This window comes from Carettochelys insculpta, chromosome 7 (assembly GCF_033958435.1).
Source record: "Carettochelys insculpta isolate YL-2023 chromosome 7, ASM3395843v1, whole genome shotgun sequence".
In the NCBI taxonomy this organism is placed as follows: Eukaryota; Metazoa; Chordata; order Testudines; family Carettochelyidae; genus Carettochelys; species Carettochelys insculpta.
In genome coordinates this window covers 20,467,785-20,528,732 of record NC_134143.1, presented here as the reverse complement: position 1 = coordinate 20,528,732, position 60,948 = coordinate 20,467,785, and the positions used below count along the sequence as shown (strand labels likewise).

The 60,948-nt window shown below is 41.7% G+C and overlaps 1 protein-coding gene across 1 annotated transcript; it reads right to left on the bottom strand.

The window, feature by feature from the left end:
* Positions 1-10,207: 10,207 nt before the first annotated feature.
* Positions 10,208-33,876, bottom strand: GHITM (growth hormone inducible transmembrane protein). Its single transcript, XM_075000095.1, has 9 exons — positions 33,722-33,876; positions 31,151-31,314; positions 26,201-26,300; positions 23,280-23,391; positions 21,547-21,688; positions 18,464-18,572; positions 15,297-15,485; positions 13,419-13,596; positions 10,208-12,002 (listed from the first exon to the last, which is right to left on the bottom strand). Exons 2-9 carry the CDS (start codon positions 31,280-31,282, stop codon positions 11,915-11,917), a joined length of 1,050 nt encoding a protein of 349 aa, XP_074856196.1. The 5' UTR covers positions 31,283-31,314; positions 33,722-33,876; the 3' UTR covers positions 10,208-11,914.
* Positions 33,877-60,948: the final 27,072 nt, after the last annotated feature.

Here is a 60,948-nt window from a genome sequence, read left to right as displayed (position 1 = left end):
CACTATGGACCCCTGGGCCTGTGTGAGTAGGTCTGGTGCCACCGGAAGGGGGAGCGGTGGGTGGTCCGACATGCACAGAAGCAAGGGGAACCATTGCTGTCGATCCCACATTGGGACTACTAGAATTATGCGGGCTCTCTCCCTTCAGGCTTTCTGCAAGACCTTGTGTATGAGCACTGTGGGGGGAAATGCGTAAAGTAGGGGGCCCTTCCATGAAATCGCGAATGCGTCCCCCAGGGACCCCCGCCCCAATCCTGCCCTGGAGCAGTACTGGGGGCACTTCTTGTTGTGCTGAGTGGCAAACAGATCTATCTGAGGAAACCCCCAAATGTGAAAGATCGGTCGTAGCAGATCGGAGTGGATCTGCCATTCGTGCGTGAGTGCAAAGCACCTGCTCAGCTGGTCTGCTTTCACGTTGTGAACGCCCGGCAAATACAAGGCTTTCAACATTATGTTGTTGGTGATGCACGAGTTCCACAGCCGGACTGCGTCCGCACATAAGGCACGGGATCGAGCTCCTCCTTGTCGATTTATATAAAACACGGTGGAGGTATTGTCTGTATTGATCCCGACTACTTTGCCTTGTATGTGGTCTCGAAAGTGTTTGCAGGCGTTGAACACTGCTCTGAGCTCCAGTATATTTATGTGCAGTGACTGTTCCGTAGGGGACCATAGTCCTTGTGTCACCTTGTCGCCGATGCGTGCTCCCCATCCTCTGTGGGAAGCGTCGGTAGTAAGAAAAATAGAGATTTGTGGTTGGTGGAAGGGTACCCCTGTTAGCATGTTCTTGGGGTTTACCCACCACTGCAGGGATCTGCGCACCTCTGTCGTGGGCGACACCACCCTGTGGACTGTGTGGGATGCCAGCTTGTAGACGCTCGCCAGCCAATGTTGCAGGCTGCGCACATGCAATCTGGTGTTCTGCACCACAAACATTGCCGCTGCCATGTGGCCTAGCAGCTGCACGCATGTTAAGACCGGCACCGTGGGGCTGTATGTAATGACTTGCACCAGTGAACTGATGGCACGAAAGCGGGCGTCGGGTAGATAGACCCTTGCTGTAATAGAGTTTATACGTGCCCCTATAAACTCTATGTCTTGTGTGGGGTTGCTCTTTGACTTCGCGAGGTTGATGACCAGGCCCAGCGAAGAAAACGTGTCTGTTGTTACGCGTATCATGCGTAGTACCTCTGCCTTCGAGGCCCCTTTCAATAGGCAGTCGTCCAGGTATGGGAATATAAATACCCCCTCTGTGCAGGTAGGCTGACACCACTGCCAGGGTTTTGGTAAAGACTCTGGGGGCCGAGGAGAGGCCGAACGGAAGAACCTTGTACTGGAAATGCTCCTTGCTGACCATAAAACGGAGGAAGCGTCTGTGTGCTGGGTGGATCGTTATATGAAAATACGCATCTTGTAAGTCGAGGGCTGCAAACCAATCTCCATCGTCCAGTGCTGTGAGCATAGAGGCGACTGTGATCATCCGAAAACGCTGTTTGCGCAAGTACCGGTTGAGGCCCCGAAGATCTAAGATGGGCCTCCAGCCTCCTGTTTTCTTCTCTGTAAGGAAGTAGCGTGAATAAAAACCTTTCCCCTGGAATCGCTCCGGCACTCTTTTCACCGCCCCTATGAACATAAGATGGTCCACCTCCTGTTTGAGTCTCACCTCGTGGGAAGCGTCCCTGAGGTGGGGCCTGGGTGGAGGTTTCGGCAGTGGGAGCGACTGGAAGGGGATCACGTAACCCGTGGCTATGATCTCCAGTACCCATTTGTCTGCGGTGATCTTTTGCCATTGGGGGTGAAACGGTCGGAGGTGATGATGGAACATTAGCTGGGGATGGCATTGCGCGATGGTAGTGATAGTGCAGCCCTCGACCTGCCCGTCAAACTTGTTGCCTTTGGGCCTGCCCCGAGGATGCACGGCTTTGTTGAGAACGTCGCCTGGGAGTTCTATACTGCTGCTGCTGTTGATGTCGCCCTTAGTCGTAGCCCCGTTGGTACTGAGCACGCTGTGGTTGGTACGGGTATCGTCTTTGCTGAGGGTAATACTTTTTCTTCCTATATGGAGGGGTATAAATGCCCAGGGTTCTAAGTGTAGCTCTGGAATCCTTACTGGAGTAAAGGACCGAATCGGTTGAATCTGCAAACAACTTCTGCGTGTCAAAGGGGAGATCAACAATCTTCGCCTGCAGATCCCTCGGGATACCTGATGTCTGAAGCCAGGATTCTCTGCGCATGACCACTGCTGTAGCTGTTGAGTGTGCCGCCGTGTCCGCCATGTCCAGGGCGATCTGGACTCCTGTCCTCGAAGCCGCGTAGCCCTCTTGCAGAATCGCCTTCAACAACGGCTTCTTATCTTCCGGAAGCGAATCCATGAGAGAAGTAAGCCTGGAGTAATTGTCAAAATTATGGTTCGCTAGATGTGCTGCATAATTTGCCATTCTCAACAGCAGGGTGGAGGAGGAATATACCTTTCTGCCAAACAGCTCTAGCTTCTTGGCATCTTCGTCTGAACCCCCCGATTTGTACTGAGAAGTCTTTGATCTCTGCTGAGACGATTCTACCACCAATGAATTTGGTTGTGGGTGACTAAAGAGGAACTCCATGCCCTTCGCCGGGACGAAGTATTTCTTATCCGCTCTCTTGTTTATAGGTGGAGCGGAAGCCGGGGCCTGCCATATGGTGGTGGCTGACTCCATGATGGCTTCGTCGAGCGGGATAGCAATTTTGGATGAAGCCGGGGGTCTCAGATTTTTCAGGAGTTTGTGATGCTTCTCCTGTACCTCTGCTGTTTGGATGCCTTGCATGAAAGCCACCCTTTTAAACAGCTCTTGAAACTGTTTGAGGTCGTCCGGGGGAGCAACGTCCCCGGGGGCCGTAGCCTCGTCGGGGGAGGACAAGGAGGAACCACTAGGGTAAGCCTCCCTTGAAATCTCAGGTTCCTGCGGTCGATGGTACACCCGCTCACTAGAGGCTTGCGAAGGAAAGTCTCGGGGTTCCAAAATTAACTCCCCTTGAGACAGCTGTGTTTCCGTCCCCGGCCAGGAGTGTCCATGGGGGTATTGGACGGCCGGGGGGGACCTGCCCCTAGGTGTATGCCTGGGGTGTCTGTGTCCAGCATGGTAAGAGCGACCATGGCAGCACGGGCACGGGTCCGGGGATGGAGACCTGGACCACTCTCGGGGTGCGTACCCCCGATGTCTGGGAGAGCGAGATCTCCGCCATGATTCAGACAGTGGTGAAACTGGTTTGTGATAGTACTCCAAGGGATCCAATCCCAGAAGGGACGAAGGTGGCCCAAGCCATGGTGACACTGGTTGGAGGAATGGAGGAGGCGGCTCTGGATAGGCTGGAAGAGACCCAGATCTTCTGGGTGGTGTGTGCAGCATAAGGGGAGGGCTTGTTGACAGTAGCATTGCAGCCCTGTCCGGAGAGGGGCTGCGGTGCTGGGTTTTTGCTCTCGCCTTTCCCCTCCCCTGCGGGGCTGGCACCGCCCCCTCCCGTGATGGGGATCTCGGCCCTGCTGTCGGCACCGCGCTCGGTACGCTCAGCTGCGGTGCCGCGCGGATAACATCCTCCGGTGCCTGCAGGCTGTGTGCCTGTTGGCCCTGCACTGCTGGCGCCGCAGGGGTCGGTGCCGCCTGTGGCGGTGCCGCGGGTTCCGGCGCTTGCCTGGCCGCCGCTCTGAGTGCTGCTCGTGCCGGCTGTTTAGTAATCGGAGGCTCAGCCTCTGCCACGTGTGCTGCCGCACTGCCGCTTCTTTGGGTATGCGGCTGAGGGGTGTGTGCTATGCCTGTCCCGCTCGCTGTGACCGCCGGCAGTGATCGGGCTGGAGAGAGCTTCCTCCGTTTCTGCACCGAGGGGTTGAGGGAAGCCGCCTTCCTTTTATGGTGCCCATGGGGTCCCTCCGGTTGAGGCCTCTCCGGCACGTTGGACTGGACAGCCTTATCAAACAACAGCATTTTCAGCAGCATTTCTCTGTCTTTCCTGGCCCTGGCTGTGAGCTTAGCACAATGGGAACACTTTTGGGTAACGTGTGATTCCCCCAGGCACCTAATGCACTGACTATGCCCATCGGAGGCCAGCATAGCTTCGCGGAAGGACTCACACTTTTTGAATCCTGAAGACGACAAGATGGTGAGTCTTTTGAGCTGTTAATAGGGTACTTAGCACTAGATTCATGCCTGTTCCCCTTTCGCGGACCCCAGCCCGCTGTGGCAGGAGGCCTACTGGCCTTCACGTCCCCGCGTCTTCTCCGCTCCTCTCTGTCTTTTTACTATATATTTATATATTTTTTTTGTCCTTTCTTTTTTTTTTTTTTGCAAGAAAAAAACCCAACAATTTACATGAAAAAACTCTAACTAAGCTGACTCTGGCCGTAGCCTGAGCAGATTCCGTCTGCAGCCGATGGCGGTTGAGAAGGAACTGGCGGGGACCGGATCGCGCACGTGGCTGGGGATGCGCAAGGGAGAGGTGCGCGCCGGCGCATGCGCGATCCAGGAGAAACTGCTGGAAAGTTTCCGATCTGCGGTGCCGGGCGAGCCCGACACCTATTGTGGAGCACCCACGGGGACACTCGATGAAGAACGTGCATGCCACCAGGGAAAAGAGCCACTGCCCTGATTTATATGAAATTTCACTTACACAAGGGTGCATGGGAACGGAACCCTAGTCTAAATTGAGGCACTACTGTATTATAGAAGCCCTGATCTGAGAATCTCTAGCTATTACTGTAATATAAATAACGTCTAGTTTTAAATAAAGAAAATTGAAATTGCTTACTTAAAAAAGCAAAACAGTACAATCATTGGCCCTTTCGAAGAATGGTTAGTTAAAATTAATAGAATTTTTTTTTTTTAAGAACAAAATCCTATTAGAGAGAGTGTAAAGCAGCTGGCAAATGTGAGAGATACCTTTGACATACAATCAAAACTAAGAGAGATCTGGCTGGAGAAAGTGCAAACAGAACAAAAGCGAGGAACTACCGATAAACATATAGGCAATAAACTCTGTAACATATTTGAAACTCCAGAAAAGGCAAATCTACAGAGAAATTAAAAAAAATGCTTTGAGGAAAATCAGAGAAAGGTGGAGGGAAACTTTCAGCAATCAAGTTCTCTAGAGGAGTAAGTCCAAATAATTCTGGTTGTGAGAAAGTGCTGTTCTTGCATTTTCCTATGCTGGTGCCCTGACTCCAAAATTCTACTTGTTACAATATCCCCAACACTCTCATTACATTTTTTCTTCATAACAAAACTTTATCATCTGCAACTGCATCAACATACCACCCCACTTCTTTGAAAACAAAGAGCCAAATTAATCCCGGATGTAACTCTACCAAGTGCACAGAACTACATTAGGACTGCATTAATAATGCACTTATGCAAAATCTCCACTAGTTAAGGTTTTATTTCCAATTTTAATAAGATCACTTAGTCCAGCTGTTTCCTCTTCCTGTCACAAACAGCCTCAGCTGTCCCAGGTGAAGCACATCTTAAATGTCACCAACTTTCACAATTTTATCACATGTCTTGCAGCACCTGGTGTGCTTCTTAAAGCCCCAGCTCCTGGGGTCATGTGAATATAAAACAATCACAGATGACTTTCAAAAACAAGGTTTCTAGTCATCACAGTAATAAAAAAGAACTTGAAAACATGACCTGAGCATCACCTACCGGTTAGAAGAACAGATGATAAAGAAGAATATGTTCTGGATTCTTATTTAACAATCACGACTTGGGAGGGAGCAGGGAGGATCTCACTCATTTCTGAACACTTGATATTGGCAATATAAGTCTCACAGTCTAGTCAGGTGAGAACTCTGCAAAACTTTCATTTTTTCCACTCAGTCCTTTGTAGGTCTGGAACAGACTCTGGAAAATTATGGAGATCCCCAGCTTAGCCTAGAAACAAGTCTCTGCTGCCCAAACTCTGTCCCAGCTGGCCAAAATATATAACTTTCAAAGCACTCAGCTGGCTTAGAAGCCTACCTCTCAATAGAACTCATCTTCCTAACTCGATACTTTTGTAAAACATGTCCCTTAGCTCTATGCGCACGTTCTCAAATACATCTGCATCAAAAACTTTGCTTTACTTATAGCAATGATTAAATTTTAGTTTTAGACTTATGAGATTTTGTTTTCCTAGAACTGGGAGAATTTTGGTGGTAAACCTCATTTATTTTAGTTCATTATTGCTTTTCTCCCCGCTGCAGGCCTGCTCAGTATTGATGTTTCCTACATCCCCTCTTCTTCCAACCTTGTTACAGGTTGGATTTATGATGGAGTCACAAGCTATTTTATACCCCTGAACTGCTGGTGCCAGTAGATTTTATGTGGAAGGGACACAGATGCTTGCGTCTTACCATAAGATTTCTTTTAGCATTATTGAAACAGTCTTGTCTCCAACAGTCACTTACTCATTAATAATCTTGTCTTCATACACAACTACTTCTGACGCATTTTCTCCACTTTCCATGCTCCTGCTGCAGACTATGGCAGAGAAAAGTTCTGCCCCTTTAATTAATATGTACAACACCTTTTCCTATTTACACCACTTTTGGTATCTACTGTTCAAAACTGCAAACTGAAACCCCACACAGCACTCCCCCTCCTTGAGCATCACTTGTTTGAATTAGGAAAACCAGAAATCCCTTTAGCCTCACACTATTACTTTTACAAAGTTACTACTGCAAACACAGCACCTCCCATTAAATCAATGGGACTAAAATATTAGCGCCCCTCTGGAATCTTTGCTGAGTTGGGTTCTGTGTTTGCACAGAAGACTGAGATCAGTCCTGTCAACAATCAGTGTTTAACAATTAAGCCTCGTGACATCTTAGAGAATAATTAATTTACTAGGTCATAAGCTTCTGTGGGTAAACCCACATTTCAGATGGAAATGGGGTGGGTAGGGAAGGAAAGAAAACAGGCTCCATAGTTTAAACAGCAGAGAGCTGGAGGAAGAGGGAAGAAAAAAGGAAAGTTACCTGTCACTAGCAGGACCAATTAATGAAGAAAATTAAGCTGAATGAGTCTCATTGATATCAATATTTAAGGTGGGGAAATTGCCCTTGTATTGCATGATCCAATTAAGATCTCTATTCAGGCTGAAGTTAAAGGCACTAAATTCTACTTCAGATATCTTCCTCTGTAATCTTTTGGTAAAATCCTTGTAGAATGGCTATTTTGAAATCCATTATGGTAGGGGTCAGCAACCAAAATAGCAAGAAAAGCCTTTTTTTTTTTTTTTTTTTTTTTTCAAATTTGGCATACAATGTTTGGTTTGTCTAATATACATGGCAGAGGGGTGTAAATTGACAGAGGCAGATGAGGTCCGACATCCTTGCTCAGTAAAAACTGTAAATTTATGTACAGAGGCTTGTGCAGATGTGCATCCCCAGTAGAAACATGTTACCAGTTGCGAAGGCCCTGCTAATCAGTTAGGTAGCATTTGAATCCCTCCTGGATGGCCATCAAAGTACACAGCTTATAAAGGAACACAGTGTGAGCAGTAGCTATAGGAATATAGTTGGATGAGGTAGATAGAGGGGGTTCAAGCATCAGGGCTTTTTTTTTTTTTTTTACAGTTGAGCTACTACATAACTTGGTATGAAATGAAAATATATTTTTGTAGCTCTATGGACTGTTTAGGTAACTGAGCTTGAGTAACAAATATGTTAGCTTAGCAGAACTGACTTGTTTCATGAGTGGTAAAAGTTAAATTATTCCATTACTCAGCATTTTACACACTATGACCTAGCTTTTCTTCACTTGTATCTGCTTTGATAGTGTTGCTGTTTTGAGTTGCATGGGATGTGAAACATCCCTGAACTGCAGAAATAGCTAGAATAATTTCCTACTAAAAAAATTATGTAGCATCAAATGCTTCCTGGAAATAATTGGACAAACAAATCTGAATTTCCAGAGATCCCACTGAGACCTAAAGTTTCCATGGCTTAATATACCACGTTGCTAAGGTCAAAAGCAAAGGAACCATTGTTAACAAGTTTACGAATTTGCTTGGGTTATGTTCATAATTGCATGTGATGAGCAGGACATGTAGCTTCATAGCATACTAACAAAAACAGTAATACTTGTTTAAGACATCTACAGGTCATGAAAAAAATGACATGATTTCAGCATTACAACTTTCACTAGCATTTGAGTGCTGGAATCCAGTATTTTGTAGCAGAGACCACCAGAGAATAAGTACATGTGACAGCATACCATCTGCATTTTCTCACTTTAAATTTAAGATACTCATGATTAATCTTAGTGAAATAGTTATCAGAACTTGTCAGATACAGTTAATTTTTAGAAAGTAACTCAGTTTACTTGATCAATGCAACTGGTGTTCTGAGATGAACACAAAGCATTTTTATTCCCATACCCAACTTTCCTCAAGTGCTGCCTTCACACTCCCCTCCAGACAAATCTGACAGTGGTTGACTATACCTATGCCAATATTTTTTGCTCGTTAAAGTACAGCATATGTTTTCTTAATTTATGCAGAGAAGACTTTTCGGAATGCTCATCCAGGAATGCAGGGTGAGGCTTTACTAGAATAGTACAAAAGCAAGCACCCAAATTTTCTTTTGGCAAAGACAGTAAATGGTTCTCATTCTGGTCCATGTGCTGATTAAAGATGATGCATCCTCCTTCCTTTAGAACTTGGCATTAGTTAAGGAAGCAAGTCAATTGGAATTTTCTACACAGATTTGTCTCTTGCAAACCTATTAGTTAATAGATCCTGAAACAGTGGGCTCCCTCAAGCTTGCGTGACACACCCAGGAAACATTTTGCTTACCAATGCTATGCACAGGTTGCCAGATTCCACTAGTCAGTCTGCATAATTTTTTTCTACTGGTACTACTGAAGTGACAGGCATGTAAAGCAAGGGCACATGACATGAGGCACATGCTGATTGCACACAAGACTGAGAGCTGTGCACTCCCTTTGCACCCAAAATGCAGCTCCAGTTCAAATCAACACACCCCACAAATTCTACAAATGCAATTAGACTACTTATCCCTGGAAATCATCTTGGTTAGGACAATGTTGCAGCCTATTCATAAATATCACTCACTAACTTAGGTTGCCTACCGCTGGTCTAAAGTATACTAGATTGCACTAATTAGGCAATCAGTTGTGTTAGCTCCTCACAGAGACACCACTGCAGGTCTACCATAACCAAATATGCTCCAAATGGCTGCTATTAAACATCTCTTCCAGTGGTAGTGGGGAGAAGTGGGAGCAGCAAGTATCTCCCTCCCCTATCCAATGATGGATGCTGACATGTTTTCTATGTACAGGGTCTCCAGCTTCTAACTCTGCCAAAGAGATTGCCTGCCCTTGTGTTTAACTTTATACAAGGAGGTAATGATTTTGCCTGAATATACAATTGGCTGCCATTAGATCCAACTGTTCTTTCCATAAGAATCAGCCTTACCCCAGCTAGATGTTTACAAGCTCTGCATAAAACTTTGAGTTTCAGCCAGCCACAGATCTATTCTTTTGGTCTTTGTTTTCTTATTTCTTTTGATGCCAGTACTCTAGAGTTCACTAGATAGCTCAGATTACTCCCACCTAATGTTTGTTTAGTCTGTTTGAATTCCCTCTTTGGGTTAACACATATCCTTAAGTGAAAGGCTTCTGAACAGAATAAAGGATGTCACAGAGCAACATAAAAGCCACCAGACACATGTATGCAGCTGTGTTAAATAATGAAATAAAATTTAGGTATTTTTTTGTTAATCTCAAATTATTTAAATGGGTTACTGAACCTTCACCTGTGACACTGTGGTCTAGACTCCATTAGTTTCCTCAAGGAGGACCGAATCCAAAGCCCACTAAAGTCAACAGAAAAGCTGTTAGCTCTGTCCCACAAAGATACCACTACATATGGCTGCTCTTCAGATTAAGCACATACAGCAATCAAAGCAAGATCTATTAAGACCACTACCTTCAGTAAGAAATTGTGCAATAGGAGCTACTAAGTAAAAAGGGAATTTGACTAAGTTTTTTTCTGACAAGTCTGCTCTCCTCAAACACACTGCCATTTAGAGTGCCATAAGTGGGTATTATTCCTTACTACAGGTTAGACTGCTGGTGCTGTCTAGAGAAAGGTTGCCTGGAACTTCTCAAATGTAAAGTAACCAAAAGATATACCTTACGGGTTCACGGAGTACATAAAAACAATACACTAAGAGTTAAAAGATATAGCATTTATTTTAGAGTCTAGCCCGTCTACCATATTGTTTGAAAATAAAATGTATTTAAGTGATGGAAAGATGCCACTGCAAACAATTCCGTGGACACACCTTACATGGAGTAAGTACTCTTCATTTAATTCTCTTGTAAGATGAGAAAATGGAGGGGAGGAAAGAAGATGAAATCAATTCCCTTATTCAGCTATAAACAATGAACTACAGGATAAAACATTAATTGAAAGGAGAAATGAGACCGATGAACTGCTGGTCTTGGACTTTATTGTTTCAGGAATGAGTATACAAGCACAGCACACTGTCAGGTAAAAAAGGATAAAATAAGAGTTTCATTTGCTGATTTCATCTTTGCCAAAACTGGTAAGTAGATGGAGTACGGCAGCAGTCACATAAGCCTCTTAAATTTAAGAATTTTAAGGCAAAAATAGCATGTGCCCAGTATTTTTTTTTTTACCAGTTTATCCATTATCCCAGTTTACAATACTTCATTTGCCAAACCAAGCATAGTACTAGAACAAAATGAAACAGTCGTAGAAATTCACCATTAATGTTAATGGAGCATTTTTGTTAAAGAAAATGCCTGTTGTATGGCAATATTTTGAAGCATGGAGAACACAGGTCAAAAAAGCAGAATAGAGTTCGCCTTCCCTTTGTTTCAAGCTCTATCATTCAGCAAAGTTCAGAGTGGGATTAATTACTGTGACCTCAGGCAGTCACTACCAAAATTAAACTTATTTTTTTAAAATACTAAAATCAATTAAGCTGTAGTTTTGTTTTATCTGCCAACATGTTATCCCCCACCACCTTTTTTTGGCACATGCCCTCTGGAACCAAAGTGTCAATAGCTTGATGCTCCCAAAATATAACTTAAAAGTACACACACACAGACAGAATGAACATTAAGGGTGCTGGAAACATTACAGCCACAATGAATGCTGACTTTTCAAGTGTATTCAGGAGAAGTGCTGAAGTCTTAATTTACACAAAGGACAAATATAGAAAGTGAGAGTACAAGCTTTGTTACTACTGTCCACGATTCTGGAATGGGTGCATTGTCTTTCCAAGGCCCTTTTTTTTTTTTCCTGTGCTCACCTTAATCCCTTCTAAAATTTCAGTTGAAATGTTATAAGGGCACCAACTGCGATAGACTATGTTTAGTTCTAGTAGATAGGGATATAGTTCCTTTCACATAGGTTACCCCAATGCCATCAAATAGCGGCAACATCTTTCATACACTACCAATACTTCCTGTTTAAGCACATATTCAAATGCCAGTCTTAGGGTACAAGATAGTTCAGCTCTGTTTACTTGATTCCTCATTTTGGTGGTCATTTTTACTCAGCATTTATGGTAGATGCAAAAAATAAGTCAAAAGGTTTTTGAACTTTTTTTTTTTTTTAAACTTAAGTTTACAAAATACAATATACTGAAATATTTTTCCAATTGCGATTATCACAAATTATATACAAGCATCTGCACTGCTACTCAAGTATGACCCATTCACATGAGAACTGGGAAATACATCCTTGAGATTTATGTTGTACTGAAACACCTTAATAATAATAATGAAGTGCTTCAAACATCAGACTTCTACATGAATGCTGCTTGTACACCAGATTAATTTTTATTAGGCATACACACTAAGCAAACAGTGTGGTGAACTACGACAGGGTTGCAAAGAAACATCTTAATTCATTTCTTTCTGCTACCCCCACTACCAGCAAGCATGGTGGCCACCCGGATAAAGATGTTTAGTGTATCCATGTAGATACCCAGACACCTGAAAAACAAAAAGCCAGTTAGTGTTACAATCTTGCTTATAACCCTACTTATTACTAAAATTAGTTACTCAATGTCAGTTGATGACACGAGGAAAACATTTAAAAACCATGCTGAGGGCCTGAGAGCTTCCTTCACCTTTGTTTTTAAGATACTACATTGTGTATGCAAATCTGATTTTTCTGAAATGAATTATGGGATCAGTATAAGTAGAAACTTAGGATTCCAATTACGATATACACCTCTTATTTGTTTAAATCACATTCTGGAAACTGGAATACAATCAAATTTGTAAAACCATAGCTATGCACTGTAGTTTTTCATGGGACAATTACACCTGTAGTTTAAAAAAGAAACCATTTTGTTGGAACTAGCTGCCTTAAAACAATTGGGTTTCCGTTAAGTTCATGGGGATCAGGATTTGGAATGAAGTTTTGAACAAGTTTGGGTAGATCCTCACTTTTTTCCTCCCAAAATCTCTTTTCTGTTAGACTCATTTATTTACATACAAGTAAATACCGAACTTAGATCAAAAGAACAGAAATGCACCTGTCAAATTCAAAAATATAACCAAGTGCAAACTCAGAAGAAGAGTAACCAATTATCAGATTTGGCTTTTACTGAGGACTACCCCATCATCCTATATGACTAGGCAGACCACTAAGACTGTTACAGAAAGTTTCTCACCCTTTTCCCCCCCTCCCTTACGTCTGTTCTATCTAGCTGATTCATCAGTTCTTATTTAATTTGTTTCCCCTCCCTCTTTTAAATTCTCTTTGTCTCAGTTATCAGCTATTAGGATTCTCCAGAAGTGCATCTGCCCTACAAAAATTTATCACCTAGTAATTTATATTGTTAGGTTTTAAGGTGCTACAGGACTGCTTTTTTATATTCGCCACATTGTTCATAAAAAGCTTTCCTCATTTACAATGACAAAGGCTAGCTACTATATAACCTAAGAGATATTTCATAGCTTACAATACTACTAAAAATGCTCTGACTCAATTAACAATGTGAGATGGAAGTCTTTCAGCATGCACAAAAAGTTTCTACCAGCCACCCACAGAAACAGTTAAGAAAAAAATGTTGAAAGACTTAGAGGAGGCAGTTGTGGGGCGGGAGGGGAGAAGAGATGTTTTGGCATCATATATAGTACTTGGTCGTGCACTTGCAGTTTTAAAATAGGTATCTTTCAATAAATTTTTATCCTAATTTTCATATTGTATTTGGAAAAAAATGTGGCTATAATCTCTAGTGCATTTCTGTGTAAAATGAACTTTAATATCCCAAAGTGAATGTTTCTTTAAAATCAAGTTTATCTACTGTCCTACACATTTTACACATTACTGCATACCTTGACATCAGTTAAAACAGTCTACTAAAATTAGATCACTGCTGACACCAGGATAATACTTACGAGTTGATGGGGTCATATTTTGCTATTCCATACACTGATACTGGGTGTGTCTCTGCACGTTTGATAACTTTTTGTGTGTCATATAGAAGGAACATGCCAAACAGGATCAATCCACCATAAACTGCTACAGAATACATCCCTGCTCCAAATGCAGATGTAGGAGGCAGGAACATAGATCCTGCAATAAGTGTATACAAAATGTGTTAAAAGAAAGCCCCTGCTTGGAGTGTATGCACTATTACAGTCTTATTTGAGGAAGGCCATGTTCATTCACTATAAATCACGTAAGGAACATCCTGGAAGAGTGCTCATGTCTTTCATAGCGCTATTATATATATATATATATATATATATATGCATGCTGGTTATTTTCAAGGATTCTAGCATACTATAGTATGAGATGCAATGTTTATTTGCAATTAGAGAGCAATGTATGTTCTAGATTCTTTTAAACACTATTCAATGACTTGATTAGACAGTGCCATAACCCCTAAGTTTAAATGGGGAATACATGCAACCCTCACTTCAACATTGTGACTTTTGAGTGCTTAACTGTTCAGATTTAAGTTAAAATTTAAATAGTTACAAGGCTCAAAAGTTTCCTTAAAGTATCTTTTTCCTGGAGGGTAAAATAAATCCACCTATTTGTCATTTTCATATGAAACACTATGTCCAATCATTTCACAGAGCAAGTCTAGCAGGTATGTTACAAAAAATCAAAATATACAGAAAAACATTCAGTAGCTAATCTGAAATCACATTTAACTTGGTCATTCTAATTTTCACTACCAGAAGACACTAGTGCAGGTTTTTTCCCCTGGTGCTCTAGGACATAGAAACTAACCAGATGGATTTGTATCCTAAACTATTAAAAAAACAAAACAAAAACGAAAGCCATGCCATGATATCCATGCCTTAATATTCTGAGAGAATTTACAGAATGGTTTTAAAGAATGTTTTTGCTGGTTTAAAACAAGGAGATGTGGACACCTTACTGCCTAAGATAAGGTTGAAGGGTAACTTCAGTACATGCTCCCACATTCAGCACAAATACTTAAGTGGGACCATAAATCTAGCAGAGAAAAACATAACAATCCAATGGTTGGAAGCTCAAGATATAGACAAATTCAGATGGGAAATGAGGAGTAAATTCAACAGTGGGCTTGTCTATGCTTGTCCCCAACTTGGAAGGTGGCATGTTAATTAGGGCAACTGGGATATTACTAATGAAGTACTGCAGTGAATGTGCAGCACTTCATTAGGCTAATTCTCCCCCGTGGCAACTTTGAAGCATCAAACTTTGAAGGGCCAGCATGCGTGTAGCTGTGGGCACTTTCAAGTGCCTGCGCTACTTCGAAGTGCTCGTCAAGTAGTGCGGGCAATTTAAAGTGCCCGCAGCTACAGCATGCTGGCACTTTGAAGTTTGACACTTCATTAGCCTAATTCTCCCCTGCAGCAACTTTGAAGTGCTGCACATTCACCACAGCACTTCATTAGTAGTCTCCCGGTTGCCCTAACATGCCCCTTTCGAAGTTGGGGGTAAGTGTAGACCCAGCCAATGAGAGTTAGCTATTGGAACAATTTACCAAAGAAAGGGTCCACCACCAACAATTTTCAACCAAGATAGGATTTTTTTTTTTTTTTGGGAAAGATGTGCTCTAGGAATTATTTTGAGAAAGTGCTATGGCCTCTGCTATTAAACAGGTCAGAGTAGATCAGATTCTAAAGCCCAAGCTCCTATACTACTATCTAGCCAGGTACTTCAGAGTATAACTCTCTCAGTCAGGGCCAGTCTCACTCAGTTAGTGATACTGTATAATTAGGTCAGCTCAGTTTCAGACACTTAGAAGTCAAACATCAAAACAGTATTTTGTTTACCAATTGAGGAAGCAAGAACAAGACCCAGGCCGACTCCTAGCGGTCCACCCATGTTCAGAAATTTTTCACTTGGTGCACACATGGCCACTGTTGAGAGACCTCCTACAATTCCTGCTGTGTACCAGGCAGCTCTGATCAGCAGGGGACCACCCAATAAGGTCAATGGAGCCACGACTGCACCCATGACACCTAAGTGAACAAAAAGAAAAGCAAATTTAGAAATTTATGGCCAATGCTGCACATATTGAATAGCTGAAGACCTATCCCAGAGGGTTTCTTAGCCTCATCACTGAGTCAATTGACCAAAGGCTTTACTGATTTACAATCTGTTCAGTCTTACTGACACTGAATACAGTGTCCAAAACTTGGAGGAAATGCGCTACCATTTATTTAATTATCAAAGACAATTCAGAAAAAATTAGTAGTCTTTATGCTGGCTGATGACTATGACAAGGACCTATTCTAACTCAACAAATGTATTTTGAGTTGAAAAATGTTTCAGACCACATAGGCAGCTTATAGGTTACACCTTCATATGAAGTATAGGGGGTAGCTGTGTTAGTCTCGATCTGTAAAAGCAACGAGGGGTCCTGTGGCAACTTATAGCCTAACAGAAATGTATGAGCATAAGCTTTTATGGGCAAAGACCCACTTCATCAGATACAGGTTCTGTTAGTCTATAAGGTGCTAGAGGACCCCTCGTTGCTCTTTCATATGAAGCAGGACTTGTAGCTGTATTCTGAAAAAAAAGGAAGAATTACTTACATTAGAAACAGCTACTCAATCAAGTCACATGCTTCAGGGCATAAAAACAAATACATCAGAAAGGAATCCCTCCTACTAAATACAGCAGTGTGTACAGTAAGTATTTGGCCTACGTCTACCAAACAGCTTTACATTTGGCTGTATAAATCAAGTCTTAAGAGGGTAAGCAATACAGTAGGTCCCATACAAGCCAGTAAACACAGTAGCTATGCATATGCAATATCACAATATTAGTATTTCTGAACTCCACAGAAACAATTACCAACTCCATGTTACTGTTTCTAATGTAAACTGCTTTGAAAATAAGCAGTAGTGCCATTTGAACTAACACTTTCAGTGATACACTGCCATTCAATATCAGAGATATGGAACCCCTACCACATGATCTAGACCTTAGGGCTCCCCTCCCCAAAAGCCAGCCTGTGATGGTGTGGGAGATGGCGAAGCCCAAGCCCTGCAAACTGGATCAGACAAGCCAGAGTCAGATCTGGCCCACAGGTTCTGCTGGGGGAGGGTGACCTGGGAGAATAGAAGGTGCTGCCTGCAGAGAGACCTCCACGCCACATCAGACCTGTAGACAATCTGCTGCACATTGACTTATACAATTTGATTTAAAGGGGGTGTTCCTGAGGCAGTCAGTAGAAGTATGATACTTCTATAAAGCCATGCTACTGCAAAGAAATCATTCGGTTGATAGAAGAGACAGTTAGAAGTAATTTTATGTGTAAAGTGTGTTTATTGTACTCTAAGCTGAATGTGCATGCTCACTGCATAAAAAAAGCTGTTCTTTAAAGTGACACCTATTTGACTAATCACACTTCCATCTAGTGTTATTAAAGAGTAAACTTTCACGCTCAGTCGTCTATCATTTAAACTCTCAAATAGCCAGCATTTTAATTGTAAGTACATTTTAGTTACCTTCTCCACAATGTACAGTATTGTGAAAATACATACAAATGAAGACAGCAAATGCAGTATACATTTACAGTGTAAAATACTATTGTTGAACACAATACTGTGCAGAGATTTTTGTTTCTCAATATCTAATCTTGTTTTTCTTTAGTGTTAGGCATTGCTAGGTATACCTCTCTAGTACCCAGAATATTTGAGTATCTGGCAACCTCCCAGTCCCACCAGATATGAAAGTTTACTGTAACTCATAAGACTGCTATATAAGATTCAAGGAGAATGTATTTCTATTTTTTTAGTTTGTTAGAGTGTACTTTTTATACTGTCAGTTCCACTGTTTTGTAGAAGGAATAAAGGCCTCCCTGGATCCTCAAGAAGATGCTTTACCTGTATTAACAACCTTGACAATGAAATCAAAGGCAGTAAGAAATACAGAAACAGTGTAGTCAAGATAAAGGTGCAAGTCTGAGCACATCTGGTCTTCTGAATGGTGTTGTCAATGGGCCCCAAGAGAAATAATCAATAGGCAGCAGAACATTCCTTCTGAGGTCATTCTTTTAAAGTTTGCAAAAATATGTTTAAAAGCACTTGTATAAAAAATTCTTTATGAAGTGTCTCAACTTTAAAAGAAAAAGAGTCCCTTCACTGAACATAGGAACCACTTTGCTTACTCAATGGCTAATGCTGCATCTAAAGTAATTTTTAGTATCATTGAAACATGTCTGTTTTCTTTTTCCTCTGAATAATGTGATTAAGTTTTGAAATGCAAAAAAAAAAAAAAAGCCAAACACACACAATCAGATGCTCTTTTGAAGGCAGCCTTGTGACCAGTCATGAACACATCCAATGTAAAACACTACCTGCATCGTACCACTAACCAGTCAGTAATTTCTATGTTCCTACTGAGCTACAGAACTGAAGCTCAGTAAATTCAAAAGGTCAAGCACGGGATGGATGGAGGAAATCACATTAAGTTTTGACACTGACCTTTGGAGGAGCTCTGGTTAGGGATGTTAAAAGGTTAAATGGCACAGGCTAGAGCAGCCATGGGTGGTCTGGGGTGGGTGGGGGGAAGGGGGCACTTCAGCTGTGCCAGAGTAGCCTTGTCCACAGCAGTTCTGGCTTTTACAAATGTGAGCATGTCTGAGAAATAGTTAAATTGTTCTCTCAAATACTTCTGATTTCAGTCATGTTTAAGCAGTTGAGTGCTGCACAGTGCACTTGGGACAAAAGTCATCTCTAGAACTGATCCACTAGTCCCAGCCAACATAAGAAAAGCATTTAAAGAGTACTCGATAAACAGTCACAAGGAAGATGTTATAAATAAGAATGAAAGGATCTAAAAACAAAGTTGTGGCCCCATTCAAAAGCAATAGTAATTTTGTTAAGTTAAAAGTTTCGGGAGACTTTTAGGCTTATCTTTAGTATAAGCCAAGACATAGTTGATATTAAGTAGCTGAGATACTGTCACATGGAAAATGAAATGCACCAACCTGCATGAAGCATCCAGGCAAGATGTTTAGCACCAGGATTACCTTCATAGGATATTGATCTAACCAGCATCCCAGCACCAATCATAGCTGCAAAAGTTGCACCTATTGCCTGTAATAGAGTATTATCATATAAGAATTCAAGAGCACATATGTAAAACCTGCTCTACTATACCTCCAAAATCCTGTTTATATTAATTTCTTTACTATATTAAAAGTCAGTAGTACTCATATGCACAATCATCTCTAGTCAAGAGCAGAAGGCTGCACACAGCTGAATACAAACACAATTAATGCAGAATTATACAACTAAGTTTCACAAAGTAGCCCAAATCCAGCAATCTTTACTTTAACAAGACCAGTGAAAACAACTTTTTTTAACCCAGGAAGTCATAGGAAGTGGACAAGCTGAGTGCCATAACAATTGGTGTAGTGTTTAAAAACTGCCTAGTACAAGTTAAGCCAGGTAAACAAAAATACCACACAAACCACAAAACAAGACATACATGGATGCAGCTGACTGGATAATTCTAAAAGCATTCCTTGATAGATTACTGTATCACCACTTGGGATGTTTTGTTTATTTTAACTATTTAAGCATTGCTGCTTGTTCCTTGTATATGCCTTCCCCTCAAACATCATCCAAATTCCATCTGTCTCTGCTCCTGTTTGTTTCCAGCAGTAGGTCTTGCTCAGCCTAGCTCATTCCTGCATGATCAGGAGTCTGAGGCCTAACAGCTATAATTTAAAACTAAATTTTCAGATAGTCATATATTTACAAGTGTGCTTCTTTATAGGGAGGAACAAGCAGGAAATAGGCATGCACAGGATTCCTAAGAGGTGGCTGGGCATTCACAGAACATATGCAGATACAAATAGGTAAATTTACAAGTCTGTTCTCATATTCATAGTTATTAATGTTGCTAGTCAATTTATGAGAAGGCAAGCTAGGCATTATTTTGGCTACAGCAAGTTCTATGACCTGCCTGTGAATAGTTAGTTATTGGCCACTGGTAGGTTTATGCACTCTTGGATGACAATGTGATCGCATATGTTTAGGTGATAAGACAGTTTCATACCAGAAGCCACAGCTGCAGGATTCTCCCCCCCCCCACAACTATAATTAATTGTTCAGCCTTACCAACTGAAGCAGCTTTTACATAATCAGACTGTTTTACCACATTAACTAGCACACCCGTAAAGTTTAGATATATTCACATGTCAAGAGCTTAAACAAAAAACAACTTCATGTTTACATTTAAATAGGTATATTTAATCAGAATTCTTATGTTCTTCATAAGGCCACTTTTACTGGGACTAGATAATTAGCAATGGCACCCTCTACTGTACATAATATGCTTCTAGCGATATTTCTGAATGGAAGTGTTTAAACCACATTCAGCACTTCATGGAGTAAAATTAGTTTCTCATTTCTTTTGTCAATTTCTGTATCGTAAAATTAGCTACAGCTAAGCTCAGCATGTTGAAGACAGAACTGAGCGCTTTTTTTAAGTTCTCTTTATAGTAATTTACTACTACTAAATGTTAGCATGAAGTGGTTCCAAGTTACTTTAAAATAGCTATTCTTTATTTTCAGCTTTTACTACTTTATGCTGTCAAACCACATAACCATGAGACACTTACCTTGTTCATACCAATTTAAATCTGAGGCTATTTCAGTTAGTTGGGGGTAACTAACTTCTGCAGCCAGGAAAATGTTGTTATTTTTCCCAGTACTAAATATCTACAGGATATGTTGCATTAGGAGCTAATAAGGTGAATACTGTTTGCAAGAACTCCTTACAACTTTGTTTCAGCAAGGAGACATCTGCTTATGCTGGAGGAAAAAACAGCTAAAATTTGATTCTACAATGGCTACTATCCAAACCCTTCTCCATAAATCCAGATACCTAAAAGGGGAGCCAGTTGTATGAATACCTAAATTTCGTATCAGTTAGTTTAAACAGGATTTACCTCTACAAGAGTGCTTCAGCATATTCCTGCCAAGTTTGTGAGAGAGTATACCACACTAAAGTCTGATTTCAGTTTTACTGGGGGTCTATGGTACAGCTGGCTAGAAAATAATTTCCGTTTGTGAAAATTAGAGTATTCCCAACATTTTTATCCTCGATCAGGGCCAAAAGTGAAGAGACACTCATTTTCTCAGTACTGAAATCCCAACACAGTTTCGGAAACATTTGGACATGGTATGCGCTCCACAGATACTTGCCAGCGTATCAAGAATCTGACCATTTCCACCAGTGCAAATCCAGGGCTAACCACCACCAATTTGTTCATCGTGTCAGTTTCACAACTACCAGGATCCCTGGTGGATTAGAGAAAAATAGGGTGCCTGGAAATGACAGTTTCCAAATTTCAACACTCCTGGCACAGTTCGGATTTCTAACTGCACCTTCAGCCTGTCAGTGTTCTGCTGGAAGGTCACTGAAGCCAAACCACTTCCTCGAAGTATTTCAATTTTGATTAATCCTTAACAAAAAATGGTTTCCTTAGCATTTTTGCAGACACTTATTTAGCTAAATTTCTGAGACACTTAAGAACAGGAGATTCATCTGACCCAGTTGAGCTCTCAGTGCTGTCAGGTAGCAAATACCGGTCATTAATAATCTGGTCTTTTGTACTAGAACAGGAGTAGTCAATTTTATTTTTGTCAAGATTCAGACTTCTTGGAAAAGGTGTAACCAAAGTCCAGACTCCAAAGAAAAATTGAAGCACAAGAATGGTAAGTAAACAAAAAGATTTTGGGTGTCTATTCAAAGGGGTATAATGGGTCTGGATTTGACCTGCAGTCTGCCTATAGATGACCCTTGCACTAGAGCATGTAGGAGGAAGTTTCCTGTTCTACCCATCTCCCAAAATACCATTGACCAGAAGTTGGTAGGCACCATATTCAAAGAATCACATAACTCTGTACCATTGGTGACCACCCCAGGTGACTGGGGAAGCTTCAAGACAACTAGACACACCCATAAAATTTCACCTCTTCAGTTCCAAATTTTACTTCAAAGCATGGTTGTCTTAATGCTAGTTTTCCAGCGATTAAAGAAAGACCATAAAAACCTTACCAGCCACGAACCCCTCATCATGAGGCTCATGAGTGCAGGAGATCTGCTGACTGCTACAGCAGACAATGCTGTCAAACCAACACTTCCTGCAAAGTACATGTAGGTAGAGCGGATTCGGTCTTTCACATACTGAGGCCAAATACTGAAAGAAATGAAAATAATTGTTATATTTGTTTCCCCCCCGCACCATGCTTTATTGATCTCATTATTTACTCTTCATTCTGATGTGAAAGTATAAATATTTACAAAAAAAGAGATCCATCTTGCAGTGGCATGCACCACTTAGTTTAAACACTTATCATGCAATTTTATGCTTTAGATTTTAATTTGTTAGCTTCCCTTACACCACCATACCAAAAATTATGTTGTTTCCACGGAACTATGGTAGTTAAGTATGGGATGACATTCTCCAACAAATAAAGCTAGTTTATAAAAGACCAGTTTCACATTTCTGTGGGCATTCCTTTCATCCATATTTCCATAGAGTAAGAGGCTCACAGTACCAACAACATTTAAAAGGCAACAGGGTATTTTAAAATCTGAAAGGAAAAACCTAAAATGTAGTAAAAACTGTAAGACATTTCAACAGTCAAATTGCTAAGTCATGACAACAATGAGTACTTCATTATCATGATGACATACAGGCTTTGCTGAGAGATAAGCAATAACCTAGAAACTTAACCTTATATGAACAGCTTCTTTACTACTATGCTTCAAGTAGAGATTCTATAAAGACTGACTTTCCACCCATTACGGATATTTAGTAATCATTATGCACGTTTTCTGTCCCATTCCATCTTACAAAGTTACTATTTCCTCCACAAGCCTGCAGACAACCTGAAAACATCTCAGCAGTGCAAACTTTCCCCATTCAACTTTCACACATTAAGGTATCTGAATGTTAATAGAGAAAGCTGCCAATTAGATTATAAATACCGGCACAATATGATGCCAAAATGAAATGTCACTTGCAACATGAATACCTGTCGCTTGCAGTACCACTTCTTCCCTGTCTTCTTCCATTTTGAACCTAAGACGTTTATCACAAAATTGCAATATTGTCTTATAATAAAGCCCATATATTGATAGTTTTTTTTAACATTTTACTAATTGCTGAAAGACTTCATCAGCCAGGCTGGTCCACCTCCACTGCTGACATGGAAGAGAATTTTTTATGCTTATGATAGATGTTTTCTAACTTAGTGTTTGCAAGAGACAGGTAGAGGAAGAACAGTTATGACCTGACTACAACATTCAAATTTTCTTGAATTCACCAAGAGCTGTAAAACGCTATTTTTGCTTTCTGAACAGGGTCTCAAAAGGAAACCCTAGACAGTATGGATTTATCTAGCCCTTCCATTGAAATTAGACCTTCTACCTACATTAAAACTTTTGACACTTCCCAGACAAGAATACAGATACATACCATTTGAGAAGGAGCAGGGGAGCAAAAATATGGGAAGTTAGTAGTATTTGCAAGATCATAAGTGGGATATTTATAGCACTCAGCCAAACAGAATTTACAACAAAGCTTTAACATTTGTTTTCAGATTTATATATAAATAATAAATCACTGCTTTTTTTTGTGCCGATACTGAGTACCGGCACCTCTGCATCTCCAGCCATGTAGAAGTATGTGCAATCAGAAGACGACTAGATGGGCAAGTACGGCATGCAAGAGTATCAAATAACGTAGCCTTGATTTGAAATAAGCAGCTTGATAATTTACTCACACAGCTTTTTCAATAGCTCCAATCTCATTGGACATTCCCATTCCATAATAACACAGAGCCCCAAGACCAACAGCAGCCCCTCCAGCGACAATCCATCTTCCCATCTGGTCAACTGCACAACAGAAAAAAAAGCTGTACTCCTGTAAGTGTTTTTCCCTCAGAGTGAGTTTAATTATGTACATAACTAACACAAGGAAATAATCAAAGATTTATAAAAACTGAATGGTGAAAGGAATAGAGACTTTACCTCTTAGTCTATCGATCATTTACCATGCTACTTGTTTCTCTTCCATATAAAACCAAGTATAGAAAGGAATAGATTCCCTCTGAACATTGAATTCTCCTGTACAGCTACATGACAGCTTCAAACTACATCTAGCTAGCAGTGTGTTTTAAGAAATAAATGTTTCATATTGTAGGTTTCTCTAATTATAATAGGAAGCAGCCATTTCTAAGGCTATGCAGCGAGTGGAATAACACAAAAGAATGAAAAAAAGAAAAGTGTTAGCGATGTGTGCCTATCATCTAGTTTACTTTAATTTAAAAAAAGGGGAAAGAAGAAAGTCAGGCCTTTCAGCTCTCTTATGCCTCAACCTTCACCAATGTTTACTTCTAAACCTGCTCTCTCATTAAGATTACTGAATTTTTAATCCATCAGAAAGACCTGAAATTGAAAGTTACTGACATGGATGCAAAGGATAACTAATAAAGGTAAGCAGCAGCAATTGTTGGTCTCTCCTGTTGCATGATTTGTTTTTATTGAAAACTTTGACAGAAAGTTTTTCATGAAAAAGAAGATTTGATATAAACAGCACCAGGGTTCACAGTGTACTGACTAGATGTGCCGATCAACAGTAACCCCCTAGATGTCTACCTGGCAACTCCCTAGTTAGAAAAGCAGAATTTTGAACATTATGAATATCTGCAGTCAGCACATTTGACATTCAAGTTGTGTACATTATAACACGAGATTAAAATCAGTGATATATGCTTCTTGCTAACTACAAAAACTGAAAAATTGATTTCAGACCCTCTTGGGACCAGGCCAGTCTCAAACCAGGCAATTTGCCAGATCAGGTCAGAGCAACAGTGGCCCCTCTGCTGCTGCTGGCTGTGGAGATACATTGTGGTGGCTGCAGAGTGGCCGACACTGACTATGTAGGAACCGGAGGGGTACTTGACAGCAGGAGGGAGGCAGGGAGATGACAAGACAGAGTAGCTAGGAGCACAGCCAGTCCCCACAGTGTCTTAGCAGCTACCCTGACTCTTACCCTGCGCACCCTAACTCAGTGCCCACTTGGCTAATACTGGCCCCTCTGCTGCCACTGGCTGCAGGGCTCCACTCCTGGCCCAAGTTGTGGGACTCCACAGCCATCCTGTGTCTTCCCCTAAGCATCCCCCTGTCCCAGCTCCTCTTCTCTCCTTAAGCTTGAGCACAGCAAATGAGCTATTTGCAGCACTCTGGAAGATTTGGGAGGGAGGGGAGAAATTGCTGAGTACAGAGTCTGGATTTTCCCCCATGAGTGCTCCAGCCCAGAAGCACCTACAGGGATACCGCACCACAGATGCTGCTGGACGATGGAAATCTGGACTACAGTAGAGTCTGTGTTCCTGTGCAACTCCCTACAAGGGAAATTGTGTGTTACTCAAGGGAGTCAGGAAACAGACCAGTGCAGCAATGCTGGACACTTTACTGTCTCCTGTGAGCAGCATGGAGCAGAAGCCTGACTCCCAGCTGCTGACAGGAAACCGATTGGTATTTCTGTGCTGGTGAGTCTCCCAGCCCCTCAGCAGTGGCAGCCAAGAGTCAGGCCACCAACCCTGACAAGAAAATGTGAAGCCATTCTTGTCAGGGCAACAGCTTAACCCACGCCACTCCTGATGGGAGCAGGGAAACCTCTCCCATCAGTGACCGTGAAAGTCAGGCGGCTGCTACTAAGAGGAGCAGTTCCCCATCTCCTGTCAGGCTCTCACTGCCACGAACAGGGAAACTGACCAGCACAACAGCAGCTAGTCAGTTTCCCTGCTCCTGTGAGTGGTGGGGAGCTGGTGCCTGGCTGCCTACTACTCACAGTAGTCATGAAACTACCAGCACTGCTGCACTGGTCAGTTTCCTGGCTCCCCTAAATGATGGGTAGCCTGGAGCCAGGCACCAGCTCCCTGCCACCCAGAGCCATGTTAACCCGAGATCTGCACAACTTGAGTGTGCGTATCTGGGGGTTCTATTGTATAGGAGGTCCAAACTGCACTACAAACTGGTACAAATTATGGTGATTTCAACTAAACTGTTTGTTTATACTAGGGCTCAGTTTGGCCCAATTCTCTTCAGTTACCTGAGGTGATTGTTTAAAATCCTGCCTAAGAAGCAAAGTATATTTGGAAATTATACATGCACAAAGTAGCCGACCAGCTAAAGAGCAGACCCTGGAACTAGAACATAGTTCATCTTCATACTTTCTGCTCTTTCTCCAAGCCCACACTAAAACTAGATCATGAGATGTTAGCTCTGTCAGATTCATTCTTTGAACTTAAAGCAAAAAGTTTGTGACTTTCAAGTACCCATCTATAAAATAAAGGTAATAGCTTCAGTGAGGTTGCAAGGAGATAGAAATATGAATCCAATACACAGAAATAGCTCTCTGCTTCTTAAAAATGTATTCCACTTCTTAAGTTACCTGGTGCATGAACGATTAAAGCAGGGTCTCTTCATAAATTGCTATGTATTTTACAATGGTTATCACCATTCACAACTCAAACAAAAATTGCTCCATGTTGCAGAGAAATAAAGAAACCCATTTTAAGACATTTCATTTAAAAAGCATTACTGTCTGAAAGTATCAGTTGAGTAAATCATAATGATCCAGGATTTTAAAGTGATTCCTTTTAATCCTTCTCAATACTTGAGCAGAATAGGTACTTACTTTTAAATGCAGTTTCCATTGCTGGCTCAAAGGCAGCTTCTTTAATTTCTTGGCCAGTTCTTCCACGACGCACACCCATTCTTGCTTTGGATGCATACCCCTGTTACGATCAGAGAGAAAGAAAAGAATTAAATAGGTACGAGAACAAGATTTAAATAATACAAGCAGTTGCTGTACCATAATGGCAAAATGCATTTCAGTGAATAACATAAAACATCTAACAAGTAAACTGCAGTATTTTGTAGCATAAGTATAAAAAGGAGTTCATATTACCAATCCCTTCAAATTTGGGTTTCAATAGTCTCTTGAACCAATTTTGCAATATTTCAACACTGACTATAGAAAGTTATAAAAGTACTGGCAGAATAGACAGCATGGCTGAGTCTACACTATGATTTTTCGAAAGAAGCTCTTCCAGAAGAGATTGTCTGAAAAAAAAAAAAAAACAAACACACAAAAAAGCTGATCAAGACATCAATCCGCTCTTTCAATGGAGTGTCCACGCAGCCCCGTTCAAACGAACGGGGCAGACCAAAACAAAATCTGTCACCTTGGAGGTCTGATCTTTTGAAAAGAAAGAAAAGGGCCCATGGAGTATTTACACACGCTCCCCTCCCCCCGCAAAAGAGGCTGTTGAAGGAAGGCACTCCTTCTGTCTGAAGTCGAAAGAATGCAGTTCTTCCAGAAACCCTCTTCCACTCCTGGATCAGGAAGAGTGCATTTTGTACTTAGAGGCTCTGAGTGCTCATTCAAAAAAAGGGCCAGACTTTCCAAAAGAACTTGCTAGCATAGAGACAGCCCATGATTTTATTTTGCGTGGAAAAAGCGGAAGTGCCCTCCCATCTGCCCAGAAGACAGTCAATGCACGCTTTTTTGGGGAGGTTTTGCATAATAAAGCTAAATATTTGCTGACAATTTGGTTGTGAACAGGCCAAACTGGAAAGCATGGATACTGAAGTCACACTAAGCATTTTTGGAAAAAGCAGTTATAGCAAAACTCCAACTTTCATCATATTGCACCATTTGAGTAATGACAAGTATCAGAGAGAGAGAGCTGTGTAAGCCTGTGTCTTTGAGAACAATAAGAAGTCCTGTGGCACCTTATAGACTAACAGATATTTTGGAGCATAAGCTTTCATGGGCAAAGACCCCCTTCATCAGACATTAGTCTGTTAGTCTATAAGGTGCCACAGGACTTCTTGTTGCCCTTGAATAACGAAGCTCTGCTCTGAAGGATAAGAGTAGAATTCAGATCCATAAATTCAGATTTTTATGGCAGATAAAAATCTAAGAGACAAGATTTAAGATTAATACCAAAAAATCTGAAATAAAAGTAAATCAAAATTGTTTATGATTTCTATGATTTTTTCTCACTGTGCAAAAGAGACCCCTGGAAATCTGAAGCCACTGCACTCTCACTGTTTTGTTTATTAATCTGCACCTACACACACTCTCAATTACTGGCTGCAAGTACCTTGGAAATATTCTGAAGGAGTATTTCAAGACACTTGGAAAATATAAGACAAGAAGAGAGAGTCATGCTGACCTTAGAAACTTAACTATAGCTGACAGCAAAACAGCTATATATCTTTTTAAAGCAATTTAAAATGTAGTACAGAAGAAGATGTACTGTTGTGCACCATCTACAAAAAAAACCAAATTGCACAAATAAGAGTCTAATTAGAATTCAGGTTGAAATGTGCTAGGATAAATATCATGGAGACAAAAAACACTAGGCACAGAGCAAACAGACAAATTTTCCTCAACCCATTTTTTTTAAAACTAGGTTTGCAAACTTTTTTTTTGGGGCGGGTGGGGAGAAGAAGGGAGGAGGACAGGAGGAGTTATACTCCTGTTGTAACTTGCCTGGTGACAATGCTACTACAGATGTACGAATTTTAAAATTGAGTTGACTTTAAATTTTATTCAGACAATAGCAGTAAATATGCCCAATTTCTGCCTAAACTACTGTTTCCAAGTGCAGTAGAAACCATGAGATGGGTGATATAACCTTTTGCTGTAGCAACTTCTGTTGTTCTAATGAACAATATCACCTCACTATTGTGTCTCTAATATCTAGTATTTACTTGGGGTTCATCCTGCTTTGAGCAGTGGGATAGACAAGATCTCCTGTGACTTCCAATTCTAATCTGCTATTAGCTTAAGCTCAACCCTGTAAGTTTCCAGGGGCAGAATGAATGAAACTGATAAATTGGTTCAAGTTTCTCCAAGGGATCAATGACTGGGAGATTGGGGGGGGTGGGGGGTGGAAAAAACACAAAACCTTTCACAGACAACATTAACAGAGCATTTCCCAAATTAATTTGGCCACGGTGAACACTTTTGGGTGTGTGTGTTCTTTTGTACATAAATAGAAAAGAAAATATTGTTCAAAAAAAAAAAAAAAAGAACTGTCCTTCCTCAAAGCTTTAAAAAAAGGCAGAACAAATAGGCATACAATATATTTTTAAAATGTGTTTTTATAAATTTGTTATTTTTACAGAAAACTCCTGCCAAATAAAAAGTAATTTTTTTTTTTAAAAACAGGAAGAGTTTTGACTACAAGTGTTAATATTAGGAATGATGCTAGAGAGGTGTATCCTCATATCAGGCGCAGCAGTGTATGAATTCTCGGAACACAACTTGTGCCAAAACAAACCAAATCGACTGTTTTGCAGGAGTCACATAACTATACTATTATGAATGAGGTATAAATAGTAATATACCTAAAATCTAAATACTACTCAAATACCTTAGTATTTTTGATACACAATTTTATATTTAATATTTTAGAAGGAAAAGTATTGCTAGCATCAGAGTTTTTTCACGGAACACCTATTCACATAATATATTCTGTGGAACAGTTGGGGAAAACACTGTATTAACATACGAGATCAGAGAGTGGTTAGCCATGGCTTGAGTATGTCATTGGTGAACTATCTGCTATGATCATTCATATTCAAGTCAGACCAAGGGTTCATTTAGTCCAGTATTTTGTCTTTCAGAGGTCAGTGCAGGTGCCCCAAAGAGAATGAGCAAAACAGATAATCATCAAGCAACCCATCCCTTGTGACCAATTCCCAGATTCTGGCAAACAGGGAAGGAATCATCTTTGCCCATTCTGACCTATCCTCCATGAACTTATCTAGGGCTATAGATATACTACAACAGAAAGTCAACTGAAGCCATGCAATTCCAGCAACCTGAATAACATTTAGAGTTGACGAACTTTAAGTTGAATTACCCCAGGTTCTACACCGCAGGGGGTTAAAGCATGAACCTCTCCTGCCGACTCCCCTTACTCTTCTCACACAAGATAAAAAGAACAGTCTCAATGGGAGAGTGATCTACAGTCAATTTGGCAGATCTTAACTTGAACCGCTAAATCGACCACATGTGGATCATCTCAGTGTTGATCTGTGCTGCAGCCTAGCTTTTTTTTTTTTTTTTTTAAATTTAAAAAAAAAACAAAAACAAACACAAAAACAAAAAAAAACCCCACACACTCTGTTATAGTCCTGGCCTTCACAACAGCCTACAGCAAAGGCTTCCCTGGGTTGACTGTGCACCTTGTGAAAATTTTTGTTTTAAAGTTGCTGCCTATTAATTTAATTTGCTGACCCCTTGTTCTTTTATGAAGCAAATAGCACTTATCTTTTTTTACACCAGTCATAATTTTACATTATGTTGCCCCACTAGTTGCTTGTTTTTCAAGTGGAAAAGTCCCAGTCCTCACACTCCAGCCTCATATAGAACCTGTTTCATATTCCTCACCATGTTTGTTGCCCTTTTCTGAACCTATTCCAATTTCAATATATCTTTTTGAGATGGGATGACCACATCTGCAGGGAGTAGTCAACATGTGGGCATACCATGAATTTATATAGAGGCAATAAGATCTTTTTTTCTCTCTCTCTCTCTTTTTTTTTTTTTTTTTTTTAAAAGTAATTCCCGCTTTTGTTAACTTTGATTGCCATTGCATATTGAATAGATGTTTTCAGAGAACTATCCACTATGACTCCAGGATCTCTTTCTTGAGTAGCAACAGCTAATCTAGTCTCCATAATTCTACAGGTACAGCTAGGATTATGTTTTCCAGTGTGCATTATTTTGCATTTATCAACATAAAATTTCATTTGGCATTTTGTTGCCCGGTCACCCAGTTGTTAAAGATTCTTCTGTAGCACACAGAACATGTTCATCACCAGAACGAGAGAGAATACATTTACTAATGAAAGAGGACCAAGCCATATCAGAGAATCACAGTTTGATATTACACATAGCTTAAATGAGCATGTATAAACTCATGAAAGGCTTAGTGTACCCAAAAAAGTCTAAATGCATAACAAGAGCAAAACTCAAATACTGTTGCAATACAATATTCTGCATAAAAAAAAAAAAGTTCTGTGCTTTCCTAAAGATGAGAAGGGAACAACTGAGAACCTGAAGATAACGTTGAGTTTCTGACTGTCATCTGCAGCAGCAAGAAGGAACTGAATGACTGAGGAAACTGTGCTCTTTTATCAGTCTTTGAATTGCATAAGGAGAGAAGCTATGGACAACACAAGGACTGACTACATCTTCAGTGACTATTTCTGTTCAAGAACTTTGAGCATAGATGCTGAAGATGCACAAAACATTTAAATGGGAATCTGTAAAGACAATGTAAGAAATACCACTCCATTCTAGCCTCCTAAGCTGAGACTTCCAACAAGCAAATCCCACTTAGAGTACAATACTTTTTGCTAACTTTACAATAGGTTGATGCCTCAATAAGTAGAAGCAATGTTGCCCCATTAAGATGGGCCTTCCATTTCAATTACCCCACTTAGTTTTGTCTGCCCCAAAATGCATCTTTTAACAAAGCAGGGAAATTGCCACAATAGTCCAATTTGAGACCTTTTGAACAAGCTATTCTTATTAAATTGAACAAAAAACCTGCTCTCTTACCTGGTTAGGTTGCAAGAACCACTGATTTGCTTTTATGCTGGAATTCCTCAAAGCTGGGGAAACCCGTGTCAGTGCAGGACGGAGACTCCGGCATGGCAGCGTCCGCAGACACACTAATCTTGCTGCCAACATGGTTGCTGCTATTGATCCCCTAAGGTGTATTCCTGTAATTGCATGAGAAGAGATTCTTACGCATTTGGTCACTTTAATTATTTAATTCATTTATTTGCCAGTTACATAATAACAAATTGTATTATTTAGTATAAAAAGAGATCTGAGCCACCTTATGAGTTTAACAGCATATTTCTTCGGTTAGAAAGTCAAGGATTTAATTCCCCATGTCAGAATTTTGATTAGTATCCCAGGATCAACAAAACAGGGAAGATTCCTTTTCCTCTAAGCTATCTGAGCAATCTCTGATGTGCTTGTAACTAACAGCAGCCAAAATGATGGTTTGAGACCACAGGGCAATTAACTTCTGGTGTTAAGACATAAATTTATCTCCTACCAAATACTCAACCCATCCTAAATTCTGAAAATAGAATGAAATACCTGCTAATACTAAAAAAATATTACCCAAGTGCCTTAAATTGATGTACAGTAAAACCCCAACCACCATTTAAAATATTTTAAAAACACTTATTTTAACCTTGTACAATTAACTAGCTTCATTTTAGTACTCTACCAAGGTCACTAATTAACATACCTCTATATTACAGGCTTAGTTTTATTTGCTGTAGACAACCTACTGCACATACTACTAGTATAGGTTGGAACTCTAATCTGAAGCTTTCTCATACAGAAAGATCTGTAATAATCCAGTATTATTTTAGTGAGCCAGATGACTTGTTAGCATGGCTGTGGCCAAGTTTCCCATGGTTCCATAAACTTTTACAGCCACCAGTCCTGGCACTCAGTGTTCTGTGCTACTGTTTAACAGTAATTTACCCCTAAATGTCTTCTTAGAGCTCAGTAAGCTGTGGAAGTGTTGATAATGTGCTAGGCAATATTGACCTACCCCTGGTCTAGCAGATTCTCTTGCTTAGCATCATTCAGATCATGAGAGTATCAGATGAAAGGTTCAACCTGTACTAGCAGAACTGCCAACTTATTTTTACTCTAGGACTATGACTTTTGTACATGAAATAGTTCAGTTTTGTTTACGTTACTTTATATTTTTCATAGCTACCACTTTGCTTTGATTTGTATATAGTGTGAAAAGGATGCATAGTACAATTTTAATCCTTATTTCAGTATCCTAAACAAATTTTCTTTGCATTTATGCACATTAGAAGTACAGCTATTTGTTAGAATTCAGCTGATTTTTATTTTAGAGCAAGAACTTTGGTACAAACAAAGAAATGTTGTTTATACAAAGCCTCCAACACTACCATGAGTAAATATCAGAAGGAGAAAGTAAAGCAGATGTTCAAAGAAAAATAAACAAACAAACAAACACTTGTTCACTTTTAAAGAGGGCTTTTCCAGAAGTCAGGAGAGAATCTTTGAGTTAAAATTTTCAGAATTTACAAGATTTGGGACAGAACAAAATGCCTTTATTTTCAAAGGAGACTTGTACTTAAAGGTCTAACATATTAAAACCTTGAGCAGAAATTAAGCAGGCTGTCAACAGAAAGCAATAAATTCCAGTAACATCTCAGATAATATTTTATGAAAGAACAAGAGCCAAGAAAACAGTTTGGTCATCACTGTGTGTGACTCCCCAGAGGGCACAACTGCTAAACCATACCTCTTTACACAGAAGCCTTGACTGTGTATCTTATATTGTAACAGGCTCAATCAAATTTATAGACTGAGTCAAAACTCCTTGATTCTAGGTCCAAACTGCAGCCAACATGTAACAAGCAATTCACAACCTTTTAGTCTTTCAATCTATTCATTTCCCATACAGGCATAAAAAAACCCCAACAAAGCCTATCAACACGTTCTTTGTAACTTACATGATACTATGTATTAAATAACTAACGAAAACGAAAACTTAACGCATGTAAGGGTTAGACGTTTACTGTGAGATGACAAACAGAATGCCACTGACAGCCCACTGAGAAAACAGCACAATATTGGGATACATTTTGGTCGAACGAGTCTCTTTAAGAAGGAAAATACAAACTACAACTAAAAATAGGAGCCTTCAATCTTGCTCATTCACACTGACAATTATCCAAAATAACATAATCAAGAAAGCGGCTGGCCTATTTTAGGGGCAACGCTGAAATGACGAGGACTGCAATCCCCTAACCCTATTCGGAGCACGCAATGAATGCGTGTTTGGGGCAGGGCAGTAAAACTAAGGTCCAAGGAAAATGCGTGTGAATTACTGTTCCATAGCTGGGCACTGGGTCTCACGCCACTCTCATTCCTACCCAACCGGCTCCGGCCTGCTCTCGCCAGAGTTCTCTGCCTCCCTAGGGCCATGCCCGGGCAGTCCCCCGTACCCAGCAACAAGAGACATGGTCAGCGCCCCCCCCCCGCGGTTCGCAGGCAGCTCCGGCCCCAACCGCGCGCTCCCCGGGAGAAGGTGCTAGGAGAGCGGGCCCCGAGACCTCTCACCTGCCCAGACTGCGCACCCCTAACGGACGCGCGAGCACAAATTATGCGGTACGAGCGGAAAGTCACGTGCGACGACATCCGGCGCAAAGCGGAGTGGCTTGTTCTGCTCACGTGGTCTAAAAAGGAGCGAGTGTCGTTGGCTGAGCCTCTCTCCGCAGCCATATTCGATTTGGGCAGCTAAGTTATCTCCCGGCCATACTCAAGAAGGGCAGAGAAGCCATCTTTAATTTGGCCATGGACGCTTCTGGAACACATCTTGCCTGCGCAAGAGGGAACGGCGGAAGGGATGTGACGTGTTAACAGCCGTCTGACAAGGAGACGAGAACATAGAAGCCGCCAGCAGCCATCTTACAATAGGGCTCGCTCAGTTGTTAGCACCCATCTGGGCTGTGCTTAAGGGAGCTGGCCGCGGCAGCCATTTTGAATGAGGGCAAGGAGCAGCCTGCGGCTTCATACTGGATAAGGCACCTGCCATTATCCCTCAGCCGTCGGGGGGTTGGAGATAGGAGAGGTTCGGGCGCCAGGCTGGTGCTTGACTTTTCCAAGGCCTGCTGAGCTCTGCGGAGCCCCGGCTGTCCCAGCGCGGACCTGCTGCCGAGCCAAATACCAGAGCCCCGGGCTGACGCAACGTCGGGGGCCCTAGGCGCGCTCATGGCGCGGGCCCTCGGCCTGGCTCATCCCCTGCGTTCCCTGCTTGCCTGGCCCTTCTGGCCCCGCGTTGAGTCCTGCCCGACCGGCAACAGGGCCTGTACGCCCACGGGCCTGGGGCCCAGAGGTTAACACTCCCGCGGCAGCAACTGACGCAGCGCCCACCCAGCCGCACACCGGCGGGCTCTTAACAGCGGAAGCCCCGGGGTGTCCAGAACATACAGAACATCCTAAATGCCGGGTGTCTCACTAGCTGTCCCTAGGGGAGGCCGCTGGTCTCACCCTTGCCAACCCTGCTGCAGCAGCCTTCCTCCACTTCTCCAGCACAGCTCTAGAAGGGACCGGCCTTGGGATGGGTGCAGGAGATTTTGTAATGTGGGGGCGGGCGCAGCACTATCAGCTGCTGGGTCTCAAGCTTATACAGCCATATGTTACTGTTTTATATATGTATATTTGCATCTATATACCAATTAATAATTTTTTTTACATTTTACAGACTTTTCATGCATATGTTGAAAGTTTTTATTTTTTTTTAAAATAAGAGCATAAACAAAGTTTCTGTCTGTTTGGATTACATTAGATGAGTTGGAAGGCTCTGCTAATTGCAGGGATGAAAAGTGGGGCCTGACAGAAAAAGTTTTCTCACCCCTGCCTTAGATAGACCATTGGTGGCCCTGCGCCCATGGCTGTTCTTATTTTAATTGATTGAGTTCAGTGTGGAATAAAAGCAGGGAGGAGTGGCTCTATGGTGTGAAACTAAATAATAAGAGTGACACCTGTGAGTTGGCTGATATTTAGAGAATAATGACAAGTTCACCTATGAGATGTCTATTAATTGTTATGCTGGGTTTAGATTGCTGTATTGTCATTAACTAAAGTGTAGTGCTGAGCTGTAGCCTTTTGTTTGGGGCCACATGGAGCTAAGTGGTCCGAGAAAGGGCACTGAAGGCTATTTGCTGCCCCTTTTGCATAGCTGGTGTGAACTGCAAGCCTAGGCTTTGGGTATATGTATTTGCTATGTTTGGCGGATGAATAGGAAGAAGAAACAAGTTTGTACAATACTAAATAAAAGCCAGTCAAGAAAACCTACCTTTAATCAGAAAAAAGATTCCCTTAGGGCTCGTCTGCTCTACACAGGTTGACATAAGACATCTTAGATGGACAGAAAAAAAAATCTTATGTCAGCCTAATTATTTCAGTGACTATAGTGCAGCCTTCCTCCTGCCAATGTAAGCATCCTGCTACAGTGACATAACTTAACCTCCACAAGAGGCTTAGGCCTTATGATATTTAAGAGTGACACAGTGCTGTGTATTGGTTGCATTGTATGTTGACTGTGAAATAGACAAGAAAGCTATTAGCTAGACTCCAGCTACTTCCCACTGCCACTGGAGAACTGGCTCGCAGGACTCCATTCCTGGGTGGGAGTCAGGACAGAATGAGTTCCTCTGCAGGCTGGGAGCTGGGATGATAAGCCCAAGCAGATTCCTATGTTTCCCATAGAGAACAGGGAGGCAAGAATCCCTGGGTTGCTTCCTACCGGTCCAAGTGTTGAATGGGGAGGTGAGATACTCTAGGAAGATTGTCTGCGTCCCCTTCGGACAGCCCTTTTACATTGGTGGAAGCGTGCCTGATGAGGACTGACTCAGCAAGGGTAGTTTGGACATGCAGCTAACATATTTTGACTTACAGTTCTAATGTAGACACACCTGTACATGCAATTTTGAACTTCTGTTATGACATTCCACCCAAGATTCCTTTCTTTCTCTGTCCAGCTATCCTTCCATTCCTCTATTTATGTTGCTCTCTGAATCAGTCCTGGCATGCTTTTTTCCACTCTTCTGCCTCTTTTGTGGGGGTTTTCAAAGAAATCCAATCAATTTAGGTGTTTACCTCTAATTGAAAATCAGTGAGAGTTAATTCCTTTTGGTTCCTTTAAAAATTTCAGCCTCGGTGTCCTTCCCCATAAGCAAAACACTAATAAGTTTCTCTCACTAATCTGCTCAGTTTGGCTGTCTCCATTTAGGAAAAACTTCAAAATGGCTGTGCTAATGGCCAAATTGGAGAATACTAATTAGGCACTGAAATGAATATTCAGTGCCTCATTAGCATACTGCTAGCCATGCCGCGTTTTGCTTGTGCGTGGCTTGTCTACACAGGGGTCCTTTTTGAAAGGACCCTGCAAACATAGAAATCAGCTGATAGGGATAAGGGGATTTTGATGTTTGCAGGGTCCTTTTGAAAAGGACCTCCATGTAGATGAGCTGTGCATGAGTGAAATGCGGCACTTTTGAAGTGGCGTGGCTGGCAGCATGCTAATGATGTGCTGAATATTCATTTCAGTGCATCATTAGTATTCTTCGATTTGGCCATTAGCGTGGCCATTTCAAAGGTTCTCATAAGTGTAGACACATCCTTTGTGTGTTGCATCCTTTTCCTACCTGTGTTTACTTTTACTTTTTAAATGGGAAGGTTTTCAAAACAGAAACGATCTCTTCTTATAGAGTGACTGGGACATTGTGTGTACTACTGTAATCAAAATGCGTTTGTGATCTTGTATGAAAGTTAGGGAAAAGGGTGTGGGGGAGTTTCATTGAATCCTTGCCTTCCATCAAACATGCACAGACTATGTTGCAGTGAAAATTTAGTGCAAGCATTGTGTAAGGTAAAAACTGTAAAATAGTTTCACTTTATTTCCAGCAGATGGCATTATCTGTGTGAAAATAAATATGAGGAAGGGCTTTAAAAAGTTAACTTTCTCTTCAAGGAGCAGAATAGTCCATCTTGTTCTCTGAGAATTTCCCTCCATTTTGTCAGATACTGTGTTTGCTGAGACAGGCTTTAGAATGGCAATGAGGAGAGGTTTATTAGCTACTAAATGTAGCCACTGAGCAATAGTAATAGGCATTTGGTCACTGTGTCACGGTCTTTTGCTTTAAATGTGTGTTAACAATGACAGAGGTACAGACATCAAGTAATGACCACAATAAATTTTTTGATAATTTCCATTAAAATATTCAGTATTTGTGCACAGAATTTTACAGCCACATAAAAAGATAGTGTATGAGCGTTGAGAGATTTAAGTGAAACATTGGAGAACAAGGAATTGGGGTAAACTGTGTAAAATGTGAAGGTTGATAGAATTATCAATGATTATGAATTGTATGCCCTCATCTTATTTACGTTTTAAATGAGAAAGTTAATACAGTAAACAGATAATTTGGGGAAGCAAAGTCTGGCAAGAAATCACGTGTGGCAGATTGATGGATAACTGATCAGAACATTGAATCTTGAGGAGGGATTTAAATGAGAAGAATGAGACTTCAGTGGTGCACACAGTCTGGAAGGATATTCCAGGCAGAGGAGGGCAAGTCTAATGAGATCTAGGGCCTGATCATTATTTACTGTGAAGTCTCTTTACACTGCTCTGGTGTAGCTGAAAAATCAGCCACTCAGAGCTTTGCAATTTTAAACCCAGAATGCCAGAGCACTGAAGAAAATGCTAGATTTCAGCCCACTGTAAATTTCATTTATTTAGTGTTTATTAGCGTTTATTGCTTATAAACATAAACACTTTATAATTCCTAAATAAAAAAGGATTCAATAGAGAAGTTTAAATTTACTGTCCAGGTAATTAGCATGATCCATGAAAACAACACATCCTTCCTACAAAGGCATCCTGAAGACAGGAAATTAGCTCTGGGATTTTCAACACAGTTAATCATCCAGTTCTGTCCCAAATTGTGTATTTCAAAAAATATCTTTGCTGTTTGACAGAAAGTACATGAATCCATAGGTCAAGGTATAGAAAAAAATTCCACAACAGAGGGGGTGTTCATGGAAATTGTTCTGCCAGCAGCTCCTCCTTTTTTAATAGAGTGGGTTCAAGCGTGTGCAGTTCACTCAGCCAAACACAGCTGTGATGGGGTGTGTGTGTGTGTGTATCTATATCTATATATGCATGTATAAAACCAGGTGCCCAGCCCTTTAGAACTTTGAGGTTAAAACCAGCACTGTGGATTTGTTAACCCAGGAGTTTGGACAAACAAATGCAGTTAAGGTGGCTGCTTGGTATCAGTGCCCCTTTCAAAAGACCGATCCGGCCCCTCTACCCATATCTGTCACCAGTGAATCAGCAATTAAAATCCCCTTCCTGCCTCTATGTAATTAATGGTAAAGAAAATGGAGATGGTATCAAAGTGAAACAAATTGGTGTTATTTGAAGGATAATTTACAGTTTAGGGATGGGGGAAAACCCAATGTGACTAATAAACTCAAATAAAAAATGGTGGAAGTGAACAGAAAAAAAATCCCGTGGTTAGTTGGAAACTAATGGTAAGTATACCCAAACACATTAACTTTTCTCATCATTTGCAGGATCGAAGGTGAGAAAAGCTTGAGCCCACATGGTCTTTTTGCTGGGGAGATTATGAGGTAAATGGAATTTTGAGGGGCAGAAAGAGGGAAGAACTGTCTCAGTCCAGTTACCCAATTGTCAGTCTAAAGTTAAAACAAGAAGTCCTGTGGCATCTTATAGACTAACAGATATTTTGGAACACAAACTTTTGTGGGTAATGACCTGCTTTGTCAGATGCATCTTGACATCTTGCATCTGACGAAGCAGGTCTTTGCCCCGAAAGCTTATTTTCCAAAATATCTGTTAGTCTATAAGGTTTGTTGTTGTTGAAGATACAGACTAACACAGCTAACAGTCTGAAGTGAGTCCCCCAAACTGACAAGCTCCACCTTGAATAATCTAGGACTCCGTTTTGAATTACTGCTCATACCAATAAAACATACAAATATATCCCAGCAGATTCCACCTGGAAACACTGGCACAAGTGTAATGTGCTCCTTTCACTGAAACAGGAAGACATTTCTGCAGTAAATTTAGTTAGTGTGTGGCCTCAAGCGGTAGCCTCATGGAAAATGTTTTGTAGTAGGTCAGTTCTGAGGTAGTAAAAGCATGGATGATAGTGCAGTAAGGTCTGCCATTGAAAGATAGGGTAGCAAACTGGAGATGCTTCATTAAAAACAGATTTTTCTCAGTGCTTCTGGGATAACATGGCTTTCTACCACACTCTAGGATTGCTTCTAAATTCTGAGTATCTTTGACCGGAAGTCTGAAAAATCAAAATAGAGCTGATCTCTGAGGAGCCAATCTAAACAGGACCAATTTACACCAATTATAGCTGTCTGGAAAATGGTATTTACTGTAAATATTTCAAAAGAAGTGACAATTTTTAAAGAATCAAACAGCTTGCGTTCAAAAGATTTCACAGAAATGTTGATTTTGACAAAACCCTGGAGATTTCATTTTTCATAAACTAAAACCACAACATTTTTTACTTTTCCAATTAAACAGTCTACAAATATTGAGATTTTTTTGCATATAAAATTTTATGGAAAGACCATTTTTACCAATAGAAGGTTTCCAACCAATTTTAATTTTAGTGCATGGTATATTGGGAAAATCCAGTACACAACAGAGACATCCATCTTGTGAATAAGGACTAAGCATGCAGTTCCGTCCAGACAGTCTCCCTTCCATGGCAGTAATAGGCAGCATGGGTACAGTGTGGCTACTTTAACTAATTGAATGAGTATAATTTGATCTCAGTACAATCATAAGGAGTCTCCAGGCATTTTTTTTTTCATTTTCTAGGGCCATTTCAGATGCTGAGCCAGCATAGTTGGCCCTCTACACCTTCCCACAGAATATCCCAGTACAGAAAGGACTTGTGCTAATGGTGGAAGAGATTTAATCTTCATAATCTCACATTCCAGCTATTTCTCAGTAGCAGGACCCAACACAGGGCCATTTCTGCCAGGGCACAAATTAGGTTTGTCCCAGCATGCCCTTACCAGTATTGGAGGATGAACTAGCTGGCATCATGCTATAGTAGGAGAGTGAGGTGGGTTCTTTGCCTCTTGGGCACCCTCTCATAGCCTCAGGTGTCTTTGCAACTGGCCCCTGCTTTGGATTCCCTTATCTAGAGATGCTAGTAACAAAAGTCCTTCTACCTTAATCCAGACTTCACCATCACTGCCCAAACAGTACATTCTGTCTTTCAAATCCTAGCAGTCCAGTGGATTACCAAGTATAGCTCCAGCATCTTGTCTTAGATTCTCAAGAACAGCTCTGACATCTCATATCACACCAGGAACGTATTGCTGTCATTGTGTTGTACTGCTGCACGGTGTGGTGCACCATGGGTAAGCATCTCTGCGTGCAGCCCATCACCATCCTGGATACTGTCTTTTGGGAAGTTTTGTCAATTCATGTGTGTCGGGATCCCTAGGGTGCAATGTGGAACATTGGGATCACTGTGACCCTTTATCTCAAAGTGGGTCTTACACGAGCTCATTATCTAATAAACGAAATTGCTAGTCTTTAAGGTGCTACAGGACTGCTTGTTATTTGTGTAGCCTTGGCAGTCTCTCACAGTGTTTTTAGTGATAAAAGGGTGGTTGTAGAATCTTCATCACTGGAGATATTTAAGAACAGCTCAAATAAATATCTAACAAGGAAGATATAGGGGTGCTTAGTCCTGCCAAGAGGGCAGGGGTCTGGACTTACTGACCTCTGAAGGTCCCTTCCATTTCTAGTATTCTGTGATTCTATGACCAGCAAACACCTCCAGGTATTATAATTACTCAGCACAATAGCACATGGAGTCCAATACTCAGCTAGATTGCAGAATGCTCCCAGAACCCTCATGAATCACTCAGCAGCCAAATCCCCCCACCTCCCAGCCTTTCACCTCAGCAATAGACTGCTTAGACTGCTCAAGATGAGCAGTGCAAATTTACTAATCACTTCATCAGTGGAAAGCAGATATACACCAGCCTTTATAAAACCTGAGCAAATTTACCAAACACTTCAGACTAACTCGCTGGTAAAGATAAATGGTAAAACAAGTTTATTGACTATCAAAGATAGATTTTAAATGACCATAAGTGACAGAGGAAAAGTCAGAGTGATTACCAAAATAAAATATAAGTATGCAGTCTGAACTTAGTACTATTAGACTGGGCAACATCTATATTAAGCAGTTTTTCTCACCCCACCAGATATTGCAGTCCTTGTCTGTGTCTACACGAGCCCCAAACTTCGAAATGGCCACGCAAATGGCCATTTCGAAGTTTACTAATGAAGTGCTGAAATGCATATTCAGCGCTTCATTAGCATGCGGGTGGTCGCGGCGCTTCGAAATTGACACGCCTCGCCACCGCGTGTCTCATCCAGATGGGTCTCCTTTTCGAAAGGACCCCGCCTACTTCGAAGTCCCCTTATTCCCATCAGCTCGTGGGAATAAGGGGACTTCGAAGTAGGCGGGGTCCTTTCGAAAAGGAGCCCCGTCTGGACGAGCCGCGCCAATTTTGAAGTGCCGTGCGGCGGCGAGCCGTGTCAATTTTGAAGCGCCGCTGCCGCCCACATGCTAATGAAGCGCTGAATATGCATTTCAGCGCTTCATTAGTAAACTTCGAAATGGCCATTTGCGTGGCCATTTCGAAGTTTGGGACTCGTGTAGACACGGCCCTTGAGATACAGGTTTGTCCCTTATACCTGGGCCAGTGTCCTCTGTTGGAGTCTTCAGTCTGCTGAGTGTTTTTTTTGTTTGCAGCATAGGTGGGATCAGGAGAAAGGTGAACCACAGGTACTCTGTGCTCTGTTTTACAACCTGAGAGTGTGTGCTTAGAGAGCACAAGTCCAGGCATGTCTGGTGGGCATCGCGGAGTCCCCAGGCAAGGTTGAACAATTTCTCAGTATGGCCTTCAGCAGGCATGTAGTTGAATTGTACCTCTTTCTTGCTGGACAATGCGTGTTGATTGTTTGACACCTGCCTGGGTGTTGCTTACTTTCCTTGTTGTTTTCACTGGGGAGCTAATATCTGTCTGATGCCCCAATTTACTGCATGTTCTTGTGACAACCATATAAGATAGTCTCTCTTCTAAGTGTGTATGTCTTAAGTGCATATGAAGTTATGAGATTATCAGCTGATCATTACCTTTTCCCGGATGTATTACACACCATGCCTTTGTATACAATAATACAATTATAAATAAATGAGGAATGTAAATGTTACAGGGTGTTCCACAAGGTATATAGATTGTCACAACTTGTTTCTGTTCCACTGTGCTGTGGAAGGATGATTGGGAGCCAGGAATCAAATTCCCAGTGTACAACTTTCTTCATCTCATTATTTCTTTAAAATAACATAATTCTCACGTGTTTTTAAAATTCTGATGAACTTGCAAGGGCCCTCCACACTGTCCTCCATCTCTGACAGAAGCACAGAGCCTACAGAGCTCTGCATCAGACTCATAACTGTTACATGCGCAGGACCTATAATCCTCTGGTGTTTGCAGAGCCAGAAGGAGAACCAGATCTGTAGGGAACAGGATAATTTACTGGCATCCAGATTGCCGTGAGACATAGTGAGAACCAATTCAAGGTTTTTCATTGCATTCACCAAGCAGCTAAAGATGAGGAAATGTGGCTTTTCTGGGGCCAATAAATGAGCACTGACTGGTAGGATCATACTGTAATGCAGGTTTGCGAAGACCATCTGTGGCTGCAGAACTTTTGGATGTGCAAGGCCACATTCCTGGATCAGTGTGCCACTCTTGCCCTAGCCCTCCAGTGCAGGGACATCACAACAAGAAATGTGATAGTAGAGAAGTGAATTGCAATACCACTGAGGGAACAAGTAATTGATCACTGGGAAACCATTCTGGAGCTGGACCACGCGCTGTCCTGGCTGTAGTCCTGCAAATGTGCAGAGCCATTCCTTGTCTCCTGATACACAGGACTGTGACTCTTGGCAATGCGCAAGACATAGTGGAAGGGTTTGCAGAGAGAAACCTGAACAACAATAGAGCACTAGGTGACATTCGTGTCATTATTTTGGCACCAGAATGTTGTAAATTCCTCTCTAGAGAACATGTCCCTGGCCATGGGCTGTGAGGTTTGTGTGCCTTCCACTACCCTTCACCAGGCAGCCTCGAGGTTTCAAGCATTTTTAAATTAAAAGTTTTATTTTTATCAGCTTAACAGTATTCCCCATCAATCCACCTAAGAATAGAATGGAAACATAAAAAGATTTACTTTAAAAACTAGTGTTGAAATGGTTATGTAACATAGGTATAATACAAAGTATAGGTAGTAACCGTTAGGGTTACCCGTTACTCATAAATATGTATTAGCTAATTGACTGTTCATGAGCATTGGTTCAAATTCTGATGCACGGATTGGACCATCTATGATGCTCATGAATATGTAAACGGAATGTGCATCTTGGTTGCCGGGGCAACGCAGGTGCGGACCTGACACCTGCGAGTGTTCAAGCAGGTCTGCCCTGGCTCTATAAATTCTGGAGCTCGGCCCCGGCTACCTCAGTCTGCCGGAGGACAGAAGAGGAAGAGGACAGCGGACGTAAGATCAAAAAGACAGTGTTCAGAGCTGGACATTGCTAGTGGCTGAAGACTCAGAGCGGAGAGCTGAAGCGGACCTGCGAGTCAATCATCGCTCCCCAGCCAACGCGGGACGCAGAAGACTTTGTGAAGAGCTCCGGCTACGAAGCCTTTTCGAAGAGCTCCAGCTTAGAAGATCTGAAGAGACTGAACTGAACTCACTGTAAGCCCTCAGTCTTACCTGGGGCAGGCTCACCGGGCAGACCACGCCGGCAGGTGCCCTGCCTGGTGAGCCGCGCAAGCGGCGGTCTCTGCTGGCCGCTTTTTGCTGCCGGGGGTTTTTGTTTCCCATGTTGGCCTTTTCCCCCGGCCACCTCTTTTCCTCCTATCTTTCCTGTCTGCCTGCCGCGGCTGCCAGAAAAGCGCGCCGTGAGGGCTTCCCTTCCTAGCTGCAGAGGAGACCCTCGGGCCCGGCGCCCGGAAAGACAGAGCAGGAGGGATAGGTATTTAAACATCGAGCCTCCACACACATTAGGTCAATTAGTTACTTAATACAAATGGAGTTAGGTTTAATCTTTTTCGTTTTGTCAATGGTATTGTTGCTGGTAGCAATATGTGTATTGATCCCTTGTTGTTGTTGTCACGTGCAAGGTAGATCTGGAAGCAATATTGTTTAGAGAGGCGCCTTAGATTTTGTAACCCTGTTCCTTGGGGCTTTTAATTGTAAAGCACAGGAGGCGGTCTAACTGACCTAGCCGTTATATTTTTACATTCATTATAGAAGATTAGTTGGATTTAATTAGTTAAAAGGGATTCAGAACTGTTGCTCCCTCTGCTAGGTAGAGCTCACCTAAGCAGAGGTCGATGCACAAGGGGATAACCTGTAATCAGGAAAACCCCAATCTACACTAATACATATAAATAGGAAAATAATTAAGGGGATAACCCGGTAAAGGGAAAATCCCGCTTCTCAAACCCCTGCAGGGTAGTATAAGACCTCAGGCATCGTCAATAAGACCTGAGGCGGCCTTAGGAGGCAAGTATCCTATTTAAATTAATTAAGAAGTCTGTACCTACACTTATTAATTACAAAGTCCTAAGGTAGTAGTCTGTGTGCTACTTCTGGAGGTCCCGTCTGCCTGGCCAGCAGGGGTAACCTCACTTAGGCAATTAATAACCACCTGTTCCCCTGGGTAGCTGGGGGCCTAGGGTAGAACCAGCACCGGCCATTCTCGCAAAAGAGGAAAGTGCACTGAAGGGCGCGGGGGCGCCATAGTGAAGAGAATATAGTATAGTTTAGTACCTCCTGGAACAAGGCAGTAAAGGGACTCTCTTATTAGAGGGAACGACATAGGCAGTTTCCAGGAGGCATCGTATTGTAGTCTCTTTAGATCGAACCACCCATAATTGGGCGTTGGGACGCTGGGGTAAAAGGAAGCCAATGTAGTCTTAATCATTACATTGAAGTCCTTTTAGACTAAAATATCCCATATATTCTGGAAGCCTGTAACCAGGATAAATAATCTGGCATATACATGTAACTAATATAAATACATAAATAGTAATACATATATAAATATACACACGCATTAATAATAGGAATATTGCTATCCAGTTCTGATTTTTTCTTCCCTTACAGCGTACACGAAGAAGAACACCAAGTTGTGTACCTTTGTGGAACCACAGTAAGTTAAGAGGGTCTAGTAAAGATATAGTTATTGTAACGGTATATAGGTTAAGGGCTACTAGTCCGTTGTGTCCCAAATCCTGTGCTAGACTCAGGGAGCAGGGAAGTAAATAGTTGTAGTTTTTAGAATACCTAAAATACATAGTAACAAGCAAAGTATAAATAGGGAAGGAAATATTATAATATAGAAACAAATCGGCTCTTGTTAAAATAAAATCTGTTTTGTGGACAGTTGATCACCGGTTTGTCGTCCCTTCCTTGGGAACAACTTAGCTCAGTCACACACCCTGTACAACCCCACTGGATTAGGTCCCGTTGACATCGATCCAGGTTGCGGGGTAAAACCTGAGGCGGTGCTTGGTTGCTGGTGGGAAGACTTAGACAGCCTTACAGGCCTTTTGGTTGTCTCTGAGCTGACCACTGCAGCCTTGCCTTGCACCTGTCCTGAGCATCGTTACAGAATAGCTTGCTACAGAGTAAATAAACAGAAATGGTTACCTTTTTATGGTTATGCAAGCACCGGTGGATCACCAACATGTACGTTGGCTGGTCAGGCAAGGTGTAATATGCTTCCACCTTTAAGAACACAGGGCTTTCTAGAATACTATGAGCAGGTACCTTCTTTTGCTTCTGAAAGATTACTACTGTTGATGTCAAAATGCTAACAATCCTGGGGGACCTAGCCTGCCTCTTGCTGCCCTGGTTCAAAAAGTCATGCACTGCCCACCTTGACAGCACCAAAGAAAGATTCAGCTATCAACTCAGTAAGTGAAGAATGACACAAGTGAACTTTTGGTAGACTACAGAAAAGCTCACACTCTTTGTTTGAAGAGTGCATCTCAGTGAAAAAAAATCCTAATGGTTATTGATGCCTTCTGTGCCCTGCAGAATATCTGTTAAGCAAAGAGGAAAAAAGTTTCCACCAGGGTGGAGTGGTCATCTGCTTACTTTGAACCATCATGTCACAAGAAGTCTTATAAGAGCTCAGTGTAGAATTATTTAGCGCAGGGAGAATTTGAAAGAGGACTTTAATACTGAGCTAGCGAAACAGTGAGCCACAGTATTGCCATTTGCCACAGTTGGTGGCGATTTTAGTTGATCTTTCACTCCTGTATGTGTATCAGTGACAGAGATTTCAGCTGTTGCAGGCATCCTGAAGCTGCCCAGGTCCATATCCTGCAAGTGTGGGCTGCAGTGATGCCTGCTGAAGTTGTTACTGTCTGGTGTGAGAAAGTGTCCTACAGCAGAGGAAGAAATAAGGCTGTCATTGCTAGAGACCTTCAGGAGAGGATTGCAGAGTACCTCCATGAAAGTTTCATCAAAATCTCCCAATAAAATGCAAGGGACATCTCTGTGTAAAGAAACAAATTGGCTCCATGGCCTGTCTTGCCTAATTCTGCAGTGGAATGAAAAGCAAATAAAAATGTACTGATCTTTGTTGTCCCACTACCTCTTCTCATACAATAAATAAAGGAAAAGTCAATAGCTGTGTCTTGTTAATTTGGGGGCACCATTAAGTACATTCCCGTAATGGAAAATATAATTACACACTTTCTTGATGTTCCTGCATCTGCATTCGGCTCATCCATGATCAACTGCCAGGACTGTGGAGTATTTAACAGGTCCTGCCTCATGACACAGCTGGATACCCCCTGCCCAAGTGCATGATCTCCATCCTTCTCCTCTTCCTCTGTCTTCTTTGTTCTTGCTGTTCATGTTGGTAGCCTGTAACTCAGACTCCTCAAAGGGATCCACAGTGGTATGGGTGGGGGCAGGGGGGTTCACCAGATACACTATTAAGTTCTATGTAAGAGCAGCAGGTCTTTGGTTTGGCACCGGATGGACTGTTTGCCTTTTTGGCCTTCGGATATGTCTGATGGAGCTCCTTCCCTTTGATGTGATACTGCTGTTGGCCCCTAGCCTTTGTGCTGCATCTCCAGTGAAATCTCTTCATGATTGTCCTCATTCTTATGGCTGATCCATAGCTGTGCCTGCGTAGCCTCATCTCACTACAGGCCCAGGACATCCAATATCGCCAGTCTACGCCAAGCAGTAATGTGTGCAACCAGAATGGGTATGTAGGCAGTTGCAAAAACAGAAAACAAAACAAAGCAAAATAAAACAAAACAAAAAATCCCCAGCATTTCAGAAATTCACTGGGCTCTAGAAGTGTGGAGTTAACAACTGTTACCAGAGCAGTCAGCGTTGGAGATTGTGGGACAGCGGCTGGAGGAGAGCTAGAGTCAATATAAGCATTGCAATACCTACAGTTGCACTGCATTGACCGTGTCTCAGGAGTGCCAGGGGAATGTGTGTTATTGTTTCACTGTAATTAGGTGTTTACAACAGTGGGAGCCAAATTTAAGCATAAAAACATGAACTAACTCAATGCAAGATGGTTTATGTTGACCTAACTTCATAGTGTAGACCAGGCTCAAGAGGGCCAGCAGGCCTTGCTCTCTGCTAAAGTTAGCCTTCAGCCCTCTGTCCTGCAAAATTTGTAGGTGAAGCCTCACTTGCCTTTCACTTTCACCGGTCTCATTTTCTGTACTGCTAAACTAGGGAACATTCACTGCTTCCTTCTTCAGGGGCATCCCCTCTCTGATGCTCTCAACCAATATCTGATCTTCAGAGCTCTCCAGTCTTCTCTAAAGAAGCAGCTCAGCTCATTCCCTCTGTGTGTTCTGGACTCTCCCTTGCCTTTAGTCTGTCTCTCAAGTGTAAGTTCCAAGGTCATCCCCACCCTTACTGTGACACCAAGCCAGGAATCATCTATCCTGGAACATGCACTCTGGGCCTGACTTCATTTAAGGGGCCTTGTACCCTTCTCTAGGGAGGTACAAGCCACCTCTCTCAGTCCCTGCGCTAGAGCCAGCACCCACACAGGGATGAAGTTCCCCCTAAGTCCTTTGACATCAACTTCACCAGTTTCCAACCTGCACAGTCAGTGTGTTCATATTGATGAAAGGTTTATTAAAGGTTTTTGACACTATGCCAGATGTGTACTGATCTCCAGTAATGCAATTATTTTCCATCAAATATCGCATGAAGTATTTATCTGTTCAGTGGTGCATGCTGCCTTGCCAGACATCCTCAACAAGACAATAAAAAATCTTTAAAATTTAGCTCAGTGCAATAGTAGAAACAGCAAGAGCTGCAACAAGCCTGTAATTGCATTAACAAATAGGGTGATTATGAAGTTTGAAGTTTAAGCTCATAACTCCACCACTTGCAGAAAGAAACAAGTTTATCAGTTGCTCACATGGCTGTGTTCATCACCAGAAAATGAACAAGTCTCTGCTTAGTGCAATTTCTCCTTGGCATGATCTTGCTGTTTAAGTTTTTCAAATTATACCCAAAGAAAAAAATCAGAATGCTTTGTGGCTCTGCTGACTGCTTAGCATTCCAGACTTGTCTGCTGGCATATTGCACAGGACTTGGGGACTTATCTATTGCTGCTATTTACATTATCAGCACCCATTTAAAAAGAAATTCTGTTTCTCTTTTCGGCTAGATTATAAATTATACATTGTGGAGATTTTGGGAAATAATACTGCAGTCTATGTCATCAAGATTGCTCCTAACCTGGCAAGAAAGAAATTTCCATTTAACAGGCAGAACATTACTTCACTTTGGCATGACATAACAAGGTTTTCAAATGCAGCCTTTCTCACTCCTTGGGAATTGATTACAAATTGTCATGGTGGGCTGCTTGTAAGGTACAGGTAAGTAAAAATTTCTGGCCTGAGGATAAGGTGGACTTTACAAGAGCATTTGGTTTATTAGAAGTCAGCTGGATGTGTGGCTGCATCTACACTACAAGATAAATTCAAATTTAGTTAATTTAGCTCAATTTTACAATGTGACTGTCTTCACTGTAAATACCATTAGCTCAAATTAGGGTGTACTAATCTCGAGATTACAAAATCACAGTTACCTGATGGATAGAGTGACCAGCTCGAATTTAGAAGTTTGATTAAAGGCAAGTGTGGAAGCGCCACATCTTAAAAGTGAATTTATTAGCTTCCAGCTGTGTCCTGTATGTAACCTATAATGCCCCTCTCATTCCCCCACTCTGGCTGCTGCTCTCCACTAACAGGAAGACTGTGAATTTCCAAGTGGGAGCAGCGAGCCTTTAGCTGTGGGCTCATGTTAGTATGAAAGCCTGAGAAATGGCTTCTTGCTTTCTATGCTACTAGCGCTGTGAGTGCATCTGCCCATTCAAATAGCCCCATCAGGGAGTTCATGGGTCTGTCTGTACACTTGCTATTTTTTTCTCTGCTGCCTGGTGCCAGCCCTTTCCCCGCTGTACCACATGTCAGCAAGGCTGTGCTGGGGGTCATGCTTGCATAACATGATGAGAAACTTCTCAGCGGTTCACATTTGTGTGCGAACCCCTTTCCCTCCCCCACAGGTGCCACACGTTCTGGGTCTTTCCTGCGCTCAGCCACATCACATGGGTAGCCCCCAACCCAACCTAATAAAAGGATGTGCCTGCTGTTTGGTGCTGACCATGCTGCCAGTCGCGCCTTTAGAGCTCCAAGAGTGGGAGAGATATTCTGGTCCTTGCTGCTGTCATTGGGAAGTCTTCCCCCATGGCTAAGATACCAAGGGCTTTGCTGCCACCATGAGGAAGGACCACCTCAACTGGCCCCCAACTACTAATCCCACCTCTGCCCATACCAGGCCTTGCTGCTGCCAGGGAAAAGTCTGCCCTGGTGACTAAGACATTTGGCGCTTTCTGCTGCTGTGGTGAAGGACCACCTCAACTGGCCCCCGCAGCTACTCACCCTCCCCTTGGCCTATCCTGGAGCTTGCTGCTGCTGGAGAAAAGTCTCTCCCAGCGGCTAAAGGGCTTGCTGCTGCCAGGGAAGGACCACCTCAATTCGTCCTCCACTGAACCCTCAAGTTGTCCCATGCCAGGGCTTGCTGCCACTGGGAAAAGATCTCCACTGGTGGCTAAGGGGCTTGCTGCCACCGGGGAAGGGCCACTTGAACTCACGCTCCCACTGCACCCCTCCTTTCCCCATACTGGTGCTTGCTGCTGCCAGGTGGAAACCAAAAATTCTTTTTTTCCTGCACTTTTCTGTCCTCTTGCTTCTCACTTTAAAAAACGAGTCTGGTACCCAGCATTATTTTCAGGGATCTCATGCATGCAATGATGGGAGGTGGGACACTCAGTGGATGTCCAGTTGAGAACTCAGCTTTTGCACCCGTGTGGGCAACGTAATGGCACGGGAAACCAAAAATTATTGTTTTCTACACTTTCCTATCCTCTTCCTTCTCACTTTAAAAAACAGCCCGAGCCCCTGTATTCATTTCAGGGATCACATGCACGCAGTGATGGGAAGTGGGACAAGTGGATGGCCAGTTGAGAATACAGTTGCTGCACCTGTGTTGGCAATTTAAATGGGGAAACCAAAAATTCTTTTTTCTAATTTTGAGAATCTCTGCATTATTTTCAGGGATGGAAGTATTTTCAGGGATTGGGAGGAGAATGAGGAAAATACAATGGGGGAAGATGACGTCAGGCGAGCAGAACCAGAATACTATCAGGATGAGGGAACTGTGGGATAGCTTCCCGCAATGCACAGCTGCAAGAGTCGATGTTAGCCAATATGTTTGTGGCAGCAATGACTTGACTTTGTGGGGAGCATGGTGGAAGCGAGGAAGGTCAAAATCGAATTTATATATTCCAGAATTAGAAAATCTATATAAATAAATTCAATTTTATCTCATAGAGTAAACTCAGCCTTTGATCACATTTACAAAGAGAAGAGTGAGTCATCACACTGACATTGAGCTGAACTAGGAGTTTAGGGTCTTTAGGCATTTCTTTAAGGATTTAAGTTGATGGACTAAACATTTCAAATAGAATTATGTTGAAACTGGGAGCTTAACATAGGTGCGCCTGAATGCACCTTTTTTGTGGGGGGACAGGGAGGCAGTGGAGAAAGGGAGGTACAGAATGCAGCTTTAACTGGTAACGTTGGTGGCTAGGAATGGAGAGAGAGGGTGTGTGTCTGCAGTGGTGGGGATGCTGCGGTAATGCCATGAAATCATCATGTTGGGGCATTTCAAAGTTTTTATTTGTCATGCTATAAATAAAAAATGTTAGAGCAGGCAATTCTTAGCATGGAGCAGTGCTTGTAGGTGCTTTTTAAAAGTGCTGACTGGGAAATGATTTTGGGGTGAGAAATTTTGTTTATGTGAATAATATGAACAGAAATTTAAAAGTTTATGTTTATATTACAAAATCTGGATTTTAGCGACTGAAAATAAATTTTGTTTCAAAATAAAAGGTAAAAATTTCCATTTAATTGAAAAGCCACTTTCCACTGCAAATTTTAGATCAGATATATTTTTAATTATTATTAGACTGAGTAGGTATTTTACCTGTTTTGTATGTTCATTACCATGACACTTTTATACTGATTATTCTATAATAATAAATTAATAATACTAATACTTTGCACTCATATAGCAATTTTGATCCTCAATCTCCACGTATCTTATAAACTTTCATTTCTGCCTGTATTAAGGAAAAGTGGGAAAGATCCATTGCTCTGTACATGGTACATTTCCACCATTTAAAATTAATATAGTGGCAAAAAAATCATCAAACAAAAATCTCTAGTTTTCTTCACCATCATAAATAGTGGAGCCATATACCATGTTTTGAAGATTCAGAATTTTGAGTTGTATCACAGCAAAAGTGAAAAAGAAATTTAGATTTTTTTCTGAGAAGTCCTTGCTACTAGTCATCTACAGTTCAACTCTAGGCACAGTGTAGCAGAAATATCCAGTTTTTGTGCATTGGAAGAGGAGAAGTCTCCAAGAGAGAAAGCTGCAAACTATGTAGGCTGTATAGATCAAAATCAAAACATTGAATTCCCTCAGAAATGAAATGGAAACCAATTAAATATATGCTGAGTACATTTAGTCCAGTCTGCTCCATGATTGTCATTTCTAAGAAACACAGTATCTGACTTCTGCACTAGCTGAAGCTCTAGAGTGTTTTTCAACTGTAGTTCCATACAGAGCAATTGCAGCCCTGAGATCTGGAGGTCACAAAGTCATGGCTAACTGTAGTGAGGACAATGGCAGAGAGAACAGCTTCCTAGCCAAATTCAAAGAGAAGGCATCACTGCTGCATCAGAGAATCCAAAAGCAGATCCAGATGCAGCTTACACTGCAGATAATTAGTTTTAGCATAGTACTGAAAATAAAATTGATGGTATGACTCCGTAAAAGATAGCATCAAGTATCCACTTTAATTAATATCAGTTACCTTGTTTGTTTCCAATCTGACATCAGTGAGAAGTATGGGTGAGACAAAAAATTTATACCTGCAACCCTCAACATGAACAATGTGGGGTAGGTTAGAATAACAACCCCCATTTTATAGGTGGCAAAAGACGTTACGTTTTCAAGATCACGCAGAGAGTCAGCAATAAGATCCAGGAGTTCTGACTTCCATCTCATTCTCTGATCTTTAAACAACACTTTCCATTACATGTTTACATATAAACATAACTGAATGCAAAATTTAGTTTTTTTTTTATAACCATTTTAATCAGGCTCATTGTTGACATTACATATTTAAGTTTTTACAGTCTGGAGTAAAATGCAGGAGACTGAATGGGTCAAGACATTTGTCAAGGCTGTTCCCCACTCTGACACTTTAAGTGCAGGAGGTGGGGGCCCAGCAAGACACCATAATATACGTTGCCCCTACAGGCTTCTGCTTAAAAGCTTCCCAAGGTCACTGATTCCCTGATCCTGGGAGGTAGCTGCCATCATCCAAGTGAGAAAACTCCTCTTTAAAACTAAGGAAGACACACTTGGAATGTCTCCTTGTGGGGCAGCCCCAAACTCTTAATCCCCCCTTAGGAAAGCGAGCTTGAAAACAAAGAGGAAGAAATTAAACTGCAGTCTGCTGGCTGACCTTTCGGTCTTAGGTATACATATACACAGACCCTTCTCTAGGACACAGGAATCAAATAAGTGCTTTTTTAAAAAAACGTGATTTATAAACAAGAGTTATACGTGATAGAGCATACTTGGTAGCTAGGTGTTACAGAGCAACTTTAAAGCACAGAGAATTACATCCCTGGAATTCAGTTTAAAAGTTACATTATACAAGGAGGTACATCAACCAGCCTGAGTAGTACTGTATCAAACCGAAAATAAAAAATAACATGATCACATATGACTCAACATTTCCTTTCTGCTTACATATTTGTATGCCCAGTTTTCCTTGTGCCCTGGATATTTACTGAATTCCTTAGTCCTGCTCAAGTTTAAACATCCCCTGTGTCTCTCCCCTCTGGCCACACAAATCCAAAGACTTCTTAGCAGGTAATTGCTTCAGTTAAACAAATCCCCCTCTCTTTTCCCATTGGCTCACCTGGCTGCTTGCCAGAGAATCCAATTTCTCTGGGTTTAAATCTTTGCAGGCATTCATTCATGACAACATTACTTTTCACAGTCACTCTTTTTCTTCAAAAACAAACCAGAGTATCGCCCTGCAATGACTGCAGTTATCCCTAGTTGCTTCCAATCAACTCTTTCATAGGAAATCAAGTATGGGTTTGCAATTCTTTTAAATGAGTAGTCTGTGTACATTTCTCGACCATATTAGTGGAGACTGGGTCCTTAATGAGTCTTTTCCTTTACAACACTGTGTGCATTTTCTTCTACACGCAGTAGAATACGAACACTTAACCTTTGTTCTTTTCACTGTTCAATATTAATGATAAACTTCGCCAATAACTAGTAAGAAATTCAGAGCCCAATTTATTTGCAAAAGAAATTTGATCACACCAAGTGTTATATACACTGTAATTTAGTTTGTAACTAATTTGAAAAATAAGGGATTTTGCATTCACTTTCATGTTTGGATTTAATTGGCATTAAAATCAATGAAGATAAAGATGAAACACAGAGTTTGTAAGTTTAGGTATTGAAATTCCCAGTTGGTAAAGCGCTTAAGCATGTCACTAATCCAGTTCTATGCAGAAAAGCATAATTTAAATGCTTTGCTGAATAGGGATGGGAGTACACAGGTGCTTAAAGATGAGCCTATGCCCAAGGGCATTGCTGAATAGCGAGTGTCACTTTGCATGGGTAAAAAATCACATACAAAGTGCTGAACATTTCTTTCACTAAAGCTTCTGTTTGAACAAACTGTGTATCATGGAACCATAAAATACTAGAAATGGATGTGATCTCAAGAGGTCATTGAGTCCAGTCCTTTGCCCTCATGATAGTAACCAAGTACCAAGTAGATCAGAAGTGGGTAAGATCTGTTCCACAGGACAACTGGACTATCCTCAGCCACCACAGGCTGAAAGTCACCTTCCTCAGACAAAGGACTAGCAAGACACTCTTCTTCCACAGGCATGCTGCTGCCCAACACAGACTGATAATTGGAGACATTCTCTCCTTTGTCTCAGCAAACCCTGGCTGGTTCCAGACACGCATGTGGAAACTGAGACAGCTTCTTTCACAGAAAACCTAGACACTCCTGAGAGATAGACTGCTAGGCTATGTCTAGACTAGAGGGTTTTGTCGGCAATACAGTCATTTTATTGACAAACCCTGTCGAATGTCCAGATTCCCAAGGACATTCTGTCAACAGAGCAGTGCTTTTGTTGAGAGCCATATCTCGCTCACCACAAGGAAGAACACCTCTGTCAACAAAGATCTGTTGACAAAACACAGTTCTGGATGTTCTGTGGGGCCTTCTGTCAACAGAAAAGGCCTCTGGGATGCCACGCAGGTACTCCAGGAGACACCCTATCCACAGCAATCAGCATTCTATGGTTCCTGCCTCCAGCACTTCTTAAAGCTGCAGGGAAAGTGGGAAAGCTCCAGGAAAGTGGTCTTCTGCACTCTGAAATTCTGGAGCCACTGCTGGTCGTCCTGCTGCCCCAAAACCAGCTGGTCACACCAGTTCGCACTGGTGTGGTGTCTCCAGATCTGCCTGTGCACCTGGGGGGGGAGGGTGGGTGCAGGTGTGTACATCCTGCAGCCAAGGTGAGGTCCTTGCAGGTGGTCTCAGGCTTGCTCTCCATGAGGATGAGGACAGCCAGTGGAAGGTTCAGCAGCTGCTGAAGCACCTCTCTGTGGGGCCAGTGCAAGCCAAGGGGCTGCCGCAGCACCTTGGCTCCCTGGGATGAGCTGTGTCTCCCAGAAAGACACAAAGCCCTGCTCTAGCTGTGCTGTCCCTCGTGGAGGTAGGCTCACCTGCAGCATGGAAAGGGAATAGGTATCTGAGGGGCAGGGGGTGGTTGTCCCTCTAAGGGCATGTCTTGCTGGGGCTCCTGGAAGGAAACGATGACCTGTAACCCTGACTGTTGTGGTGCTGGATGGCTGTTTTGCCAATAGAGCAGCTGGGCAGTCTGACCACTCTCTGTTGACAGAGCAGATTACTCAATCTACTTTGTGGTCTGGGTGCGATCTGTTGACAGAACTTTTGTCAGAAGATATCCTCCAACACAAACTTCTGCCAACAGATCACTGTAATCTAGATGTAGCCCTAGTTTCCACAAACAGTGGATGATTACACTGAGCTCTCTTAAAATCACTTTCATCTTGTTCGGATTCACCTTCACAAGCTTCACTAGTGAGCAATCCATTACTATTCAAAGCTTTACCCTTTTCCTCAGGTAGGATTTCAACCTGATCATCTACTTCAGTCTGCTCCAAAGAAAATATTTCCTGGTTACTGGGTTCTCCCTGTGCTCGATCGAATTCCCAATTCCCTTCTGAGATATGAGACCAACATTCAGGAATTTCACTCACATTTACTCTGCTTCTCTGCACAGACAAATGTCTTTCCTTGGCATATGCCGAGAGAAACCCTCCCCTTGCTCATAGCAAAACTGGTTAGACACAGACAACTGCTCAGAGTCATACACCCCCCTTTCACAAACACAGAAGATGCACATTTGTACTTGTTTTGGGTCAGGTTGAGATTTAAAACTGACTAAACATATCCATTGTGTCATAATTATACCACATGCCCACATAGTTACACATTGGACTTCCAAGAGGTTACAGCCTCTGCTGTTCTTCCTTTTTTCTGGTTTTGGAGTTTGTCTGGCAATTTTTTCTTCATCATGCTTCAGCTAACCTGGCTCTTACTGTAGCTTGCCTGACTGCGTCTTCATTAGCCAGTCGTTCCATATGCTTTTCCCGGGCTTCTCTTTCCCACTCAGCCCTTCTTTCAATATCCTCTGTCTTCAATTCGGCCCCTTTTTCCTTCCTTTGAGCAGCTTCTTTCCCCAGTTCAGCCTCCTTTTCTTTGATTGCTTTTGAAGAATCTCTGGCCACTAACAAAAATCTTAGTTCTCAGTTAGTAGATTTTTTCTAAAGGTGATTCCTTTTTTATAGCAGCAATATTCCAGTTTTTTTTTTCAAATTAAGGCCCTCATACTGTTGATGACTTTTTGCAACTGCACTAAATAAACAAAACTTTCAAACCCAAAATTCAAATTTACAATAGCATGGGGTTCTAAGCCAAAGCTCAATTGACCTGGTTCTGTAGATCTTGTCACCTATGCCACTGTAATGTAGGAGGTTTCTGTGGGCACACATAAGTGAGCTGAACCAAGGCAAATTGCTTAAAACAGGGCTACTTACAGCCTTGGACTGGATACTTTCCCTACAAGGCACAACAAACCCGTCACAAAAAGCACCTCTGCCGCCACTCAGACCAGCAAGAAATCACTCAAGCAAATCCTTGAGACACTTCCCTTGTGCCACAGCCAGTATTCCTCCTTACACAGATGGGAAGTTATATAAACCAATCTCACCAAATCCACACAGGTTCTTCCAGTCACAAATGACCAGCTGCATTCTCATGTCAATATACTTAGAACTTACCCAAAAAGAGCACACTATGCTAATCCTTTAGAATCTAAAATCTAAAGGTTTATTAAAAAAGAAAAAGAGAATAGGTCAGGAGTAAAAATTATTAAAGCAAAGAAATTACACACACCAGCCACAAAGTTCTTGATGCAGGCTTGCAGCAAACAGAAGAGGCTGCTATCTTAAAAATCTCTGGAGTACCTTCTTTGTTAGGACGGGTCACCAAACCTTCCAGGCTCAGTTCATAGCAGAGTTGCTCCTGAAGTGATGAGCTGGATTGAAGACTGAATAGTGCGGACAAGATGTAGGAACTTCAGGGTCCCCTTTATATCCCTGCTCATTTGGAGGGAAATCTGCTGTTCCTCCCTGTGTGAAAGCATGTCCAAAATGGAGAATCACATGAGCAGGTCACCGGCCCATGTCCTTTTTTGGGCATTTTGCCATGGGCAGCCTCCCAAACTACATGCCCAAAGCTAAATTCCTGAGATGTGCATTGGAATAAAGTGTTGCCCCACCTCCCATTATTGTCTTTCACAGACTACAATTTCAACTACAAGCCCAGAGTCAATACTTATAATTCCACATATAAAAATGATACAAATATATAAGTAGTATAAACAGATTCAGGGAATCACCAGCTTTCAATAGACACCTCACATGGCTCACTTGGCACAAGATTTGGTGCCAGCCTAGGACAGTGGTAACAATAATGTTGTCATGTTCATTTTAAAATTCAGTGACATCACACTCTCCCATAAAACATTGCCCACCCTCATCTAGATTATCCCGGTCAGGTGTTTGTTTAACCTGTTTTAATAATAGGGGTCAGGGATCACTCGGTGCTTAGAACTTTAATCATATAAACCCAGAGTTGTGAGCTCAGCCCTTGAAGAGGCCTTTCAAGGTTCTGGAGCAGGTTAGATTTAAAATAAAAATCTGTGAAGGATGGTGATAGGGCCTGCTGTGTGTGCAGGGCACTTGACTCAATGACCTCTCAAAATCTCTTCCAGCTCTATGAAATATGTGTATCTTCAAGCTTCAATAATCTCCTGTGATGTGGATTTCACAATCTCCTTAGGCAATTCATTTCAGTGTTTAACCACCCTGATGGGAAGTTTTTCCTAAAGCCCAACCTAAATCTCCCTCACAGCAATATAAGCCCATTGTTTCTTGCCCTATCATCAGAGGATAAGGAGAACAATTTGTCTCCTCATGCTTGTAACAATCTTTTAGGCACTTTAAAACTGTTTTCATGTGACCTCGTCATTTTCTTTATTCCAGACCAAACAAACTCAGTTCCTTCCATCTTCCCTCCTAGCTCATGTTTTCTAGACTTTTACGAATTTTTGCAGGTCTTCTCTGGACATTCTCCAAATTATTCACATCTTACCTGAAAAGTAGTGCCTGGAATTGGACAGAGTACTTCAGTTGATGCCTAATCAGTGCAGAATAGTGTGGAATAATTACTTCCTTTCTCTTGCTTATACCTCTCATGTTAACACATCCCAGAATGATATTTGCCTTTTTTTGCATCAGTATCACACTTTTGACTCATATTTAGCTTGTGATCCACTATGACCCCTAGATCCCTTTTTGCATTACTCCTTCCTAGGCAGTGAATTTCCATTTTATATGTGTGCAACTGATTGTTCCTTCTTAACTCTTTATTTGTCCTTTTTGAATTTCATTCTATTTGCCTCATACCATTAGTCCAATTTGTCCACATTGTTCTGAATTATAATCCTATCCTCCAAAGCACTTTCAACCCCCTCCCACCTTGGTTTCATCCACAAACTTTATGAACATATTTTCTATGCCATTATCTAAATCATTGATGATGTTGAACAGAACCAGTCCCAAAATGGATCACTGTAGAATTCCACTTTTTATGTCCTTCCAGCATGACTGTGATGTATTGATTAGTACCTGCTGGGAACAGTCATCCTACCAGTTAGTCACCCACCTTATAGTAGTCCCATCTGGGGTGTATTTCCCTAATTTATTTGTAAGAAGGTCATGTGAGACTGTATCAAATGCTTTACTGAAATCTAGGTATACCACATCTACTGCCTGCCCCCCTTTATGCTGTCAAAGATACCAGGTTTGGTTTGGGATGTAAAAACCCATTTAATTAATTAATCAATTAAACAGGGTGAGGGGGCTGCCAGGAGTCATGGGCAGGGGGCTGCTCCAGCCCCTGCTAGCTAGCTCTAACAGGTAAGCCTCATCCATTTAGGGTGAGGCTTACTGGTTAACTAGTTCAGTGTTAACATCCCCAGATTTGACATAATTTGTTCTTTACAAATTCATGTTGATATTTATCACGTTATTATTTTCCAGATGCTTTCAAATGGATTCCTTAATTCTTTGCTTCATTATATTTCCTGGCACTGAAGTTAAGTTGGGTGCTCTGTAGTTTCTTAGGTTATCCTTATTTGCCTTTTTATAAATGGGCACCATATTTGCCCTTTTCTAGTCATCTGGAATTTCTTGTCTCTTCCATGACTTTTCAAAGATGATAGCTAATGGGTCATATACTTCCTCAATCACCTCATTGAATATTCTAGGATGTCTTTCATTGGACCATGATGACTTTAAAACATTTAATTGTTCTAAGTAATTTTAACTTGTTCTTTTCCTATTTTAACTTCATCTTTTCCAGCATTTGCATCCAATAAATAAATAGCTTCTTGGTGAAAACCAAAACAAATAGCCAATAAACACCTCTGCCATTTCCACATTTTCTGTTATTATTTTCCCCTCCTCATTGAGTAAGGGTCCTGCCCGGTCCTTGGATGACTTCTTGCTTCTAGTATATTTGTAGAATGTTTTCTTGTTATCCTTTATGTCCCTAGGTAGTTCAACCTCATTTTGTGCTTGGCCTTTCCAATTTTACCCTTATATTCTCATTTTATGTGTTTATATTCATCTTTTGAAATTTGATTTAGTTTTCAGTTTTTGATTTTTAGATCATTTAAGATCTTCTGTTTAAGCTAGCGTGGCTTCTTGTCATGCTTCCGATCTTTTCTACCCAGTGGAACAGTTTGCTTTTCTGGTCTTAATAACGTTTCTTTGCAAAACTGTTAGCTGTCTTCAGATGTTTTTCCTCTTAGGCTTGCTTCCCATGGGACCTTACCTATCAACTTTGCTAAAGTCTTCCTTCTTAAAATCCTTCATTTTTATTTTGCTGCTCTCCCTCCTATCATTCCTTAGAATCATGAACTCTATCATTTCATTTCACCTCCACTTTCAAATTCTCCACCAGTTCCTCCTTATTTGTTAAGATCAAATCTAGAACAGCCTTCCCCCAGTAGCTTTCTCCTCCTCCTGAAATAAAAAAAGTATCAAATATATTCCAAGATCTTGTTGAATAATCTGCCTGCTGTTTCTTAATCTGTATTTTGGAAACTATAGCATGAATTAAGTGTTTTTGACCAGCAAAAACAACTGCTAGAAATAGCTTAAACATTTCCATTGAAAAGGCAAAATCTATAGGAACAGCATGATACCTGTCAACATTCAGGAAACCGTTATTTATTTCCCTTACATACAACAAATACCCATTTATGCTGGTGAACTCTGAGCTGCAGGAAGATGT

Excerpts from the sequence above, each read along its gene's own strand:
- GHITM (XM_075000095.1), bottom strand. The coding sequence starts at position 31,282 with ATGTTGGCAGCAAGATTAGTGTGTCTGCGGACGCTGCCATGCCGGAGT. Across the intron at positions 26,301-31,150 it reads GGTTCTTGCAACCTAACCAG|GGGTATGCATCCAAAGCAAG; the intron begins GTAAGAGAGCAG and ends TGATCGTAACAG. Across the intron at positions 15,486-18,463 it reads TGCCTGGATGCTTCATGCAG|GTGTCATGGGTGCAGTCGTG; the intron begins GTTGGTGCATTT and ends TTGTTCACTTAG.